This window comes from Chiloscyllium punctatum, chromosome 2, assembly GCF_047496795.1.
Source record: "Chiloscyllium punctatum isolate Juve2018m chromosome 2, sChiPun1.3, whole genome shotgun sequence".
In the NCBI taxonomy this organism is placed as follows: Eukaryota; Metazoa; Chordata; class Chondrichthyes; order Orectolobiformes; family Hemiscylliidae; genus Chiloscyllium; species Chiloscyllium punctatum.
The window spans coordinates 55,945,552-56,017,640 of record NC_092740.1 but is presented as its reverse complement, the minus strand read 5'-3'; the positions used below and the strand labels follow the sequence as shown (position 1 = coordinate 56,017,640).

The 72,089-nt window shown below is 40.2% G+C and overlaps 1 long non-coding RNA gene across 2 annotated transcripts; it reads right to left on the bottom strand.

Annotated features, from left to right (window-relative positions):
* Positions 1-30,556: 30,556 nt before the first annotated feature.
* LOC140484272 (uncharacterized) lies at positions 30,557-42,855 on the bottom strand. 2 transcript variants are annotated; one of them, XR_011962172.1, is made up of 3 exons: positions 42,707-42,855; positions 40,649-40,746; positions 30,557-31,419 (listed from the first exon to the last, which is right to left on the bottom strand). It is a non-coding gene; the product is annotated as an uncharacterized lncRNA (long non-coding RNA). The 2 variants fall into 2 exon arrangements; XR_011962173.1 differs by lacking the exon at positions 30,557-31,419 and adding an exon at positions 31,945-32,212.
* Between the last annotated feature and the right edge of the window lie 29,234 nt (positions 42,856-72,089).

Genomic DNA, 72,089 nt, shown 5'->3' with positions numbered 1-72,089 from the left:
TTTTGTACTTTAGCCATCACTGTAAAGCAGAAAAATATGATAGCTAATTAATGCACATATAGATCTGAGCCTCGCACTGAGATGGAATGTTCTTCTTTGAATAGAATCATGGGATCATTTACATCCTGCGATGACAGAAGGGATATATATTTGACATCTCATTGAAAATATAATGCTCCCAATGTTCTAGCACTCACTCACTAATTACAATGAAGTTTCAGTCTCAGTCATTTGTCCCAGTCTCTGGAGTAGGCCATGAACAGAGAAAGAAAATCAACAAATTAATCCAACAATTAAGGTGGCAAATTTGATGTAGAACTAAGTAATATGATTATTTGAAATGTTGCCAGCAGCAGCTCTTAGATAGCATTGCAGATGGCTAGAGAGGTGTGGATAGCCTTGTACCTGTGGGGTTGTCTACTTGAATGAAACATTTTGTAAAGGGATTATTACGATCCATCAATAATTCTGCCTTTCATAAGATTCAACAATAAACAATAGCAACTACTTTCTAGATCCACGTACAGTGGTAAGAAATGTATTTATACCTTAGTTTATATGAATCAATAGAGGTTGATAAGAGCAGCCATGTTTTGATTGCACGTAGAGTTGAATTTTTCAGAAAGACCTCCATATCTTAAAGAAAGAATGAGTCAAAGATCTTTTTTATCTGACAATAAGTTTATTGGAATTTGAGCACAACCTTCTTCATATACTTGTTTAGATATCCAACTATTTTTAAAAATTGAATATTTGAATATCAATTTAAAGTAGAATTGCCATGTTATCACTATCTTTGATTAATTATGTACGTTCTGGGAAGGTATTCATTGCTATAATGTAATCCAAAATTGATTCTTTTCAATATCCCTCACCAAGTATCAAAATGTTGTAATCTAACACATATATTCTCAAGTGCTCACATACAATTAACAATTAGAATTCTTAAAATTTGATTCTATGTGCTGATATTGGTTAAATTAGACAAGTTGTTTCTGCTATATGTGTAGATATGTTTTATCCTGAGATAACTTCACTCATCTGAAAATTTGTGACAGGGAGGACATTTCATTCTAGTACCTAGTCTACAGCTAGTAATTTTGACTAAGTTCCTTTGATTGATCTGAAATTGCTTTTAGAACATAGAACATTACAGCGCAGTTCAGGTCCTTCAGTCCTTGATGCTGTGCCGACCAGCGAAATTAATCTGACGCCCAACTAATGTACACTGTTTCATCATTATCCATATGTATGTCCAATACCCATTTAAATGTCCTTAACGTCAGCAAGACCATGACTGTTGCAGACAGGCCATTCCAAGCCACCCTATCCATCTGGGTGGCAACTTTTAGAGGTGTATGCACATGAACACCAATATCTCTCTGTTCATCGACACTGCCAAGAATTTTACCATTAGCCCAGTACTCTGTATTCCTGTTACTTTTTCCAAAGTGAACTACCTCACACTTTTCTGCATTAAACTCCACTTCTCAGCCCAGCTCTGCATCTTATCCATGTCCCTCTGTAACCCAGAACATCCTTCAGCACTATCCACAACTCTGCCTACCTTAGTGTCATCTGCAAATTTACTAACCCATCCTTCTACGCTCACCTCCAGATCATTTATAAAAATGACAAGCAGAACTGGTCCCAAAACAGATCCTTGCGGCACACCACTGGTAACTGAACTCCAGATGAACATTTCCCATCAACCACCACCCTCTGTCTTCTTTAAGCTAGCCAATTTCTGATCCAAACCACTAAATCATCTTCAATCCTGAAACATCTTATTTTGTGCAATAGCCTACCATGTGGAAACTTATCAAACGCCTTACTGAAGTTCATATATACCACATCAACTGCCTTACCTTGATCGACCTGTTTTGTCACCTTCTCAAAAAACTCACAAAACTGTGTTGACTATCCCTAATCAAATTATTCCTTTCCAGATGATTATTAATTCTATCTCTTATAACCTTTTCCAACATCTTATCCACAACTGAAATATTGCTCACTGGCCTATAATTACCAGAGTTGTCCCGACTCCCCTTCTTAAACAAGGGAACTACATTTGCTATCTGCCAGTCTTCTGGCACTACTCCTGTCAACAATGATGACATAACGACCAAAGCCAAAGGCTCTGCAATCTCCTCCATGGCTTCCCAGAGAAGCTGATGATAAATCCCATCTGGCCCAATGGACTTATCTATTTTCAGATCTTCCAAAATTGCTCAAACCTCCTCTTTGTCAACCTCAATCCCATCTAATCTTGTCACCTGTATCTCGGTATTCTCACTAACATTGTCCTTTTCCAATGTGAATACTGATGAAAAGTATTCATTAAGTGCTTCCCCTATGTTCTCAGATTCCACACACAACTTTCCACGACTAAGTTTGATTGGCCCTAATATTACGGTAGTCATTCTTTTATTCCTGATATACGTATAGAAGGCCTTAGGGTTTTCCTTGATCCTGCCAACAACTTCTCATGTCCCCTCCTGGCTCTTCTTAGCTCTCTCTTTAGATCTTTTCGGGCCAACATATAACCCTCAAGCCCCCTAACTGAGCGCTTCATGTCTCATCCTCGCATAAGACTTCTTCTTCGTCTTGACAAGAGCTTCAACTTCTTTAGTAAACCTTGGCTCCCTCTCTTGACAACCACCTCCCTGCCTGATAAATATATACTTTTCAAGGACCCACAGTAGCTGTTCCTTGAATAAGCTCCACATTTCAAGTGTATCCATCCCCTGCAGTTTCCTTCCCCATCCTATGCATCTTAAATCTTGCCTAATCGCATCATAATTGCCTTTCCCCCAGTTACACCTCTTTCCCTGCTGTATATACCTATCCGTGCCCATTGCTATTGTAAACATAACCAAATTATGGTCACTATCACCAAAGTGCTCACCTACCTCCCGATCTAATGCCTGGCCGAGTTCATTCTCCAGTACCAAATCCAATATGACATTGTCCCTTGCTGGCCTGTCTACAGACCGTATCAGAAAACCCTCCTGCACACATTGAATAAAAACTGATCCATCTAAACTACTTGAACTATTGTATTTCCAGTCAATATTGGAGAAGTTAAAGTTCTCCAATAACTACCCTGTTACTCTTGCTCCTACTTAGAATCATCTTTGCTATCCTTTCCTGTACATTCCTGGAACAATTCAGAGGCCTATAGAAAGCTCCCAACAGGACCTCTCCTTTCCTGTTTCTAACCTCAGTCCAAACTACTTCAGTGGATAAATCCTTAAATGTTATCTCAGCTGCTGTAATACTATCCTTGATTAACAATGCCACACCCCCGCTGCTTTTACCATCATCTCTGTTCTTGCTGAAACACCTAAATCCCAGAATCTGCAACAACCATCCCTGTCCGTCCTCTAGCCATGTCTCCAAAATGGCCATAACATCGAAATCCCAGGTACCAACCCATGCTGCAAGTTCACCCACCTTAGTTCAGATGCTCCTGGCATGAAGTACACACATTTCAAACCAACATCCTGATTGCCGGTGCCCTCTCATGACCTTGTAAACCTATCCCTGACCTCACTACCCTCAACTTCCTGTACACTGGAACTACGATTCAGGTTTGCATCTCCCGCTGCATTAGTTTAAATCCCCCGAACAGCATTAGCAAATTTCCTCCCCAGGATATTGGTACCCCTCTGGTTCAGTCCCACCTTCCCCAGAAAGAGCTCCAATTATCCAAGAAAACAAAGCACCTCCTCCTGCACCATCCCTGCAGACACATGTTCAGCTCCATGCTCTCCCTATTCCTTGCTTCACTAGCATGTGATATGGGCAACAAACCAGAGATAACAACTCTGTTTGTTCTAGCTCTAAGCTTTCACCCTAGCACCCAGAATTTCTGTCTTAGATCCCTACCTTTCTTCCTACCTATGTCATTAGTGCCTATGTGGACCATGACTTGAGGCTGCTCCCCCTCCCCCAAGGATCCTGTAAACACAATCAGAGACATCATGAACCCTGGCACCTGGGAGGAAACAAACCAATCGTGAGTCTCTCTTGTTCCCACAAAACCTCCTATCTGTCTCCCTAACTATGGAGTTGGCTTTTAGTTGAGTTATAGTCTGATATATTCAGCTGGATAGGTTAACTTTGCCTGTTTGGGATGGGGGTACAAACAGTAGAACCTTTAACACTATGACCATGAGATTTAGGTTGACAGTGCAGCCAATGAACTTAACATTTGGCTGACACAGGGGCTGACCTGAATCTATATTGTCTTTCCTCTGCTGTGGCATTCATATTCTAAAATTCCTTACCCAAAGCTACTGATTGACATGATCACCACAAGGGTCATAACAGTTTAAGATGGCCTAATTTCACCTTTTCAGAACAATTAGATATGGACAATAAATATGGCTGTCTTTGCATTGTGCACATGTTGAAAGCAATTTTATTAAACAAACTCCAAAAGCCAGTAAATGTATAAGCTCAAACACGAAACCTGTGTAAATTTCCCAATTTCCAACAAGAAAATTCATTTTACCATGTTAACACTCATGTCCCCTTTTCGTAATTCTGTTTACCATTGATGAACCTGCACTTTAAATTCTTTAGGATTTTCTGCTGATAACAAAAATGGTCAAACATTGGTAGCTTATTTTATCATGTGCATCTAAATGTAATTTATTTGAACTTCCAAAAGACCTTCGGTAAGGTACTGCACAGCAGACTCATGACTCACAATCAGAATGCGTGCAGTTAGAGGACAACTAGCAAAATAGATGACAAGCTGGTACAAATTAAAACAGCGTAGGCAGTCAAGTAATTTACTCAAATTGGCCAATGGAATGAAGTAATTGTCCACAAACATTGGTCATGAGACCACAGTTGTCCACTATCTATGTATACAATTTGACGTAAGAATTGGAAGTACAGATTGAAAATTAGTGGAGATTATCAAACCGAAGGATGTAGTTAATAAGAGGAGGAGAACAATAAATCACAGCAAAACAGTTAAAAAAAAGGACTGTATTTGCTGAACTAACTTCAGTATGGAAATGTGTGATGTGACATATTTTTGTATGAAGAATTAGAAGGTCAGATAATCCTTGGAAAATGAGATTGTATATATTTTTACAGAGAAGGGATGTCAGATTTGGGTGTATCTAGGGAGTTAAATTCCTCAAAAGCAATGATGGATCAGGATCCCAAAATCAAGTTAAGACTGTAAAACCAGAACAAATAGGAAAAGTAGGAAGTTGTTCTGTTCCTCAAGCCTGCTCCCCCATACAACAGGGTAATGGCCGATCCATTGCTCCTCATGTTCACTTGCCTGCATTTTCCACATGACCCTTGATTGCCCTGTTGATCAAGAATCTACCCATCTCAGCCTTTAATATGCACAAGGACTCTGATTCCATAGCTCTTGTGACAAGGAGTTCTAAAGATTCACAATACTGTAAGAGAAGAAATTTACTGATCTCCAGCTTGTAGTTAACAGTACAAGTGTAAAGCTAAAGTAAGTCAAAGCAGTTGAAGTTAAATTAAGTAACCTAAAACCATCAGGTAGAGTATGGCAGGGCAGCTCAGCTGAGTGGAATACCCATTCTGTGGCATGTGGGGAGTCATGGACATTTCTTGTGACTAAGACCTCTGCAGGAAGTGTCATCGGTTGCACAAAGTTGCACTCTAGGGTTGAATGCTTGAGCAACAGCTGGAGTCACTGAAGTATACCTGTGAGGCAGAGAACTTCATGGATAGCATTTTCAGAAGGGTAGTCACACTGCAAATTTGAGACAAGCGGGTAGATATGGAAGATAGAATGGATAACAACTAGGAGGTTCGAGAGAAACAAGCAGGCTGTGCAACAGTCTGCAGAGTTCCTGCTCACTACGTGTTTCCTATTCTCGACATTGGTGAGGGTGATGGATTATTGATGGAGTGCAACAAGATCCAAATTTTTGGCACCGAGAGTGGCCTCAATGTACAGGAGCAGAGGAGGAAGAGTTAAAGGGCAATTTATTGGGGATTCAGTACTTAGGAGAACAGACAGGTATTTCTGTAGTTGTCAACCTGACTGCAGGATGATGTGTTGTTTCCCTGGTGATAGATTCATGGATGTTGCAGAATGGCTGTAGAAATGTCTTCTGGGTGATGGTGAATATCAAAGGTCATGAACCGCATTGGTTCCAATGACATAGGTGGGAAAGGGACTGGTCTGCAATTAAAATTACGGAGCTGGGTAGAAAATTAACAAGCAGGATCTCCAGAGTAGTAACTTCCAAATTACTCCCAGAGTTAGTACAGAAATAAAAAGATAATACAGATGAATACATGGCTGGAAAGATGTTGCAGAGGGAGGGCTGTAGAATCCTGAGACACTGGGAGTGCCTCTGGGGAGATAGCACATGTAAAAATGAGATAGTTTGCATCTAAACTGAACTGGAGCTCAGTTCCTTCACAGACATTTTGCTGGTGCCCTTGGGGGGTGTTTAGACCACTCAGCAGAGGTGTGGCAGCCAGAAGAGAATATTAGTAAGTAATACCAGGTACAAGTGCTGGGACATGCAGTTAATAATAAAATAGAAAATAGTAAGCTTGTAAGTAGAGTGGGAGTAGGGGAGAAAGTAATGGCATCTAAATTTGGGTTGCACTACATGTGTTTGAATGTATGAGTATAATTAATAAGATTGGGGTGTTGACTTTTAGGATTATGACGTTGCAATAATGGAGATCTTAGTTAAGGGCAAAGCTGGGCATTAAATAATCCAAGTTACAAAGTGTTCAGAAAAGACATAAAAAGGAAGGATATAATTTTTGATTGAGGAAAACTTTGCAGTACTGGAGAAAGAGAGTATATTTCAAGGGCAGATTCAATTTGGCTCAAGATAAGAAACAAGAATGGTGCAGTTACATTTTTCAGTGTAGCTTTGAGACCATCAGCTAATGAGAAGCATATTGAGGAATAAATCTGTAAGGAAAATACAGAGAGATGAAAACATCATAAAGTAGTTATCATGGGAAATTTTAATTAACTGCATATCAATTGGGATTGTGGTAACATGACAGACAAGCATTCCTAGATTGTGTTCAGAAAACTTTCAACAGTAGTATATGTCTAGTCCAATAAGAAAGGAGGCTCTGGTAGACCTGGTTCTTGGAAATTACATTGTCCAAATCGACCAAATGACATTGGGGGAGCATCTACAGGACAGTGATCATTGTCTAATGAAGTCTAGAATGATAGTGAAAAAGAATAATGAACAATCCAGAATAGGTAGAAAATGACATTCAATGACATTGAAAATCTAGTGTAAGAACAATCAACTGGTGGAGACCAAATTTCAAAATGGCAACAATAGGGCTAGACTATTGGTGGGGTAAATAGTAGCTGAACAACAAGTGACTTTACAGGAAACTCTGTCACTCAAAGGGTTTAAAACTGATAAAGAAGTGGTATTGGATAAGCTGTTGGTACTGAACATCGGTAAAAGACCAGGATCAGATAGGATGCATTGAAAGATATTGAAGGTGGAAATTGCTGAGTCTCTGGTAATTATCTCTCAGTATTCCCAGATTCAGGGGTACTGTAGGATTGGAGAATTGCAAATGCTAACCCTTGTTCAAAAAAATGTTGCAAATATTGGCTCAGCAATTACAGACCAATTTAACTTTGTTTGTGGGGTATCTTCTAAAAACAATTACAGGCCGTCCCTGGGTTACAAATGGTTCTGTCCTGTAGTCTGTTCACAAGTTGATTTGTATGCCAATTGGAAAACAATGTAGAGCAGCTGTTCATAAATGTAGGAAATGTTTGTACATTGGGTCTTTAAAATTATACCCCTGTTCAGGATTATGTTTGGAAGTATGAGCATTCCTAAGTTAGATGTTTATAAATCAGGGACCCCTTCCTGTACTTGGAATACAATTAATATTCACATGTTAAAATGTGGATTGATTTGTTAAGGAAAAGTTGTGTCTAATTACCTTGCTGAAGTTTTTGAAGAGATACTAGAGAGGGTTGGTGAAGCAAAAGCTGGTGATTTGGTGCACATGGATTTCCAAAAGGCATTCAATACAATGGCACACAACAGACTTGAAATGAAAGTGAGAGGTGATAGAATCAAAAGAACAGTAGCAGTATTGATACAAAGTTATTTGAAGAATAAAAAAAACAGAGAATAGTGATTAATAGAAGAAGGCTGGTGGAAAGTTTCCCAGGTACAGTATTAGGACTCACACTTTTCCTGATATATAAAATATTGGATCTAGACCTTGGTGTACAGATGACAGTGTAAAAGTTTGTGAATGACACAAGACTAGGAGTGTTGTAAACTGAGGAGAATGACGTAGATGTTCAAAAGGACTTTGACACATTGATGAAGTGAAGAGATAAAGTTTAATGTGGAGAAGTGTGAGGTGGTGCACTTTGGTACTAAGAATATGGAGAGAATTTACTAAATGAAAACACTATTTCGAAGGATGTCTAGGAATAGAGAAACCTGAGTGTGTACGAACGTAAGTCATTAAATGTTGCAGGACAAGTATAGAGAGCTATTAAGAAAGTATATAGTGTTGTATGCTTCATAAATAGTGGCATTGGACACAAGAGCATGGAGGACTTAGATTAGACACTGGTTAGACCTCAGTTGGAGCATTGTATAATATCCTGGGAGTTACACCAAACGAAGAATGTGAATGCATTGGAGAAAATGCAGAAGAAATTTAAGAGAGGATTCCATTATGAGACAGGATTTTAGATTAGAGTGGTGATGGAAAAGCACAGCAGGTCAGGCAGCATCTGAGGAGCAGGAAAATCAACGTTTCAGGCAAAAGCCCTTCATCAGGAATCATCAGGAATTCTAATCTCTGGTTTCCAGCATCTGCAGTCCTCACTTTCGCCCATTAATGAGACACTCAGTTCTGAAGTAAGATTGGAGAAGTTAGGATTGTTTTCTTTGAAGAGAAGAAGGCTATGGGGAGACTTGATAAAAGTTTTCAAAATTATGAGGGACCTGCACAGAGTGGAAGAGAGAAACTGTTCCAACTTGTAAATGGATCGAGAACAAACGACACAGTTTTGAGGTCTTGTGAAACAGAAAGAAATACCAGTCGAGAAAAAAAAGCTTTTTCACGCAGCAAGTAGTTAGGGTGTGGAAGGCACTAGCTGGAAGCACAGTGGAGTCAGATTCAGTTGAGGCATTCAAGAGGGCATTGGATAATTATTTAAATTGAAAAATGTGCAAGGTTACAAGCAAATAGGCCAGAAATTGGCAGTAAGTTAAAATGCTCAGAGAGTTGGTGCAGACACAATGGGTCAAATATCCTACTTCTGCTCCATAATGGTCCTATAATTCCGTGTATCTTAAATTGTTCGGAATTAGCTCATTTTAATACATGTAGGTGCAATTTGTTTTTTGTGTTAAAATGGCCTCAAGATTTTTGCCATTTTAAAAATAAGTGTTAGGCAAAGCTAATTCATAATGTAAAAATGTTTACAGAAAAGAAATTCTGGGTAATTTTGAAAATTATTTTTTGTTCTACAATGTTTTAGATTGACAGATCATTTTGCTTCATTAAAAAAAGCTTTTTAAAAGAACTGTAGAAACCTGTTCATTTGCTGATGTCTTGGTAACTGTCACCTAGGTAATGAAGTCAGCCAATTGCTATATAGTCAAAATAATTTGTCTATGCTCTGATTGGTGGCAGTAATACACCCTTCAGTTAAGAAGACAATTCTGTTGTTTTAAAACCTTTACCACAAGGTGTAATTCGTTTTGAAGCCATTTTATTTTCCTTCCAATTTAAATTTTAAATAGATCAGAGATAAAACAAATTCCTTCTATTTTAGCTGATATTGTTAATAATTCTATATTCACATACACTTTCCTCCCCTCCTTCAATCTGTCATTATATTAACTTATTCCTCAAAATATAACTTTTAACCCCATTATCACTGCAAACTTCAACACTGTCTTCCTCTCAAAAGTTCTTAAATATTTTGCTTCTTACCAAATCTTGCCCAACTTCCCAGAAGTCCATTTGAATCTCTCCAGTTAGATTTCTGCCACTGCCAGAATCAAAAAATGATAAGTGACATTGTATATGACTATTAAGGGCAAACTAATGATGTCTATCCTTCTCAAGCTATCTATACCCTTTGAAATGTTTGATTATATTACCCTTACTCAATGCCCTGTTGACCAGCTGAGTGAGACATGACTAACCTGGTTCCATTCTTATCTACCGAAACAACAGGCAGAGAATCATCTGCAAGAACATATCTTCTCTCTCCTGCATAGTTATCTCTAGTTCCTCACAAGGATCTATATTTGTCTCCCTCTTACTTCACTGCCCCTTAGGAACAATATCCAAAAATAGTCATTGTTTCAACATGTACATTGAAGACAGCCAAATGTACTGCACCATCACTGTTACTTTCAGTTTTTCATGGGATTTGAAGATTACTGGCAATGGGAACATTTATTGCTCATTCCGAAACACACTGCTGAGAAGGTGATGGGGAGCTGTCTTCTTGAACTGTTACACTCTATTTGGTGCAGGTAAACCGACAGTGCAGTTCAAGGAGTTATAGGATTTTGATCTGTTTCGAGTGTAGGAATGACAATATAAGTTGCCCTTGTAATTTTGGAGGTTGTGGGTTTGGAAAATGCTCATAGCTTGATCATTAGTGGATTGTTGCACTTAATTTTGTATTTCAAACACACAGTGCATCAGTGATGGAGGGGGTGAATATTTAAAGTCATGGACAGGATACCATCAAATCAGTTGCTTTGTCCTGGATGGTGTCAAGCTTCTTGAGTGTTGTTGAGCTACACTCACCCAAGTAAGTGGGGAATATTCCATCGCACTCTGAACTTGTGTCTTCTATTGGCGGACAGGCTTTGGGGAGATTGGAGGCAAGTTATTTATTTCTCTCAACTGTATGCCCTCGTGGTAAATTATCACACTGCTTCCCTGACATCCAATATTGGATGGGCTCTAGTTTCCAACATCTAAGTGCAGAGAAGGTTGAAGCTACTGTCTTTGGCCTTGCCACAACCTCCTTTCATTTATTGCAAGGCAGCATTGCAATTCAGTCCTTACATTTACTTGAGTGCAGAAAGGCCCCCAGGACCACCTAATGTTCTGCATTTTGGCTTCTGCTTCCCAACCACTTGGCATCTGTTCTGGGCAACAAATATATAAATCAAGCCTGGCAGCCAAAATCATCATGGTGTTTTGCTGGCACAGGTTAGGTGGGAAATGAATTTGCCTTAATGTGACATGAAATCCTCTCGCTTTCTCTTGCGCTATCTGAAGTAGACAAACAGTTTCTGGGTGTAATGTCTCCTCTGAAAAGAATCACTTGCAAAAACACTGCATGCCCACACGCGCAAGTCTAGAAAAGTAGAAAAAGATGATAATTATCTTAAAAGAGTGGACATTCAAATTTAGCACTGAAATTAGACCTTATGCAACATGGAACAAGGGGGTTCACTGGATGTGCACATGAAAACTTACAACAATTAACTTTAAATCTCTTTTACTGTGGAACTGAAAAGGCCCTCTTAAGCAAAGAAGATATTTTGTTCCTTTTTGCATAAGTTCTATTCTGTTTTCTCTTTTTAGTTCTCTCTGGGTCATGAGCTATTCTTCAATCATTTTTCCAGCTACCCCAAGCTTGTTCGACTTTCTTTGAGTTGTCTTTGCAACCAGTGATGAAATGTCTGGCTTTGGTTCTGTGTCTGATAGTTGATGACTAGAAATTGCAACATGAGTCCTTTATCTCGATCCATCACTCAGTGGTTGAATGCGTTTCAGAAATCTGAGCCTATGATTTAGCCTTTTAACCTATTTTTACTTGCAGAGCTGGACTGATGTTAAAGTGCATTACAGCTTGTAAAAGAACTCCACCCTGATTATAATCATGAACTATCTGAATAGATACCACGTGGTCGGTATTTGCAACAATGCTGTTTGTATAGAGAGTGCACATAGACTAGTCATTTTCTTCAAAGGATTGGGCTACACCCTACTGGCGTCTTCATCTGGTGTTGCGGTGTAATTGTGGAATAGAATTTCCTCTTGTAGCCACTTTTTTCGTGCCAGCAACACCTAACCATGAACAATGTAGCAAGTGTTGCAACAGTAAGTTTCTGCACACAATTACATCCCCACATGTGAATAGAAGCCAGAGAAACTGCACCCCCTTCATAATGAAAAACAGGTGGCCCATATGCAACTTTCATTTGTCAGCGGCATTGCCAGGCTGGACACAAATCAATGCTGACTATAAAGCTTTAGCTTTGTGCATGGGGGTTTTTGTTCTCTTTAAGCAGTGATTTAATAATTTGATTAGATATTAGGAATTTTGTTGCAGAAGTTTATGTCCCCAGGAATGCACATCCAGATCTGTGTGGGTGGTAAGCAAGTCTCACAATTTTCAGTCCAAAATTTTGAAAACCGCTAAACTTGGGGAGAGATGGCAAGTAGGAGAAGTGTTCAATAACATTCTCCAAAGCACTTAACAAAACAAATTCATCTACCGGTGCAACTGGTCCACAGCAGACACCATCTCCCTGGCCCTACACTCATCTCCGGCACAGCTGGATAACAAGGATACCTACACCATTAACTACTTATTAACTGCATTTCCACCTTCAGTACCATAATTCCAAACAAACTCATCTCTAAATACCAAGACCTAGGTCTCGGCTTCTCACTCTGTAACTGGATCCTTGACTTCCTGACCCATATACCACAGTCAGTAAGGATAGGTAATAACATCTCCTCCACCATAATCCTCAACACCAGTGGCCCACAAGGCTGCGTACTCAGCCTCCTAATATACTCCATATACATTCATGTCTGTGTGGCCAAATTTCACTCCAACTCCATTTACAAGTTTGCTGACGACACCATCATTGTAGGTTGAATCTCAAACAACAAGACAGAAAACAGGAAAGAGATTGAATACTTAGTGGAATAGTGTAAAGACAACAATTTCCCCAACGATGTCAGCAAACTGGAAGAGCTGGTCATTGACCTCAGGAAGCAGAGTGGAGGGCATGCCCTTGTTTGCCTCAATGGTGCTGAAGTGGAGATGGTTGAGTGCCTCAAGTTCATGGCAGTGATGATCACCAATGTGTCCTGGTCCACCCACAATGATGCATCAGTGAAGAAAGCACAACAATGCCTCTGCTTCCTCAGGAGGCTAAAGAAATTTGGCATGTCCACAAGGTCTCTTACCAATTTTTATAATGTACCATAGAAATCATCTTTTGTGGATGCATCACAGCCTGGGATGGAAATTACTCTTCCCAAGATTGTACAAAACTGCAGAGAATCATGAACATAGCCCAGTCCATCATGCGAGATAGACAGGCAGGAGGCTGGAAGAGCACAGCTAGCCAGGCAGCGTCTGAAGGTGGAGAAGTCGATGTTTTGGGAGTAACCCTTCTTCAGGACATTTCCATCTCTCGATGCGGCCTGGCTTGCTGCATTCTCCCAGCCTCCTGCTTGTCTACTTTGGATTCCAGCATTTGCAGTTTTTTTGTCTCAATCCATCACACAAACCAGCCTTCCATCCATTGACTTTATCTATATTTCCCACTCCCTCGGGAATGCAACCAACATCATCAAAGACCCTTCTCACTCCAGTTATACTCTCTTCCACCCTCTTTTTTCAGGTAGAAGATATAACAGTTTGAATACATGTACACACAGATTCGAGAAGAGCTTCTTTCCTGCTATTATTAGACATTTGAATGGAACTTTCAAATGTTAATTCTGATCTCCCTCTCTGAACCTTCTCTGTGCTGTAACTCTGTATTCCGTACTCTGTTTTGCGACTCTGATGCATTTTATATAGTACAATCTGCCTGACAACAATAAATCAAACTCAACCTCAAATGGTTCTTTTAGCTTCCATAATTTCTGATAACAATCTATTCCAATCCACAAAGCCCTCATTTTTTTCTCATTCTCTTGTTATCCTCACAGGTTTTCTGATTATTAACATGCTTGATTTAAATTAAGGTGCTAAGCCATGTTACATATACTTCTGTAAAAGTAACCTTGTTAAACTCAATCGTTATGGGTGGGACCAGCTCCTCAATGACATTGGCAATTGCAAAAAAGTTTGGAGATTCAAGTGAGATGGCCAGCAACAAGTTTCTCAACATTGAAAGCAAAATGTCCCATTTTTAAACCAAGTCTTAAATGGGAAGAAGGGATTCTCAATAGTGAGTAGAGAGAGAGGTCTATTAGGATGCTTTAACATACCATAATTACCTAATCTCTCATTGTTTAACAGGCAGGTTCCCATTCTCCTACATGCTGGTCAGAAATTAGGTGGTGACAGTTCCCAGCATGAAAGTCAGAGTAGTTATCTAATGACTCCTGCTTATTGCTTGCTCCTCCAGGCCTCTATCTTGGACAGTGGGCACCAACATCTTGGGGCATGTTCCATGGGCAATGACTGGATGCACCCCTCCATTCACTGACCTTTGCATCTGACATGTGCCAGTGTTGCAACATCATCATGGTTCAGTCTAATCCACTTACTTCAGTACCACATTTTGGAGTGCACTGGCACATTTTATTGGATTGCTGCTGCAAGGATATTTTGCGCACAGGAATAGGCACTCATCTCACAATTTGACTTGATTTGATTTATTATTGTCACATGTACCGAAGTACAGTGAAATGTTTTGTTTTACATGCAGTACAGGCAGATCTTAACATAAAAAAGATCATTTGCTGATTGAACAGAGCAAGAAATACAAAGTTATGGCTGCGAAGACCAACATTAGATTTGAAATTTGAAAGGTCGATTCAGCAGTCTAATAATATTGTGGAAGAAGCTGTTCCTAAACTGTTGGTACGTGTGGTTCAGCTGTTGTATTTCTGCCTGATGAAAGAAGTTGGAAGAGATTATAATCAGGATGACACGGGTCTTTGATGATAGTGGCTGCCTTTTCAAGGCATCAAGAAGTGCAGATGGAGTCAATGGAATGAAGGTTGGCTTGCATGATAGTCTGAGCTGTGTTCACAATTTTCTGTAGCTTCTTCTGGTCCTTGGAAGAGCATTTATCCAGCAGACGTTGTACTTCAGGGTTCCTACTTTGCTCTCTTAGTGCTCCCTCACTTTGTACTTAGTAGTGAAAACTTCCACCTATGGCATGTGAGAGATAGAACAAACAGGATAGCATAAGAGTGTGATACATATGCAATAAGACGAGTTTGGCAAGATAGCCTGATAAAACTCACTGGGGAAATCTTCCATGCAACTCTCCAAAAATTACCTTTTCCGATTTTTGATAAGATTCAGCACATTCTCTCACTTCTGCATCTTCTAATCTAGAATTATTAGTTGGTAATGCTGCCCACATACTACTGGCTGAATTTCCCACCTATTATCTGAGTTACACTCTCATGGATCCAACATAACAGAATTTGGAAATAGTATGAGAAGCTTGCTTCTTGTCTGATTCCAATTTATGAATATTTTCCATTTGGCAACATTTTTGATGGAATGTATTTTCTGCAGAAACACATGCAAAAACCTCACTGAGGATACTAAAACTATGTAAATCAACTGTCATGACCACTCAGTTTGATTCCTCATTGAGAATGTGAAGATGAGTTTGTAAGGCTGCATCAAAATATAAAAAATTGTGATAGTGGGAAGGCCATGTGACACATTCCTTTTCCTTAAAGGTACGCTATCATGTTCCTTGGTGTAAATGACCATTTTTCTCTTTGTGTTTTTTGTTTACTTTTGTATAGTTTTACAGTGCTGTACATATTTGCTTAACTTTGCTCTTATTTCTAGTTAGGATCTCTCTTGATGAGGGTGTGATACTGAGATTTGTATTGACCATGATGTCTCCACCTTAGTATATAAATATAAGTAATAGGCTCTTACATATTTACACGTTAGCTGTGTTGACGGCTTGTAGCATTCTTTCATAGCTCCATTAATGTTGATGTTCAAAATGCATTTGTAGTCATTTTCTGTGAAGCTGAAAGCTCTAGGATCAGTATCTAAAACAACGCTCAAGTCAAGGCTTTGGCTAGCAAACTTGTGCTCTCGCAATGTAATCTCTACTTGCTTGTGCTTACTAAGGCTCTGTGATTCATAGGGAGCTCCAGCTTGTAACTCAACTGACTAACACTTCCTAGAGTGCATGCATCTGTGATGGTGCTTGCCAGGGTTGATGGGAGTGAAACTGCCTCTCATGTGCGTACCATGAATGTCAAAACAGATCAGGTTTTACCCTCCTGTTGCTAAGGAATTAACCAAATTAATGAATTTGAACCTTTGCCAAAAGCAAAGTGGTAAACACTGAGCTCAAGGCCTTGCAATTGTTTGCTGTGGGCTAAAAGCCTTGAGGCAATCTGGAAAAGACATAAACATGTAGATAATTATTTTATTTGAAAGAATTCTAAAAAGACAATGGTTCTCCCAAAAGCAAGAAGTTTTCTTTAAATCTGGCCCTTAGTTATGCACCATGGTCAAAGCAGACAGTAGAGGTATTAGACAACATCTCCGCAAAGCTGAGACAAGACAAAGATCTAATGAGTTATACTTTGTGAGTATAATTTTAGTATCTTGTTTGTTTGGATATTCTACACTTCTAAGTAGATTTGTTAGTTTACATTCATTTCTAGGTGAATTTGAATACATTTAATTATTTCTGAGATTAACTGATTATTTTAATTAGTTTATTCTTTTTAATATTATAACCATTACTATAATGTCATCCAGAATTTATTCTTATAACAAAATAAAATTGAGTAATCAGAATAAAATTTCTAGGCTCACACTTTATACTTCAGTACACAAAATTTCTTAAATTTTAAACTGGTGACTTGTTAGTCCTGAGAATGGTTAACTCAGTAAGTACATTTTATTTTGCAATATCTTTGTTTAGTCTAATTAATCCTGGGAGTGAGAACACTTTATTTTCGAACCAGGTCTATAGCTAATAATGCCGTCTAAGCTCCTAAAATAATTTAACATCATCTCCAGTGAAAGATTGAGGCTGTTAAGAAATTTGACTAAATAGACTTACCTTTGCCAGGAGGGTAAAAATAGTAGAACCATTACACTGTTGGTTATCACCTCTTCAAACACAGCTTGTATGTTAAATTATTTCATGTTGTGCAGCTCTGTTGTGGTTTATGTGATTAATTATGTAAGGAGAGGCACTATGGACAAATAGTGATGAACTGTGGGGTTCTCATCCTTACCCAATCCTAACTTATGCCTACAGTTGAAGAAATTGTGAAATTTATTTCCCTCCTCATAGGGAGTAAGTGGATTTAGATTGGGAGGTCTCCTTCCAATTCTTATCTGTTTCCTTATATTATGGAAGCAAGTGAAAAAAACATTAGAGATAGATTCTGTATGAGGAGAAATAGTACAATCTGCAGAAGCATGCATGTGTATTCAGTGAACAGCTATCTGAATGTTTGTTTATTGTTTGTGTGTTGCGTGGGTGAACATTTGTAATGTATATTGCAAAACCATATACCAGAAAGACCAAACATCAAAACACTTACCTTTGAATCCATGCTGAGTCTTGAAAACGTTATACTCATCGGGTAAAATGTGCTGTGCTGCACATTTGTGTCATGCTGCATTCATGTGCTCTAGATATTGCACCCATTGGTGAGAATCAAACGCTGCTCTAAACAGCTGTCATCTCTTGGAATAAAGCCATGCTGTTCTGAACCTATTTTCCTTCCAGGATAGGTATGTAGAAGAAAATTGGTGGAACATCACTGCACAAGATAGTGTACACATGACATTTTCATTTATACTGGTGTGTTTCTGTGCATGGGTAACTATGTGTATGTTTAAATAAGCAAATTTCAAGGTCAGGATATTTCATCCAAGAGTGAGAAACTGAGGCATGGTATAATGTCCAGGTTTTGAACCCGACCCTGGTGTGAACAGTTACTCATATATGACTTTAAACAAGGTGGCTTAATTGTCATGAGACAGGTTTTCCATCCATTTGCAGACACCAGCTGTGCTCTTGAAGCTGGATTGCCAATCACAGGCTTTCCAATATGAAAGGAACAGCAGGATGCCATAAACTAAGAGAGAGAAGATGCTTCAAATGGAGCTCTCTCCAAATTCTAAAATCTAAATCCTGTATTCCATAGTGACCAGTAGGCTACCACCTTTTGTACTGGGATGTGAGTGGGTGTCAGTGAAGGCCTGCCTGGAATGCTGACTCTCTTGCCTGCCACCAGGAGGCCATACCCATTGAGTTAAACTGTGGAAACTGAGATACAACTGGAAAATTCCAGTCAGCCTCCTATAATTGGCTCAAATTGGCCCTTAATGGGCTCTATATTTCCCTCTGCAAAAGCAGTCCGGAGGCACGGAAGCCAGCACATTGGCCAGTGGGGCTATTTTTAGCTGCTGCTTTCCTCCAATGCTGATTCAAACAGGGTGACAGATATAGTACAGCCTCTAGCCTAACATCTCCAACAATGCAGTGTTGCCTCAGCACTGCACTGTAGTTATCAGTCCAAACTAAATACACAATAGAGTTTGAACTCACAGCTAAAACGCACATTGGCTACCAATTGAATTAAACCAATAATACACACAAGAGAAATAAAAAGCACGGCAGATTGTACACAATCAAACAGGTTAATGAGTCTGTGTAACCCTTTGTCAGAAGTTCTGGAATTTTGTAACCTTTATTTTGAATCATTCCATCTCTTAATATACAGACAGTTATAGGCATGAGTTTTTGTTAGAGATGGGCTGCTACTTTCTCTTTTTATTTTTGCATCTTGAATTCAGATTTCACAGGTTGTGTATGTTTCCTCAGATCTGGCATGATGTTCACTGTTTGAAGCAGGACTTGCGGGGGCTGAATGATGTCTGCTCTCCAGATATCTTTAGAGCTGTGTAACACCTGAGAACTTATTTTTTATTGCCTGGAACTGAGAAGATTTGTATAAAACCCCACATTGTTAGCAGGAGTTTGATCCTGCATTACAGGCTTCATCAATTAAGCATTTAGGAAAATAATGACCTTGTGATCTCTCACTTATTAGTGACACATGGCTGTAATTACCATCCATTTTCTTTTCGATAATATGCTCTCTACTTGGAATGTAGAAGGGTTAGAAAGGCATTTTAGGGGTCATACTGTTCCGAGGTTTCAGTTCAAAGCATCACTTGAAGTCTTGCACAGATTACATTTTCTAATACTGGCCTTGACAGCAATACCAGTGTAACCTAGGACATTTCTCTTCTTGAAACTAGTTGCTGGTAAAAAGGGTGGAATCTGCTGCTTTCTCTGGTGGTGCCTTACAATGTGGAAGAGCATTTATTTAGGCAGGAAGGTGATATACCTGAACTCACTTCTGGGCCTGCCTCCACTGGAACATAGTTGGGATGAGGCTCATGGTCAGACCTCCTGCCCTGCCACCCTACTACAAAAAGTGGTAGCCTGCTGGTCACTATTGAATATACATGGCAGTGCAGGCTTTTAATTGGCCAATTACTGATTTCTTACTCAACATTGGGAAGGCTGATGACTAATAAGAGACACACTCTTTCCCTTGCTGTCAACTCTTCTTTCTACTGCTCTAGCAGCAGTTACCCACTTCTCCCAGGGGCATTGCAAAATGGAGGAGTTGGTGGCTTCTGATTGCATGACAGCTTTACTCCTGTGATCCGGATTCCAGTGAAAAGCCCATCATTGGCCTTGGCATTGTTTAATTGACTCCTGGTTCAGCAGGCCTTCCTGAAAAGGCAGTGGGTGCAAGTCCCTCGGTGACTTTTCCTACTGGCAGGTGAGACTCCCAGCAACGGAACAAGATTCCACCCATAGTACAGACAACTTTTGTGCAGTAACACTAAAAAAACACTCGCTACAGCAGGAGTGTAAAACTATTCCAATAGAATTCAAAACATTTTGAGACTGACTTCAAAGTGCAAAAATAAATATGTCTGGAGAAGTCACGGTTAAAAGTGCAAACTTAAGTTTTTCTCAAACATTCTGGTTACACTTTGTCGGTTTACTTTTTTCTAAAATTTGAATTCTAGGTGTGATTTTTCCATGAGCTCCGGTACCTACTATTTGAAAGAAACTATGTGGAAGTATAAGGATTAAACACCATGGTTTTGAAATTCATGGGGATGCTTTCTAAGCAGACATTCAGTCTGACTCCAAGACTATCTCTCTTTGACCCTGGGATACCCTGTTAATTATGGGGTATAAATTTAATTGTGGCACCTTGTCTCACCATCAGAAGAGAAAGGGGGAGGAGTTATTGTTGAGACAAAATAAAATGACTCCCTACTTATATGCTAATGATCTGATTGTATATTATTCTGTTTGTAAATGGACTGAAACTAATCGAATGACGCTTGATGCTGTAAAAAGATTTGAGATTTAAGTAACTGAATATTCCTGACTCCCAACCAGGTAATTCCAAACACTGCCAAACACTTTTACCTGGTATATTTTTCAAAGGCATTCAAAACCTGTGTGACCCACAGGTACAGGGCTCACAACAATTTACAATTTATATAGTTAATTTGATGAGGGGACAGTATTAAATTTGCAGATGATAAACAACAGATAGGAAAATATGTTGAGGAATAAACAGAGTTAAGGGGTTGGATTTGATGTAGTCTGTCATGGCAGGAATCATGCCGTTTGGCCAACTTAATTGTGGGAGAGGTCATGCATCAGTCTCCTGTGGAGGTTGAACATCCCCCAATTAAGTTCAATGGTTGAAGGAGCTGACTTTGGATTCCTGGTGCCTCAGAGCATCAATGAGAGCAGCATAACTTTCCTGATCCCTTGGAAGACCTCCCAGAAAACCCTGCCAAGTTTGTCAATAACCACCCAGGAGGAGCTCTTCATTCTCAGATACTTCGTAATTGAATGGGTGATGAGGCATTGGGAAGGAGTGATAAGTTGAAAGGTTTTGATTCTTCTGCTCTATATCCCATTATCCCGTAACTGCAACACCCATCTTGCCTTCACTTACCTTGAGTTTGGGGCCCATTGCCATTCCTGGTGGATGTAGTGCAGTCAAAAGTCATTGCTCCTGCAAATTTGTAATGCACAAGAACTGCTTGGAATGTTCAATATGAGAAAGGACAGATAGTGGTAAGTTACATGTCTGAAGGACACTAGCATCGATCTGGCCTGCCGACATAAATGGTAAGTGTCTAATTGGTGGGTTGACACTGTTGGCCTCACAAGATCCAAACCATTCATCAAGTCTGTTACTTTTCAGTTGAACAGTATCCTGGCCTGGCATGATCTGGTTGTTGAATACTGTGAACCCCAGGAGAGCCAGGACGCTGCCTGGAAAACCAACACATCATCTGAAGATTTTTTTGGAATCTAATGTCAGCATCATTGTCGAAAAACTCAGGAAATAGCCCACTGGAGCAGAATAAATCTTAGTTGGAAAACAACACAAATATGTGGTGCTTGACTTTACACGTATAAATATCTTCAAATTCCAAATGCCAAAATAAATTACCTGCAAAACAATAATTTTTGAAATTCTCATAAAGGGTTGGCATGCATATCCATTCCTATTAAATATATGCTGCCAGAATAGAGGGCATAATATTGAACATGAAAAGATAAGGACTAGGAGCAGGAGTGGGCCGTCTAGCCCTACAAGCCTCCTCCGCCACTCAATAAGATCATGGCCAATCTTTTCAAGGACTCGGCTCCACTTACCTGCATTTTCACCATATCTCTTAATTTCTTTATTTTTCAAAAAAGTATCTACTTTAGCTTTAAAAGCAATTACTGAAGTAGCATAAACTACTTTCCTGGGCAAAGAATTCAATAGATTAACAACGCTCTAGGTGAAGAAATTCCTTTTCAGTTCATTCTAAACCTGCTTCCTCTAATCTTGAGGCCATGCTGTCTTGTCCTCGTCTTATCTACCAGTGGAAATATCCTATCTATTTCTATTTTATCGATTGCCTTCAGAATTTTATATGTTTTTATAAGATACCCCTCATTCTTCTGAATTCCAATGAATATAATCCCAGTCTACTCAGCTTCTCCTCATAAGCCAAACTCCTTACCTCCAGAGTCAACCTAGTGAATGTCATCTGCATCCCCTCCAGTGTCATTACATGCTTTCTTACGTAAGGAGACCAAAGCTACACACAGTACCTCAGGTGTGGCCTCACCAACACCTTGTACAGCTGTAACATTACCTCTCTGCTTTTAAACTCAAACCCTTTAGCAATGAAGGACAAATTCCATTTGCCATCCTAATTACTTGTTGTACCTGCAGACCAACCTTCCGCAATTCATGCATAAGGACACCCAGGTCCCTCTGCAAATCAGCATGCTGCAACTTCTTACATTTAAGTAATAATCTATTTTGCTGTTACTCCTACCAAAATGTATGACCTCATATTTACTAATATTGTATTCCATCTGCCAGACCTTTGCTCACTCACTCAATGTATCTATGTTCCTCGGCAAAGTTTCACAGTCCTCTGCACATTTTGCTTTGCCACTCATCTTAGTGTCATCGGCAAATTTTGACACCATACATGTGGTCCCCAACTCCAAATCATCTATATAAATTGTAAATAATTGTGGTCCCACCACCGATCCCTGAGGCACATCATTAGCCACTGATTGCCAGTTAGAATAGCACTTATTTATCCCCACTCTTAGCTTCTTGTAAGTCAACCTATCCTCTATCCATGCTAATACTTTACCCCTAACACCATGCATCCTTATCTTATGCAGCAGCCTCATGTGCAGCACCTTGTCAAAGACCTTTTGGAAATCTAGGTACACCACATCCACTGGGTCCCCATTGTCCACCTTGCATGAAATGTCTTCATAGAATTCCAAAAGCTTTGGGAAGCATGACCTGACCTTCATGAGCCCATGCAACGTCTGTACAATGGGACAATTTCTTTCGAGATGCGCTGCTATTTCTTCCTTGATAATAGACTCAAGCATCTTCCCCACAACAGAGATTAAGCTCACTGGTCTATAATTCCCCTATTTTTTGTCTACTTCCTTTTTTAAACAGTGGCGTCACATTTGCTATTTTCCAATCTGCTAGGACTGCCCCAATTCCAACAAATTTTGGAAAATTACCGTCAGTCCACCTGCTATTTCTCCTACCATCTTATTTCGTATCCTGGGATGCATTCCATCAGGGCCAGAAGACTTATCAATCCTTAGCTCCATTAGCTTAACCAACACTAACTCTTTCATAATAATTATTGTTTCCAGGTCCTCACCTACCTTTGTCTCTTCGTCACTTACTGGCATGTTATTAGTGTCCTCCACTGTGAAGACCGATACAAAATACTTATTCAATGCCTCGGCCATTTCATCATACCCCATAACTAACTACCCCTTCTCATCCACTAAAGGACCAACATTTGCTTTAGCCACTCCTCTTCGTTTTATATATTTATAGAAACTTTTGCTATCTGTCTTTATATTCTGTGCTAGTTTTTTCTCAATACTCCATCTTACTTTTCTTTATAGCTCTTCTTGTGGCTTTCTGTTGGCCTTTAAAGTTTTCTCAATCTTCTAGATTCCTGCTGTTTTTGGCCACTTTGTGTGCCTTCTTTTTCACCTTGATAGCCTGCCTTATTTCCTTAGTTACCCATGGCAGATTACTCCTCCTCCGACAGTCCTTCCTTTTCACTGGAATATACTTTTGCTGAGCACTTTGAAAAATTTCTTTGAAGGTCCTCCACTGCTCAACAACTGTCTCAATATAAAGTCTCAGTTTCCAGTCTACTTTAGCCAGGTCCTCCCTCATTCTATCATAGGCCCCCTTATTCAAGCACAGGACCCTTGTGTTGGATTTTATCTTCACATTATCCAGCTGTATTTTAAATTCAACCATACTGTGATCATTCCTTCCAAGAGAATCCCTGACTATGAGGTAATTAATTATTCCTGTCTCATTACGTAGGACCAGACCTAGGATAGCTTGCTCCCTCGTCAGTTCCATTACATGCTGTTCAAGAAAACTATCACGGATACACTCAACGAGCACCTCCTCAAGGCTACCCTGGCCTAGCTGGTTCGACCAATCTTCATGCAGATTAAAATCCCCCAAGATAACAGCTGCACTATTTTTGCAGGTATTAGTTATTTCCTTGTTTATTGCCTGCCCCAATGTGAGGTTATTATTTGGTGGCCTATAGACTACACCCATCAGTGACTTTTTCTTCTTGGAATTCCTAATTTCTACCTGAATGCATTCATGGTCACTCTCCATAGAACCTATATTATCTCTCAGCACCACCCTGGTGTCATCTTTGAACATCAGAGCTACATCAACTCCCTTGCATTCTTGTCTGTTGTTCCGAATAGTCTGGTGCCCTGGATATTTAATTCCCAGTCATGACCATTCTGCAATCATGTCTCCATGATTGCTATCAAATCATGTTCGTTCACGATGATTTGTGCTGTTAACTCATCAACATTGTTCCAAATGCTACAAGCATTCAGGTAAAGTGCCTTTATGCTAGCTTACTTACTGTCATGATTCACAATCTCTCTAATATCTCCTGAGGTATTCTTCATTTTTGCTTCTTTCATAATCTGCTTTGAATTTAAACCCTCCTGCATAACCTGCTTACCTTGTCATTTATCACCATACTTCGTGTTGCATTCCCTTTCCTTTCCCCCCAGCTCACAAGTTTAAAGTCCTAGTGACCACCATATTTATCCTTTTTACTAGAACACTGGTTCCAGATTGGTTCAGGTGGAGACCATCCCATCGGTACAGTTCCCCTCAATTCCAAAACTGATGCTAATGCCCCATGAAATGGAACCCTTCTTTCCCACACCATTCCCTTAGCCATGTGTTTACTTGCACTTGTTCAAGTTGTTGATTATAATGCTGATGTGTTATGTTACCATTTAAGATAATAATCTGATTCTTATCATAGGATTCCAACTGTTGTATATTATTTACGCCTTTTTCTCAAGTTTAAGTCATGCTTATAGCTATTGAATGTCATAATATTCTTAAAGGTGAACACACCTTTGCTAACCACAAATAACCTGAATTTAACCTGCAAATATAACTTAAGACTTCTACACCTGGCAGTGGGAAGTACTCTGTCATTAGCTCTGTGAACACATCAGAATGTGATTAACATGAGTTAATCCTTTAATCGCATCAAACCAATTTCACAGCACTTCTGCAAATCACCATTAATGCCAGCCCCCGTCATCACCTATCATACATCTGCTCTCATTGTTCTGTGACTCCTTTCCTTCATTTGAGTACTGCTTTTGACTTATTCAAATTATGGTTCAGCAACCTGTTCAATGTCATAAATTTCCTGGCAAATAACATATGATAATAAGAAAATGCTACTGATATTACTTGTACATCACACATTTTTCATTACAATATGTATAAATGAATGTCAGTTTATCATCAAGAGAAACTCCAGCTGGAAACTGCTTTCATATAAGGTGACATAATCTTGTACTGGCCAAAAATCTATTTGTAAGCACTAGTGAATGATTAGATACCAAATCAGTCACTTAAAAAGAGGAGGTTGATAGAGTTTTTAAAATATAGAGAGGTTGAGAACTATGATAAGTTGGCATGGAAGAGGATTGAGGCTTGGGATCAATCAGCAATTATATTGTGGTATGGTAGGGAAGGTTTGATGGGCTTACTTGTACATTTTAGATTGTTGTTTTAGAAGTTTAAAAGGTTATGTGGTTTAGCTATACCTCTGCAAAGGCTGAAATTTCTGGAATAAACAATATGTCAATATCACTTGTACAGTCATAGAAACATAGATCTGCACAGCATGGAAACAGATGCTTCAGTCCAACATCCATGCCGACCAGATATCCTAAATTAATCTAGTCCCATTTGCCAGCATTTGTCCATCATCTCTCTAAACCCTTCCTATGCATATACCCAACCAGATGCCTGTTAATTGTAATTGTACCAGCCTCTGACACTTCCACTGGCAGCTCATTCCATACACGCATCTCCCTCCACGTGAAAAAGTTGCTCTTTAGGTCCCTTTTAAATCTTTCCCCTCTCATCTTAAATCTATGCCCTTTAGTTTTGGACTTCACTACCCTGGGAAAAAGACCTTGGCTATTCATGGTATCTATGCCTCTCATGATTTTATAAACTTCTGCAAGGTCATCCATCAGCCTGCAATGCTCCAGGGGAGATAGCCACAGGCTATTCAGCCTCTCTCTATAGAGCAAACCTTTCAACATGGAAACATCCTTGTAAATCCTTTCAGAACTCTTTTGAGTTTCACAACATCCTTCCTATAGCAGCAAGACCAGAAATGAATGCTGTACCCCAAAAGTGGTCTAACCAAAATCCTGTACAGCTGCATCATGACATCCCAACTCCTATACTCAATGCACTGATCAATAAAAGAAAGCATACCAAATGTCTTCTTCACTATCTTGTCTTCTTGCAACTCCACTTTCAAGGAACTGTGAACCTGCACTCGAAAGTCTCTGTTCAACAACAGTCCTCATGACCTTACCATAAAGTATATACGCCCTGCCCTGATTTGCCTTTCCAAAATGTAGCATCTCATACTGGTCTAAATAGAACTTCACCTGCCTCTCCTCGGCCCACCGACCCATGTGATCAAGGTCCTGTTGTACTCTTCGCTGTCCACTACACCACCAATTTTGGTGTCATCTGCAAACTTAATAAACATATCTCCTACGTTCACATCCAAATCATTTATATAAATAACAAAAAGCACTGATCCTTGTGGCCTCCATTGGTCACAGACCTCCAGTCTGAAAAGCAAAGCTCCACCACCACCCATTTGTTTGTTCACACTTAGAATAATTAGCGTTGTATCTATACTAAAGTGCAGGACTCATATGGTTTGTCCTCACATAAAAAAGAGCTTTGAAAACAATATTAGGCCCAATTTTATTAAGCCATTAGCATTCCATTTCATTAAAATATGCTTAAAATACAAAAATGACTTAGCTAAATAAATGTGTAAATCATTGGGCATCATAAATATATTTCGCAACACAAATTCTGATAAACTTTTCTACATTTAACAGTGAAGAGTATCTCTTCAGAATCAATGTTCTTGGCATTGAACTGTGCCCACCTGCAGAACATTTTGGGAATTTGAACACAGAGATCAGAGGGCCCCACAGGATTTTCCATCCAATAATTACCCATCGAGCATGTTTGTGAAATTACCTCTCCAGTGTCAGCTGCAAACACTCTGTGGTCAAATATAGCAAAGAGAAATGCAAAGCAAAGCTCTCTTGCCTCAGCTCTCCCTGCAAATGCACTTTTAAAAAGCATGTGTTATGACTATGAATCTATTTCCTATGCGTGTACCATATTATAAAAGCGGCCAACCCGACCCAGTCATCAGGATAGCATCTCTTATTTCAATGGCATAAGATTTGCCACTACATTCTTAAGGAACCCTTGATTGAAATATCCAATTTAAAGCTGCCCCATATTCATGAAACTGCATTTGCAAAAGTGTTTTTTTTTGTCTTGCACGCAAACAGTAAACGTGACAATGTGAGCAGCACAATTAATAATCGGAATCACAATAAAAAAACCGAGAATTCGTGTTCAACGAAAATAGATATCCCAAATATTTGAGAGAGAGAGAGAAATTGAAGAAACTCGGCAGAGAGGAAAACAAAAGGCATAAACGGAATAGTGGAATCGGGAAAAGAAACAGCAGAAATGATCCCCAGGAGAGAATCAGGCATTGGTAGGAGAGGAATCAGAAATTGGATGAAATGGGGGAGCATTGGGGAGATGCTTGAACGACAACTTCCGGCATGCAACGTCAGTGATTAATGCTGCTGAGTGACAACGGCAGCGTTTTCTCAAGCTTGAAGTGAACAAAAAAATCAATGGCATTAAAAACAAATTCACAGAGATATCTAACCCTCCCCCCCCCCCCACCTTACTGGGAAAAAAAATAGAAAATCAGAATCAAAACTGAAGCACGATTTGACTGGTGCGAAAACAAAACGGAACAAAGTTTGAAAAATCTACAATTAAACTCGTGAACGTACCCTCCATCATAGCTAAGAGCACTGGCCTGGTTTGAACAAGCACATGCAGGAGAGTTTAGTGCAAGATAGACACCGATTACACATGAACGTTTGAACTATTAAAAGTGGTAGTGTTCGAGTGCTTGCTCATTAGAGTGAAAAGTCGTTTGTCGGAGACATGTTGAGGGACAGGCATCTGGTAACCAGTAATTATAACCAAGCAGCAATTATCAGCAATTATAAACACATAGCAATTACATGTAGCAATTATCTTATCACCAAAAATGCTGTGGCATCCCTATTACTGATTTTATTTTTTGCATTTGTATATGCAGCTTGTACGACAGTAACGCAGTTTAACCACACGCTAAAATTAGCAGCTGTGTTTAACACTATGTTCACAGACAGGCTCATATGTATTTGGAGTTTTCTTTGTAGACCCGGATATGGAGTGTGGCTTTAAGTTTACGTGTCTTACATGAACATATTTTATTTTTAATATATATCTGAGAACACTTCCTATTGAGTACGCTTACATAAAAAAAAGACTTCTGTCAGGTTAGCCTTTCTCGTTTTACGGTATACCCACAGGAAACACATTCATGTTCGTAACTTATCTAACATGGTCCTAATTGTGGATGGTTTGGTGGTGCAGTGAGCTGAACTGCTTGAGCAGTGCACTGCATAATAATCAACCACAGCTTTATAACTTTACCTGGGCTCTCAGGGGCAACACGCAGAAACCAGTTACCAGCATCTGAGTCAACCAGCTTCAAACAGTCATCGTCTACTGTCACAGCTGACTGGATTGGATAGTAGTAGAATTCCAAGGCGAGATTCTTGCCACAGATTTCCAGTTAGAAATTCATCTCTGGGAGGTGGCTAACACCTGATTCAAAGTAAGGCTTTCATCTGAGTATGTCCTTAATTTATATGGCGACGCATTTCTGATCAATTAAGGGCGGGCTGTCAAAGCTGAAGGACCACCTTCAGAGGAGCAGTGGGAGGCAATAGTGCTGTTGCTTCTGAAACAGTAAATTTCGGAAACTGCATTAAGCTTGACCCAATTTGCCATTGTTGTACAGAATTAGATGGGGAAAATACAGAACATATATCAATGGGTCTTCACGTAGTCTTCGTCACAGTGCCTAACTAGTTAATTTAACTGGTACATAATTGTTATCATTCAATAAACTATCCAAAACAGAAATTGCTGGAGAAGGTCAACAGGTTTTGCAGCATCTGTGGAGACAAAATAGAGTTAATGTTTCGAGTCCTGTGACACTTCTTCAGAGCTCTGAATAACTAGTTCTGAAGAACGGTCACAGGACTCAAAACGTTCACTCTACTTTTTCTCCACAGATGTTGCTAGACCTACTGAGTTTCTCAAACAATTTCCATTTTTGGTAGTTTCAGATCTCTCAACATCTCTTTAAATTATACTGACAGTCCACAGCTGAAAGCACATGAATGTAGAGGCAGTCAGTAGGAATATAAGGAGGACCAAAAAGGTAGTAACAGTACTCTATTTTAAAACCTTTAATTTAGACTGGATTAAAAATACAGAAGAATCAGTGTGATCTGGACCAAACCTAAAAACTAGACAATTACAGATTTCATTGGCAAGCGATGATTTGTAGAATTATTCTCAGTTAGAGGTTCAGCTAGGAAGTAAAACTATTGAAGCTCTCTGAGAAAAGTTAAATGTTTCTATTGGACAAGGAGAAACATTTTAAGTGAACAGTGTGAAATCAGACTGGGGAGCCAAGAAGTAAAACCAAGAGCACTTACAATTTACAATTGGTATCATAGCGAGCAAGCACCACAAACAATGATATGGAAATCAAGTGCCACAAAAATATTTTATATCAACGTTGTAGCAGTGGGGATGTTACAAGTAGAATTAAAGTGAAAGAAGTACAATTTTAAAACTAAAACAGTGAGCGTATTACAGAAGATGGAAAACCTTTGAAGCCATGGTAATAGTGGGAAGTTCCTACTTGAACTGCAATTCTAGTGGGAACAATCAATTAAGGCTGCAGGTACAAGGCTTTATTTGTAAAGTTATTGGAAGAAGCATAGGTATTACATTAGGCCATGAAAAGTGGGAAATTATCCATTATGCTAACAAGAAGATGGGAAACATGCATTTTAGCCAAATAAGACCGGAAATCTCAATTTTGATTGCAAACGAAACACCCACTAAGCAGTGCAGGTATTAATATTTATTGGAGTTCAACTCTAAAAAAAGTTAAAAAAATAGAACTTTCCTTTATTGTGCTATTTAAAAGCTTTAGGATAAAGATAATAAAACAGAATTGAAAATTACAAAAGTAAAAGTCCATAAGGGAAAGAGATTACAGCAACATTGAGCTACTATGGGGTCTAAAAACTGAAATGTTTAAAATTAGAAAGTAAAAAGAATACATAATTATGTCCGCAAGATGTAGCAAGAGAAATAATAATAATTGCTAGAGATAAGATCAGAAATGTGCAAAATATAACACGGATTTAAATCTTGGATAAAACATTTTTATGATACATAATTGTTCCAAATGAGAACACTAAATCACAAGCTGAACAAGTAATATATTCAATAGAATCAAGAACTGATGAAATTGTAAATCACAAAGACAGAAAAGAATGTACAAATGCTTATAGAGAAATTCTACCAGCTTTTGACAATTACTTTAACCCCAGCAAATACAATTCATTAAAGAGAATTATTTAACCGAAGAGTTCAGCATCCAGAGGAACTAACAAATAATTTCATTAATGACTACCACAGATTAGTTGGAAACTGTGACTTTTTTTTAAATCACAATTCATCAGGTATGGAGTTGTTGTTGGAATTATTGATGAACCTTTGTTAGTTTTTTTATTACAGATTGAAGAAGGTTTGACATTGGAGAAAATTATTTTGAATGCATTAGAACAGAAACCAAAAGGAATCACAGGGAAGTCTGAAAGAAAAAGATCATCCCTGTCATGGGAGAACAATAGGATTATCTATTTTAAAAGGTATAAGCACTCTAAAGACACATGACCAGATAAAACAAGAATAAGCCAAACAGCAGATACTAAGAATCACCATTAATGTCATGGAACAAAATTGCGTCACAGGCACTAGCAGTTCCTAAGCACGACAAAAGAATACTAATTTGTGAAACAAAAGTCACTTCCAGAGGACGTACAGATGTAGGACACAGTTTCATGTGTCAAGTACCCACTTAAACAAAACCAGTAGAATTAGCAGCATTTGTGAGATATCCTGTTCATTCCTGGGGGAAATGAATGATCCAAAAACTTGTGATTGTCAGAAACATAAACAAAAAAAGCAATTGCTGGAAAAGCTCAGCAGGTCTGGCAGCATCTGTGGAGAGAAACCAGAATTAATGTTTAGGGTCCAGTGACCCTTCTTCAGAAGGTCAGTTTGACAGAACCTGTTTATGTCAATACTTATTTATTACCTTTAAGGCATCTCTGTCTTAAATTGAATACTTGACTGAACCAAAAGAAGTTACATTCTGGATTAGTGGTGCTGGAAGAGCACAGCAGTTCAGGCAGCATCCAAGTAGCTTCGAAATCGACGTTACTTGGTTGCTGCCTGAACTGCTGTGCTCTTCCAGCACCACTAATCCAGAATCTGGTTTGCAGCATCTGCAGTCATTGTTTTTACCAAAAGAAGTTACAGCCTATGAAGATAAAGCTGCATGCCCCAAGTGGCACTACACTAAAGATTAAAGATATACCACAAGCAACTTTGCAACACAAGGTATATAAGCGAATTCAGAAGGTATACATGGTGCACAATCAATGCTTTCATTTTTAAGACTGAATATCCAAGAGACAGTGAATAGCTCAAGAGAAACCAAAATAAAAATAAAGAAATGCAGATGCTGGAAACTGGAAATGAAAACAGACAGTGCTTGAGAAATATAAGAAGTCTAGCTGCCACTGTAGACAGAAAACAAAGGTAATATTTTGAATCCATGTTGTGTTTCTCCAGCACTCTGTTTTTGTTCAAGAGTAACCAGGTTACGTAAAGTATATTCAGAGAAGAGCCAGTCAGGGAACAACTGGCCCAAGAGCAAACTGTGGTCATCCAACCAGTCAGGGTTAACTGGTAGAAGATTTCATTGAGCTTTGTAAACGTGTGGCAGAATCTAAAAAGAAGAACAAATCTTCTGAGATTATCTATAGCATTAGAGAATTGTTTCATATTTGCAGAAAATCAGCAACCATACAGGAGTGGTAGAAATGTTTTCCATTCTTATCCTCACTGAGTGACCTTCAGGTGACAGAAATCAGCAAAGTTTGTGAGAAGCAACACTCAAAGTAAAAGTGAGCAGTACAACCCACTCACTGAGGAATATTTAACTGAAGTTACTCAAACAGCAAAACCATCTGCAGAACAAATGTTATAACAGATTTGAATTTGATGTCAGATGCTGAGATGACACAAGTTCAAGAGAAATAAGTCAATTCTTCAGTTGCTAAGGCAGAATTATCAGTACCAATGGCAGAAGTAATGCTAGATTAGCTATAGTCTTCCAGTAGCATGATCTTTAGAATGGAAAAACAACTGCCTTCAGCCACAAACCAGCTGGCAGGCCTCTCTAGTTTCCAAATTGAAAAGCCAGTATTGTCTTACCTGCTAGGGCAGCAAATAATTGGAATAGTGGTTGGTTGATACCCTTAAATGACCATTACTTTACCAGTTAAGGGCCTATTTGGTGGTGGGCTAAGAAAATTCCCAATGGCTCTTCTTGACCAGCACATAATTGGTGAATGACTGAGAAGGTGACAGGTTCCTTTCTGGGGCCAACTTACTTATCCTTCTTGCTATCTCTTTTGGCACCTGCAAGTGAATTCAGTCTCTTTTTCGTTTTGCAGAAGTACTGGACAGAATCTTCGTGTGGAATTGGGCGTGTTGCTTGCTGGTTGGAAAGCTGACAAACACCCTATATTGCCTCCACTTGAGTAGGCCTTCTGAGCCACAGGCCAATCAGGCAATGGTAAGGCTGGAATCAAGACCCAGATTGCATCCAGCATTAGGACCGAGCCAATCAGAAGTTTACAGGTCTTTTGGTCAGCATGGTCTCTGAGGAGGCGGTGGAAACTGTTGAAGTCCACATTGATGCCCTGGGGTTGAAGTGTTCCGAGGCAGAAGATGAGGCGTTCTTCCTCCAGGCGTCTGGTGGTGAGGGAGCGGCGGTGAAGGAGGCCCAGGACCTCCATGTCCTCGGCAGAGGGGGAGGCGGAGTTGAAATGTTGGGCCACGGGGCGGTGTGGTTGATTGGTGCGGGTGTCCCGGAGATGTTCCCTAAAGCGCACTGCTAGGAGGCGCCCAGTCTCCCCAATGTAGAGGAGACCGCATCGGGAGCAACGGATACAATAAATGATATTAGTGGATGTGCAAGTAAAACTTGATGGATGTGGAAGGCTCATTTAGGGCCTTGGATAGAGGTGAGGGAGGAGGTGTGGGCGCAGGTTTTACAGTTCCTGCGGTGGCAGGGGAAAGTGCCAGGATTGGAGGGTGGGTTGTAGGGGGGCATGAACCTGACCAGGTAGTCACGGAGGGAACAGTCTTTGCGGAAGGCGGAAAGGGGTGGGGAGGGAAATATATCCCTGGTGGTGGGGTCTGTTTGGAGGTGGCGGAAATTTCAGCGGATGATTTGGTTTATGCGAAGGTTGGTAGGGTGGAAGGTCCCCAATGTAGAGGAGACCGCATTGGGAGCTACTAATATCATTTATTGTATCCGTTACTCCCGATGCGGTCTCCTCTACATTGGGGACCTTCCACCCTACCAACCTTCGCATAAACCAAATCATCCGCCGACATTTCCGCCACTTCCAAACAGACCCCACCACCAGGGATATATTTCCCTCCCCACCCCTTTCCGCCTTCCGCAAAGACTGTTCCCTCCGTGACTACCTGATCAGGTTCACGCCCCCCTACAACCCACCCTCCAATCCTGGCACTTTCCCCTGCCACCGCAGGAACTGTAAAACCTGTGCCCACACTTCCTCCCTCACCTCTATCCAAAGCCCTAAAGGAGCCTTCCACATCCATCAAGTTTTACTTGCACATCCACTAATATCATTTATTGTATCCGTTGCTCCCGATGCGGTCTCCTCTACATTGGGGAGACCGGGCGACTCCTAGCAGAGCGCTTTAGGGAACATCTCCGGGACACCCGCACCAATCAACCACACCGCCCCGTGGCCCAACATTTCAACTCCCCCTCCCACTCTGCCGAGGACATGGAGGTCCTGGGCCTCCTTCACCGCCGCTCCCTCACCACCAGACGCCTGGAGGAAGAACGCCTCATCTTCCGCCTCGGAACACTTCAACCCCAGGGCATCAATGTGGACTTCAACAGTTTCCTCATTTCCCCTTCCCCCACCTCACCCTAGTTCTAAACTTCCAGCTCAGCACTGTCCCTATGACTTGTCCGGACTTGTCCTACCTGTCTATCTCCTTTTCCACCTATCCACTCCACCCTCTCCTCCCTGACCTATCACCTTCATCCCCTCCCCCACTCACCCATTGTACTCTATGCTACTTTCTCCCCACACCCACCCTCCTCTAGCTTATCTCTCCATGCTTCAGGCTCACTGCCTTTATACCTGGTGAAGGGCTTTTGCCTGAAACGTCGATTTGGAAGCTACTTGGATGCTGCCTGAACTGCTGTGCTCTTCTAGCACCACTAATCCAGAATCTGGTTTCCAGCATCTGCAGTCATTGTTTTTACCACATGGTCTCTGAGGAGGCCATGACTACAGCCAAAACAATGCATACTTTCTACCCCATGGAATCCTAAGATAATGCAAGACAACAGAAAGTAAAGATTTGCAGATTTGGATGGGGGCTTTAGGAGTTAGACATGGGGAACTTGAAGCCTGGGTATGCTCACATTGCTTCCTTCCCTCCCTGATGTCCATTTGCTTGAGTCTTTGATTGAATTATTGCTCTTTGCTGAGGTGACAATTGGCCTGTGCACTTTGACCTAATCATTTGGAGGTGGTGGATGATGAAGAAGGTTACCTCAGAGTCCAACAGGACCATGATCAGATGGGCAAATGGACTGAGTTTAATTTAGACAAATGTGAAGTACTGCATTTTGGAAAAGCAAATCAGGGCAGAACTAATACACTTAGTGGTAAGATCCTGGGGAATGTCACTGAACAAAGAGACCTTGGAGTTTAGGCTCATAGTTCCTTGAAAGTGGAGTCACAGATGGACAGGATGGTGAAGAAGGCATTTGGTATGTTTGCTTTAATTGGTCAGTGCATTGAGTATAGGAGTTGGGATGTCATGTTGCGACTGTACAGGACATTGGGTTGGCCACCTTTGGAATACTGCGTGAAGTTTTGTCTCCCTGCTATCGGAAGGAAGTTGTGAAATTTGAAAGTGTTCAGGAAAGATTTGCAAGGATGTTGCCAGGGTTGGACGTTTGAGATTTAGTGAGAGGTTGAATAGGCTGGGTCTATCTTCCCTGGATCGTTGGAGTCTGAAAGGTGACCTTATGGAAGTTCATAAAATCTTATGGTCATGGATAGGGTGAATAAACAAAGTCTTTGCCACGGGGTTGGGGAGTCCTAAACTAGATGGCATAGGTTTAGGGTGAGAGGGGAAAGATTTAAGGAGTAACGTTTTCATGCAGAGGGTGGACTGTGTTTGGAATGAGCTGCTTGAAGAGGTGGTGGAGGCTGGTATAATTATAACATTTAAAAGGCATCTGGATGGGTATATGAATAGGAAGGGTTTAGAGGGATATCGGCCAAATGCTGGCAAGTAGGACTAGATTAATTTAGGGTACCTGGTCAGTATGGACGAGTTGGACTGAAGGGTCTGTTTCCGTGCTGTACAGCTGTTTGACTCTATGACTTGTTGGGCAGACTGTGTAGTGACAGGCCTACCTGAAACTGCATTAAAATGCCAGTGGTGGCAGGATTGGGATGTTATATAGTCCTTAATTGGCCACCTAAAGCTTCAATAAAGACTTCTAGCGTGCTTGCCTTCATTGCTGAGTTTTTTGAATGTAGGAGTTGAGAAGTCACGTTAAGGTTGTTCAGAACATAGTAGCCTCTTCTGGAGTACTGTTTCTGGTTCTAGACACCCCAGTGAAAGGAAGGATATCATTAAGCTGAAGAGGATTCAGAAGAGATTTAGCAGGAAGTTGTCGGATATGGAAAGCTTGAGTTATAAAGAAAGACTGTATGGGCTGGGTCTTTTTTAACTGGAGTATAGGAGGTTGAGAGGTGACATTATAGAAATTTCTAAAATCAAGAGGGGCATAGAGAGGTTTAATGGTAGTTGTCTTTTCCCTAGGACGTGAAATTTCAAGACTGGGGGCAAATTTTTAAGGTGAGAGCAGAGTGCTTTAAAAAAGACAAAAGGGGCAATTTTTTTATGCAGTGGGTGGTTTGTGTGTGGAATGAACTTTCTGAGGATGGAGCAGATGTGGGTACAATTACAATGTTTAAAAGACACTTGGATAAGTACATGAATAGGAAAGATTTGGAGGGATATGTCCAGGAGCAGACCGGTGGGACTAGTTTAGTTTGGTTTTATATTGGGCATGGACTTTTCTGTTTTTGTTTGTATGACTCTATGTATTCTCCCGTGCAGATCTTAATTCTGATGGAGTCAGGAAAATGGGGTTTATATGTATGACTCCACTCAGCCTACAGAATACATTTGTCACCTCTAAGCTCTCAATGAGAGTATGCAAAAGATTCTGCTTACTGTCTTCATAAATGAAAAAAAAGTGGTAAATCTGTTGTTTTAGGAGAGAAATATATTTTAAAAAATGCCATTCTCAATACAACAAGGTCATGTGTGTGTGAGATGCGAGGATGCATAATGGTCAGTGAACGTGTAAAGGCTGACGTTATTATCAAAATTACATGAATTGATACTTGTTTATTATTGAAATGTAACCATGTCAGAATCATCAAAATGGTTCAAGAATGGGATTTATAAAAAGAACTCATTATTTCTTTGACAAACAGAGAAATAATTAAAAATGTGAATAATATTTTAGTATTCAAGGTTTTTAGTATATAAAATTGATTTTGGATTTTAACCATTGCAAAGGACAATTGAATCCAATGTTAGAACAGTTTTATGTTTATCGTGCTCTTTTATCATTACCTTTTCAATGAATAAATATAACTACATGGGTTCTATTTTTTACTTTGTAAAGTGCAAAGGTGCACGCATCATGAATCTTCAGAGTGGTCACCCAATCATGCATGTACGCTCATCAACTAGTGGCTTAAAAACCTTCGTCTAATCTGCCAATCTTTAAACATTGATGTTTATCATCAAATAGCAATCTATATTTAAAAATAATGGCCCTTAAGGCAGCTTGCGAAATGAAGTTTAAAAAAGGTGTTTAGAGATATTTCTAAATTTATAATATTGCATTTTAAAAAATTAATTCACAGACTATGGGGCTGTTACTGGCTCGATGAGCATTTTATTGCCCATTGTTATTTCCCCTTGAGATGATGGTGATAGTGAGCTGCGTTCTTGAAACGATGCAGTCCATTTGTTTAGGTACATACACATTACTTTCAGAAAGGGAGTTCCAGGAATTTGACCTAGTGACAGTGAGGAGCGACAATATGCTTTTGACTCAGGATAATGTATGGTTTGGAGGAAAACTTACATGTGATGGTATTCCCATGTATTTGCTGCCCTCATCCTTTTAAGTGATAGAGATTGCAGGTTTAGAAGGTGCTGTTTACTAATGTGTTGTAGCAGTGCATCCTGTAAATGGTACACACTGTCGTACTGTATATCAGTAGAGAAGGGAGTGTTTGTTGAATGTATTTGAAAGGGTGCCAATCAAGCAGGCTGCTTTGTCCTGGACAGTATGAAATTTCTTGAATGCTGCAGAAACTGCAAATATTCAAGCAAGTGGGGTGTATTCAGTCACACTTCTGACTTGTTCCTTTTGGATGGAGTGGACAGGCTTTGGGGAGTCATGAGCTGAGTTACCTGCCACAGAACTTACAGCTTCTGGCCTGCTTTTGTGGCCAAAGTATTTAAATGGCTGGTATAATTCAGTTTCTGGCCATGGTAACCCAAGGATATTGATAATAAGGAATTCAGAGATTTTAATGGCATTGGCTGTAGAGGGGTGATTACTGGATTCTTTCTTGTTGGAGATGATCATTGCCTGGCACTTCTGACACATGGAAGTTACTTGCTAATTATCAGCACAAGCCTGGGTGTTGTCTGGATCTTGTTGCTTTGGACCAGACGGCTTTGCTATCTGAGGAGTCACAAGTGTGGTGAAACAGACACTTTTCCTACTCAAACTCATTCTCTCCCAGTACTCAAATCAGTCAAACTTTTAAACTCTAAGTTTGGCTTTCCTCCCATAGTCTTCAGGATTTATGAAACCCAAAGTTATTTTGTCATTCAGGCACAGTTCCTTGGCTTACTTTCTATCTCCTACTCTTTTTAACTTTGATCATGTCCTATAATGTGGGCCTAAACCTTTCACTGAGGTTGCTCAGTAAACTAAAGAACATGTGGTTTTATGCAGCTATGCTGTGGCTAAAAGGACACATGGTGTCAATTGCACTCCCGTTATGAAGCTTCCGCTCCCTGGACGTATGTCTTGAGAACTTGGGTGTGGTAACCTTAGAGACCATGGAAGACTTCCTATGTGTTGAATGAATGAATAAATGGAAATTCTGTGAGGATCATCGCTGTGGTTTGTAAATGGAAAAGCTTTTACAATGAAGTAGAGACTTTGTTGCATGGCAAAGTGGAAGATACAGTTCTGCTATAATTTCCTATTTTGTAATTTTTGTAATTTGAAAATGCAGGGGTTGTTTTCGCGTTCGTTATAGGCTGAATGCTCGTGACTGCAAACAGGATGTCCGTTATACAACCCCTCATGGCATTCCTTTCCCTTGGGTTCAATAGGAGTAATTTTCACATTTTTGTATGGGTTATAAATTGAATTCAAAGGAAAACAAAATTGGGCAGGGTGTGTATAAATGATTAAAACTCACACAACACCAAGTTATAGTCCAGCAGGTTTATTTGGAAGCACTAACTTTCAAAGTGCTGCTTCTTCATCAGGTGGTTGTGAAGCAGGACCATAGACACAGAATTTATAGCAAAAAATTACAGTGATACAAATGATACATTGAACAAACCTAGATTGTTAAGTCTTTCATCTTTTAGATGGATTTGCTGGTTTCTGTTCTTTAATGTATTAATACCAGAACTTCTTTTGAGTCACATTCTCAAGATAATTTAAGGTTTTATAACAAAAGGTCAGCCAATGCTTTAAAATTGGGAATCAGACCAATCTTGAGTCAGACTGGTTCTATTTCCAAAGTGGAATTTACAAATATTATATGGATTCACTGCCTATATTAAATGGGAGCAAATCTACAACTCGTTTTACATTGTCACCCAGTGTGAAAATAATCTCCCTTTTTTTAGAAATAAACCTTTGTCTCAATCTGCATTAAGAAAGTGGACATTATTACAGTGCAGACTTTATCTCCAGTAATTTTGATTTTTCATTCACTTTACAAAGCAAATAATTTTTCCTTTTTCTGCTCTCTGATAAAAGAAAATCTTGAATTTGTTTTCAGATCTTACTTTAAAGTGCTCTGATGGGATTATTTTACTTGGCAATTCATGAGAGATTTATATTTTTAAGAAAGTTAACATGGTTTTGTTTGCCTAAATCACACAGAGTTCTAGTTGAGAGAATGGGAAGATCACTTGCTCAAACAAGATTTAGGGAGGATGGCTAGAGAAAGTTACCAAGCACATTGTTCAAAAAATAGAGTTTCAAGAGATGTTTGAATGTGGTTTGGGAAAAGTTTAAGATAAATTTTTAAGAGGGGTGATCCAGAGGACCCGGATAGGATGATTGGGGAAGGTTTATAGAATGTCAGATTCAGAGAAGAACACTGGGAGATAAACTGAAAGAACAAGGTATAGATGTTTAATGATTTATGGACATGAACAAGGATTTTAAAACAAATGAGCTGTGCTGGGGATAGAGTGCAGATTAGTGGGGATTTAGGATTAAGTCTGGACAGGTTGGGCTTTATGTCCAAGGAAGCTATGAGTGTGTGAGCACAGTTGGACTTGAGTTGATTAACACCTGACTGAAATTGGTGAGGGGTAAATGTAGCAAGAGATGAATGGTATTGCAAATAACTTTGTTGGACTGAAATGAAAGTGGAAAAAGTGAGGACTATAGATGCTGGAGCTCAGAGTCAAGAATGTAGATCTGGAAAAGCACAGCAGGTCAGGCAGCATCCAAGGAGCAGGGGAATCAACATTTCGGGCATAAGCCCTTCATCAGGAATCATAAGCTCTGATGAAGATTTATGCCTGAAATGTCGATTCTCCTGCTTCTTGAATGCTGCCTGACCTGCTGTGAGTTTCCAGCACTACACTCTGAAATGAAAGTGGAAAGAAAAAAATTGCATCCTGGCTGGATTGCAATTACTGGGGCCTATATCTTTCAAGACTGAGTTAGCTTAATTTGTTGTTCCCTTTTCCAACCTTTTTCTTTCATTTTGATGACAGTAAAATTACCTACCTCGAATTGATTCTGTAAGCCACATAGTGCATCTGTCCAAATCTCAGGGTATCCAATAGTAATGACCTTGGCAATACTGAAACCACTGGACATGCCTCCTGGAAAGGATAATTATGACTTGATTTAATAAAAATACATTTACTTTTGAACATCATTTTTTGTGCCAAGGCAACGAGGGTGCACAGAAATCGAGGCACAAGTAAAGCTGTGGATCTGCCATATGTTAAAAATAACAAAGAACAAGCTGACATACTTCAAGATTTCCTTTGCCTTAAACCACAACAAAATGTCAGACAATAGACTGCAGCCACAAAGTGCTTTATAACTATCAAAGCTCTGTTATCAGAAACCCTCCCAGCTGATGATAATTTTACAAGTCAAAGTCCTATCTTCATAAATAAGACATGGTACCTATTCTTCAAAACTATGTAGTTCCATTGCTATAAAATTCACAAGAAATTGTTCTCTCTGATACTCATTAAAACAATACTGTCTGTCCTGGAGAATTAAAGAATTTATTTTTTAAATGTTTGAACATGTAGCATTTCTCAGTCAGGTATTGTGCATATTAACAACAATGAAGATAACCACAGTCTTGTAGGACCAGACCCCTGCTGCACCAACATGACACTTCCATTCTTTTCATTCGGAATTGTTAATCTGTCTAAACCAGAATTGCTAGGTTTGGTGCTGGATTCAAATAGCTGTACACTGTGGGCATGTTATTGCTCACTATCAGTTCCCAGTTTCAGTACAATCATTAAGAATGTGTGAAGAGAAAAGCCAAAAGAACAATGATCCTATGATTCTTGAACTGTACTACCTTCTACACAGTTGTTTTTACATGTAGAAAATTGACCAAGACAATTTTTTGATCAGCTGTTCCACTGAATCTCATTTAACCCTTTGATCTCATCACTAAATGGTTTTCTGATGGAAATCTCCTAATGAGGGCAAAGGGCTTTTTGCTGCAGCAGTGAAATCTTCTGTGTGGTAGTCAAGTTGCTGTGAATTCCTCTGTGAATCCTTTCACAGCCTGGCTCAAAGAGATGTAATTCCTAATACATTACATAATCATGTACTTATTATGAAATAATAAATGTTCCTTACTTTGCAAATTAATCACGTTGAATACAGTCAAATTCTTCCCTTGAGACAGAGCATTACGCCGAACAAATAAGCAAACACCAGTAATCACAGTCACCAGCAGTTTATTGAAACATTCACATCTAGTTGAAATCAATCCTGTACTAACAAATAGGGGCTCGAGTGATTTGATTATTGGATGGCATCAGGGGATTCAGCAGTACAGGCTGATGCGGAAAACAAAAGCATATTTATGAATTGCTTTCTCTTTTCTGTTTTTTTTTCAGGTCACACAATATTCGGGTCCCTTCTTAAATCAAGAATTCAGATAATGCAGTCTCCAAACTTCTTCCTAACATCTATCTATATTAAACCTCCGTTGATTGAATAGATATTTCGAACTACTTCATCTGCCACTTGTCCTCCTTCTAAAACATATCCAAGTGAGCTGGATATATCTCACTTCCAGCTGGTGTTCGGGGTATAATTTGTAGAACAAAGGACCTAGAGTATCATAAATAATAATCTAGTTCTACTGTAGATTCTATCTCAATCATTCAAAACGCTTTCAGATGCTACGTCATAAATTCCACACATCATCCAACCCAGCATCATACAACAGTTTCAAATAGCAACAGAAATGGAAACAATATTACACATGCTGAAAAACCAATAAAGCGAGCAAACTTTTTAAGATTATAAACTAAAACTGATACACCACAGTCATTAAAGACAGCCATTCAACCTCACAATTCAGATAAACAGACGTCCATGCTTTGCTTAATTAAACTAATACTTTATAATTAATTGTTAGATATCCATAGTTTACACTACTGCGATTGAGGGATTTCAGGACAGTCAGCCAAAGACTTGAAGATAACCTGTTTATTAATCTTAGACTGTTAGATCATGCATTCATTTTAATATTACGGGGCTGCAAACTTTGAGTGACATTAGCAGACAAATTCTTACCATATTCAAATGACATTCCTTTGGCTACTATTTTGGAAAAAGTGATTATCCCATTTAAAATAGCTTTTCTTGTCTGCCAATTACATTTCCCACCAATAATTTCTAGACTCACATTTTCACAAGCAAAGATTACGCTATTTCTAAGAGTGTTTTTGGACGCAGCATATGGTGGGTGCATTCTCTCCTATAGGGGGTGCTATTGTCAGTTTTAATGATTCACTGTCAGACTTGGCAAACACCAGAGTAAGATTTTAACAGCAATTAAGGATCAGATCCTTTTGTAAACATCAAATTAATGACAAATTTACAAAATTCAGCAAATCTGTGGAATGAGAAAAAATATGTTTCACTGAATAACTAAAGTATTATTTGTATAAGTGCCTAGATATTCTATTTATAAAAAGAAGAAGAATAAAAATAGAAAAGCATTTGAAGTGTTCTCCCCAAGCTGGTCAGGAGAACAAGGTAATCATAATAGTCTTATAGCAACAAGCATGATAAGACAATGCTTTAAGTTCATGGAACTTGGCTGATATGATGGCTGCTTTATAATTTGTTGTTAGCTATAATGTAATGCATTTTAGTATTTAACTCATTACCTCATCTCTTTCAGGCATGCCTACCTTGAAAAAGTTCTGCTCCTCTCTCTCTGACAGAATTTCCATCCCAATTTTTTTTCTTGTTCACCATCATGAATTTCGCTGTCACTCCTGCTGTTTGACAAGGTATTTGCTAAATCTTGTTTCCATAGCCACATCTCATTCCTCAGTGACTGCCTCCAGCTCAGACTCCCCACATGTGGATTCCAACTCAAGTTTCATTCTTCGTGTTTTGAATCCACCCAGGATCATAGGTATCTCTGTGATGTTCAACATTCCACAGACTGCTGTTCACACCACATCCTGAGACCCATGCTCAGTGCCATGCATCATGATGTGCACATTCTTGACCTCTCTCTCCAGTAGAACCGCTACTGGCTCAGAGCTGCACTGTTCCCTAGTTCCAATTCATCCCCCGGCTCATTCATCGTGCTTACAAGAAACTGCTTTTCTTTTCAGGCATCAAGGAACACAAGATGCAACAACTCAGATATACCCACTGCCCTCCAGAGCCTTCCCTCCCCTTTCCTCTGACTCCATCCCTTCCCTTCTCCCAACTCCAACTCTTGTGTATTCACTATCCTGTCTGACCCAATATCCTGTTGAACGGTAACATAATATCTGAACTCCTCGGCAAACCAGGGCAGGACTTATATACTTAATGGTAAGGTCCTAGGGAGTGGTGCGGAATAAAGAGACCTTGGAGTGCAGGTTTATAGTTCCTTGAAGTAGAGTTGCAAGTAGACAGGATGGTGAAGAAGGCATTTAGTATGCTTGCCTTTCCTGGTCAATGCATATCAGCTTCAAAATTGCTAGTTCACAGGCTCCAGCCACCTCCTTTTCAGCATGGCTTGCTTTCCCTAGAGTACAATCCCTTTCCACGTCAATCCCCCATTAAGATGATCTCAGGGCTCTCCATTTCTTCCTGGAAAAGAGACATGAAATTTCCCATCTACCACCACCCTCCTCTGCCTGGGTGAGCTCATCCTCACTTTGAACATCTTCTCCTTTAATTCCTTTCACTTTCTTCAGGCCAAAGTGTGGCATGGGCCCCAGTTATACCTACATCTTTGTGGAGTACGTGGAATATTCCTTGTTCCAGTCCTATTCTGGACCTCACCCACAATTCTTTCTCTGGTATATGGATGATACCATCAGTGCTGCTTCTCTCTCTTCTCATCTGGAATTGGAAAAGTTTATCAATTTCTCTTCCAATTTCCACCCTGCTCTTACCTGGTCCATCTTTGACTCCTCCCTTCCCTTCCTTGACATCTCTGTTTTCATTGTTGGGGATAGGCTGATCACCAAAATCCACTATGAACCCACTGACTCCCGCAGTTACCTTGACTATACATCCTCACACCCTGCTTCCTGCAAAGACTCTATTCCATTCTCCCCCTATTCCTCTATCTCCATCACTCCTGTTCTGATGATGCTAACTTTGACAAAAGGGACATCCAAAATGTCCATCTTCTCCCTCAGCTGAAAAACTCCCCAGTATCGCGGTTAACATAGCCCTCAGCCGGTCCGACTCATCTCCTGAATTCAGTCCTCACCCCTTCTCTCTCCCCCCCCCCTCACAGTAGCGATAGGGTCTCCCTTGTCCTCACCTCCCATCCACCAGCATCCACATCCAGAGAATCATTAGCTGGCATTTCTACCACCTCCAGTGAGATACCACCACCAGACACATATTCCTTTCTTGTCTCTTTTCAGCTTTCTGCAAATACCATTCCCTCTGTGACCCCCTGGTCCACCCCTCCTTCAGTCCCAACACCTCCCCCACACTCCCTCCCCACAGTCGCACGACACTTTCTCCTACAACCTCAGAAGATGTGTCACCTGCCTATTTACTTCCTCCCTCCTCTGTATCCAAGGGCTCAAACACACCTTCCAGGTATTAGAGTGCTTTAGCTGCACTTCACACAATCTTGTCTACTTCATTCGCTGCTCACAATGTGGTCTCCTCTACGTTGGGGAACTAAATTGTAGGCTGGGTCACCTGCATTCTGCCCACAAAAAAAAAGACCTTGAGCTTCCCGTTATCTGTGACTTCAACACCCCACCCTGTTCCTTGGTCAGCATCTCTATCTCAGGCTTGCTGCAGTGCTCCAGTGAAGCTCAGCACAAGCTGTAAAAACAGCATTTAATTATTCTCTTGGGAACGGTACAACCTTCTGGACTCAATATTGAGTTCAATAATTTTAGTGCTTGAGCATCTTCCCCGTGCTTTCCCCTACCCTCACACACCAGGCCTTGTTGTCACATGGTATGCTTTTACACACTACCCATTGTCAGCAACTAATAGTTCCTATTAGCAGCTATTCATTCTCCCAGGCTGATCCAGCCACTCCTTTGACTGTCCAATGGTTTTTCTCTCTTTGAGCTCTATCTTCACTGATTATTTATTCTTTACCCTCTAACCACACTCTATCTTCTGCATTAAAAAAAACATTTTTTTCTGAGCTACCATCAATTCTGAGGAAGGGTCACTAGACCTGAAATGTTAACCCTGATTTCTCTCCACTGATGCTGCCAGACCTGCTGAGTTTTTCCAGAAATGTCTGTTTTTGATAGCATTTGTAATGTATAGCATGTTGGTTAAGCCACAACTAGAGCATTGTATACAGTTCTGTAATCCACATTGTAGAAGAGATGTGATTGCACACTGGAGAGGGTGCAGGGCAGATTTACTAAAATGTTGCCTGGGCTGGAGAGTTTTATTTATGAAAGTGACATTGGATAAAGTGGGATGCCTTCTTTGAAGTAGACAAGACTAAGGGGGAAATAATTGAAATGTATAAATCATGAAGCATATAGATTGGCTAGACTGGAAGAAACGTTTCCCCTTTGTGGAGGGATCAATGATTGGGGGCATAGATTCAGGGTAAGGAACAGAAGGTTTAGAGGGGGGTGAGAGAATTTCTTTTTCCCACGTAGACGTTGGTGGGAATCTGGAACTCACTGCCTTTAAGGGTGGCAGATGCAGAAAGCTTCATAACATCTAAAAAGTATTTAGATGGATATTTGCAATACCAAAGGCATACAAGGCAATGGGTCAAGTGTTAGAAAATAAGATTAAAGTGTAGACTGGCGTTTATTTTTGACCAGAACAAACTTGGTAGGCTGAAAGACCTTTTGTTTTTGTGCTGTTGACCTCAATGACTATGAATCGATGAGTATTCTGTTAATGCAACTGAGACAGAGAGAATTCAAAAGTAGACAAGTTGGGACTCAGAACATTTGGGGCAATGGTGGCTCAGTGGTTAGCACTGCTACCTCACAGCAGCAGGGACCTGGGTTCAATTCCGCCTCAGTCAACTGTCCGTGTGGAGTTTACACATTCTCCCTGTGTCTGTGTGGGTTTCCTCCAACAATGTGGAGATCAGGTGAATTGCTAAATTGCCTGTAGTGTCAGGTGCATTAGTCAGGGATAAATATAGGGTAGGGGGATGGGTTATTCTTCGGAGGGTCGGTATGGGCTGAAGGGCCTGTTTCCATACGATAGGGAACCTAATCTAATTTGTTAATTCCAGTTTTTGGGAAAATGCTGGAATCCATTATTAAAGAAGATTTAACAATTCACTTACAAAAACAAATCTGTGTAGAACAGGTTATCAAGGCTTTTCACACTGGAAATCTTGTTTATTAAGTTTATTTGAGGTTTTGCAGGTATAACAAGTACAGATGATAATGTGGAACTGATAGATGTAATATACTTGAAATTTGAAATGGCATTTGTTTGGGTACAACACAAAAGAAATAAGCTTGAAAGGGGATGGTGGTATTAAAAAGTTTGACATTGTTCAGCACAAAACAGACTATTTGACAGGCACAACATCCACAAACAGTAGCTCTCTTCACCATCGATGCTCAGTTACATAAATGTGTACTGCTTAAAGCATCTGGTGGAAACTGCAGAAATTCACCAAGGCCCCTTCGATATCCCATTGCAATACCATGACCACAACCATCTAAAAGAACAAGGTCAGCAGATAAATGAGAACATCGTCTCTCCTGTAAGTTCCTTTCCAAGCCACTCACCATTCTGACTTGGAAATATATTGCAGTTCCTTCAGTGTTGCTGGGTCAAAATCCTGGAATTCGCTCCCTAACATCATTGTGGGTTCACCTACACCAAATGGACTGTAGCAGTTCAAGATGACTGCTCATCACCACCTTCTTAAGAGCAATTTGGGAGAACGACAAATGCTGGCACAACCAACAATTCCACATTTCAGGAATTAATAAGAAAAAAGACAAGATGGAGTTTGGGGTTATATATTGGCATGAAGAGATGATTGGTTAATGGACAGAAAGCAAAGAATGGTCCAAAACACATTGTTTTAAAGTTGGCTGCTACAGCTAATTGTGTGGTGCAAGGATAAGTGCTGGTTTCCTAGCTATTCATAATCTATATTGATGCCTTAGTTGAATAGATGGAGAGTAATGGATCTATGTTTACTGATTAAACAAAGATAGGTGGAATTGTAGGCTGTGGGGAGGACACAGAATGGCTGCAAAAAAAACATATTAGTAAGTAGGCTTAGTGAGCAGGCATTAAAAAGGTACATGGAGTATACGTGGGGAAAGGTGAAGTTATTCATTATGGTCACGAGAATTGTAAAGCAGAATTTTTTTTAAAAGATATGAAACTTATAAATCTTGATCTTCAGAGAGACTTAAGTGTGCTTATACTAGAAATTCAGAAATGTGCATGCAGATACAACAGCCAATAAAGAAGCCATGTTATTTGTTCACCTTTACTGCAAGAAATTGGAGTACAGGAACAAAGATGTTTTGCGACAGTTGTAGTTTTGGTTTGAGCTTTGGTGAATCTACATCTGGAAAAGAGTTTATGGTTTTGGTTTCCATACTAAGGAAGATATACATATATTGGAAATAGTTCTGAAAAATTCACTGAATAATTCCTGAGATAGAGAGGTTGTTCTATGATGATAAACTGGGCTTATATTCTCTGGCATTCAGAAAATGAGTGGCAATCCTACTGCAATCTATAAGATTCTGAAGGGGATTCATTGGGTAGATGCTAAGAGATTGTTTCTTCTGGTTGGGGAATCTAAAACATAGGGGCACAGTCTCAAGATTAAGGGCTGATCAATTGGAAGTAAGGTGTGTAGACATTACTTCATTCATAGCATTGTGAATCTTTGGAATTTTCTACCCTAAAGGGTTGTGGATGCTCTACTGATAAATAAATTGAAGTCTGAGATAGACAGATTATTGGTTTCTCAGAAATCAAAGATCTGGGAATGGGTGGGAACATGGAGTTGGAACCCAAGGTCAGTCATAATCATTTAATGGCTGAGCAGGTTCAATAGGCCTCCAGTCTTGTGTTCCTAATTTGATGTTCTTGTTTTGCTACTTGTGACTCATCTCCATTCCTATTAAGATCAAGTGAGATGTTTTAATGGTTATATTGTATATGCAAGGAGGGAGGATGAGTGAATTGGCTCCCCTCTTTTTAACTTTTTCGATTGGCCTCAACAAAAACTTTTAATTCTTTTTAGTATACAACTCTCTTCATACTTCAGTTAAAACACAGTTTGCTGGTTCAAAATGAGGAAAGAAGTGTTAGGTTATCTTCAGTGAGAGAAAGAATAATTTTATTACTTACTAACCTTGAGATAAATAATCTAGTGAAACATCAAGCCTAGACACAGAATCCTTAGCATCCTCCAGGTGTTATGCCGGACCTGAGACCATACTTGTTTTATCATGACTTGTATCATTATCAATAGCAAAGTTTGTAAATTTATTTAATTGTCAGTAAATGGGTGTTTCTCCAAGTTGTAACATGAAGCAATACTTTTCAGGAAGCTGAAAGAAACTGGGAGAGGCAGAGCAAGTTTTCCTGTTCTGCTATTATGAATCTATCATTCTTCTCACTGCTTGGCCTAAAAGCAGATTGTATGGAATACTATTTTTATATTTCCTAATCTGGTTTCATTGTTTTACCCAAAATGGAAAATATGCAGGAATATTTCACCCCAATATGTGAAACTGAATTAATCAGGGGATACAGATTTGAGGGACTGGTTTAGTCATTTTGGTGACATGTTAATTTCAATACAGTCTGGGTCTTGATTATTGATTTCATGAACTTGTTGAATCTGTTCAAGTGGTCCTTTTGGCCATCTTCAGTCAATTTACCATTTTTAAAGACCATTTTAATCTAAGATATTAAAAGTCAGATTATGGAAGTCAAAATGCGACAATACCTTTTACAACTATCATAACATGTGGAATTTCTTTCATTTCTGATTTGTACATATGTTCTCAACAAACAGTTTAAAATTGATTTTGATTTTTCTATTAATTGATTGGAAATTATTTTTTGTCCCTGTTCTTACACTTGTTATTAGGAAATGAAAGGCCCAGTCCCTTTAATCAGTAACTTCTGGTATTTTGTACTTCCTCGTTACAATTCTCAGAATTGTCCTGTTTCTCTTACGCCTTGCTTTGTAATTGCACTTCTGTCATAGTTGTTAATTTCTTAACACAGTGTAGTGCTCAAAACTGACAGAATTGGTCGTTCTTCTTGTTAGTAGTTTGTTAAGCAGCAATTAATGTAAAACATGCAAATTTGCTCAGGAATCAATGGTCTTCACTTTATGTTAATATCTCTCATTTAGAGTGGGTGTTAAGGCACCAGACAGTGTTGGTGGTGAGCTGATCTGAAGGAATTGTTTAAAGGACTAATCATTTGGTGAACTCTGAAGTGCTGGTAACAGGCTGGAGGCTATAAAAAGTTGTCCAGTAGAGCTTCTGTAGACCTGCAGCTGAGAAGCAACATCTAGCCAGTTGTCCAGTGAAAATCCAATCATTAACAAGAGTTAGTGCTTCAGTTAATATGGAATGCACTGCCTCATCTTTGGAAGCAAGATATGTCTTCTTCTGATGTACATAATCATGTACTACCTGTTGGAATTTACTAGTCATTTGGCATTTTTAGATTAAAATATCATTAATATCACTTAGATTGATATTCATGGATGAGGGTGGTACCCTTTTTACCAACAGAAATAATTGCTGCTTCCTCAATATAAACACTTGCAAAAATTGTGCAAGTTGAAACTTCTTTCCCAGGGAGTACTTACACAGTAATACATGCAGGCCATTCATCCCCTTGAATTTGCTTGCCTGATTTGTGTTGCAATTCCATCCGCCTGCCTTGGCTTTAAATTTTATTCTTGCCAGAATTTATTGATCTCAGAGGTTAAATTATTAACTACATCCATTAACCTTTGCAGCAGACTTTCACACTTAATGAGAATTTGTGTAAGGGATTGTTTCCGAGATCTTCTCTGAATGATCAGGCCAAGTTACTTCCATGGTTCTCCCTCTCCAGCAGAAAACTTTTCTCTATCTTCCATCAATTTCTTGCACTATATTAAAAAAAACTGATCCTAAGTTTCTATATTCCAGAAATATAAGCCTTGTCTATGTAACTTTTACACATAATCCAGCCTGTGGTAATTGGTTACATTCTGGTGAATTTGTGCTGCACCCCTTTGAAGGTCTGTAAATACTTTTTGAATCATGGTGCTCAGAAACATACACTTATTCCAGATGTGGTCTAATCAGAACTTACTATAACTGTAGCAAAACTTCCTTCCTTCGACACCCACTTTCTATAGTTGCTAAATTTAACATTTAATTTGATTTGTTTTAATATTTTTATGAACCTGGGAACTCAATTTAATGATTTTTGTACAAATGCCTAAATCTCTTTGTGCCTCCACTATTTCTAAATGTTCAATATTTTTTAACAAATTATTGGATCTATTAATTTCTGGTCAAAACTAAAGGACTCTGCATTTATCTGTGTTGAAATCCATGTGCCTAGGATTTAAACTTTTAATCTGTCGGTGTTTCCTTGCAATATTATGGTGCCAGCTACATGACTTTACTATGCTCCCAATATTTGGATACGATTTGGAGGTGCTGGTGTTGAACTGGGGGTGTACAAAGTTAAAAATCACACAACATCAGGTTATCATCCAACAAGTTTATTTGGAAGCTCTAGCCTTTGGAGCGCTGCTCCTTCATCAGGTGGTTGGATATTTGGACATGTGGCTTTCTACTGCCTTAACCAAGTCATTAATAAATACAGTAAATAGTTTGTGTCCAAGCACATTTCTTGAGAGAGACCACTTTTTGATCATTCTAATTCAGATGCCTATCCATTATTCCTATTCCCTTCATTCTACCATTTAATTAGATTAAATTCCCTACAATATGGAAACAGGCCATTTAGCTCAACAAGTCCACACTGACCTTCCAAAGAGTAACCCACCCAGACCCATTCCCCTACCCTATACTTACCTCTGACTAATGCACCTAACACTATGTGCCACACTATGGGCATTTAGCATGGCCATATCACCTAACCTGCGCATCTTTGGTTTGTCGGAGGAAACCCATGCAGACACGCAGGGAATGTGCAAACTCCACACAGACAGTCACCCAAGGCAGGAATCAAACCCAGCACCTGGGTACTGAGAGGCAGCACTGCTAACCACTGAGCCACCATTCCACCCAAATCCTAAGTGTAACCCTATCAAATACTTCTTTGGAAATCATTATGCACTATATCTAACGTACATTTTCTCATCAATTGTTTTCAATATTTCTTGAAATATTCAAGCTTGTTAGGTACATTCTGTTATAGTTCTTGCCCAAATAGAGCATTTCTTAATGGTTTGAGGGGCAGATGAAATGAAAAGTTTTCTCTGGCTGACATAGATCATCAAGTTCAAAATTGGCAGTTGGTACCTTTGTAGAAACTCCAGAGCCCACAGAAAAGGGCACCTTTGGATTTTCTAATGCTATCATGATAAAAAGTGATAACAGATTGCTGCAGGGAACAAGGCAGGGAGGTTTCCTGCCTCCTCCATATCCTAAATTTGATTGTCCAACTCCTGCTGGAAGAAAGGTCTCTTTTGTGCTTTCCAGATGCAAATTTCCAGGAGGGAGGACTAGATTCCTAGTAGATCTTCCTCCTGCTTTGCAGGGTTAGTGGAAAGTTGATGGAAGGTGGTAATCGGCTCAATGTATAGCTAGTATTGGTTCAACTGTGTATGAAGGAAAAGAGTCTGGCTGAGTTGTTGTAGCTCTATTTTAACTAAATTTGTCTTACTTTGTTAGGTTTTTGTCTTAGCTGATGGTACAGCTGAAAGTAAAGGTAAAGGAAAAACAATTTACCATCTGCAGTAGCGCAGTATGACTGTGATTGTAACAAGTATAAATGTAATAGCTCGCAATTATATATCACATTGCCATGGAATTTCACAGCAGGAACAGACACAAAGCAAAGGTTAGAGAAAGTGGAGGTGACCAAATGCGTGATTGATGTTTAGAAAGCTTTTGTTGGTAGGAAGGGAACTAAAATGATAAATGAATTAGTAAGAGAGAATTACACTGCAGGGGCATGAGCATTTGAAGACCTGCTACCAATTATGGAGCAGAACAGAATGAAATGGAATTAATGCTACTAGCCAGTGGCTGAAAAGACAAGAGAAAAAAGTGGAAATTACTTGTGGCTAAAATGCTGCATATCAGAGGCCAGAAGCTGAAACAAAATTGGTTCTCAGGTCTCATTAATGTTTTCACAGTGAGTTGTCTCTTTAGGCACTCTACTCAGATGAATCTACCAAGTTTGACTTCTTGCATTTAACAACCTCCAAACCTCAAACAGATCATTGTTCATAGCAAACTGCCCGCTTTCAGGACAACTCCATACAACCCCGTCACGGCAGACACTGAAGACGTATCAGAGTGTCGACACAGATACCACCAGTACATGTGGGGACACTACCCACCATGTACGTGGCAGGTATTCATGTGACTCAGCCAACATTGTTTATCTCATATGCTGCAGGCAAGGATGCTCCGTAGCATGGTACTTTGGTGAAACCAGCAGAAGCTGCAGCAATGACGAATGGACACCACACAAAAATCACCAGTCAGGAATGTTCCCTCCCAGTCGGAGAACACTTCAACAATTCAGGACAAAGATGTTGTGAAACTTGAAAGGGTTCAGAAAAGATTAACAAGGATGTTGCCAGGGTTGGAGGATTTGAGCTACAGGGAGGGGTTGAATAGTCTGGGTCTGTTTTCCCTGGAGCGTTAGAGGCTGAGAGGTGACCTTATAGAGGTTTACAAAATCATGAGGGGCATGGATAGGGTAAATAGACAAAGTCTTTTCCCTGGGGTCGGGGAGGCCAGAATTAGAGGGTATTGGTTTAAGGTGAGAGGGGAAAGATATAAAAGAGACCTAAGGGGCAACCTTTTCACACAGAGGGTGGTACGTGTATGGAATGAGCTGCCAGAGGAAGTGGTGGAGGCTAGTACCAATGCAACATTTAAAAGGCGTCTGGATGGGTATATGAATAGCAAGGGTTTGGAGGGATATGGGTTGGGTGCTGGCAGGTGGGACTAGATTGGGATGGGATATCTGGTTGGCATGGATGAGTTGGATGGAAGGGTCTGTTTCCATGTTGTACATCTCCATGACTCTATGACTCTATTTGGCCTCGGACCTTCAGGTGACCATCCTCCAAAGCAGACTTTGGGAAGGCAACAACGAAAAGTAGCTAAGCAGAGGTTGGCAGCCAAGTTTGATACGCATGGGGATGGCCTCAACCAGGACCTTGTGTTCATGTTGCATTACAGATGATCCCACTGTCCAGTACACCCTCACACGTGCACACACACACCCTCTCTCATACACAAGCTTTCTCTTTCATACACTCATGCATACACTCCCCACACTCACACCCACACACACATGCTCTCACAGACTTATACCCCATTATGCCCACACACGTACATACATTTTCTTACAGATAAACCCTTGCTACCCACACCCACATGCATACACTCACTCAGTCTCCTCCATACACACACACACTCATATGAGTTTGTGGGGTGAATTTGTACTTGCAGAATTACATTTATTTTGCTCAAAAACTGCATAAATCCATGTAAAATTCTGGAAATCTCACTTTAGAAATAGAATCAGTCTGACCTAACGGACACAGACTGATTTTAACTTCATACCTTCAATGCATTATCTGAGCTGAGATGGCACCTATTGTTAAAAACTATCTTGAGAATGTAACTTTAAAAAAAGTTCTCGGAGTTTCATATGAAGGAACCAAAACTAACATGATCATTCTAAAAGATGAAAGACTCAAGCTAAATTTGTTTAATATTACATTCCATGACACGGCAATCCTGTTGCTGTAAATTCTGTGTCGTATGATTCTGCTCCTGATGAAGGAACAGCGCTTTGAAAGCAAATGCCTCCACATAAACCTGTTGGACTATAACCAGTTGTCGTGTGATTTTTAAAGATGAGCGTTAAACCACTTTGTTCATAATCAATGGCCTGAAGTTAATGTGTTGGGGAAAGATAGTCGGAGCAACAAGGGGGAACGGTATAGAGGAGTTAGGGGCTAAAGTTACAGTGTGGCAAAATTTGGGGTGGGGAAAGTCACTGATCACAAGGACTGTCGAGTATGAGGAGCATTCCTGCTCCTTTTGACACATTAGTGATATGTTAAAAACAAAAATAAACTTTTGCTAGCAGCTGCATAATCTACTTAGGAATTCTGAGTGGAGCGGGTTGTCTCCCATGAGAACATAAGGCCATATGATATAGGAGCAGAAGTAGACCTTTTGGCCCATCAAATCTGCTCTGACATTCAATGAGATCAACTGATAATACTCAACTCCAATTTTCTGCCTTTTCCCATAGCCATTGATTCCATTACTGATTAAAAATCTGTCCATCTCAGCCTTGAATATACTTAACAACATAGTTTCTATACCTTCTATGGTGAACAATTCTGCAAAGTCACTACCCCATGACAGAATAAATTTCTTTTCGTCTCTGTCTTAAATGGGTGACCTCTTGCATGTAGATTATGGCCAGGTCCTAGTCAGTCCTAGAAGGGGCAACAACCTCTCCGTATCTATGTGGGCGGCACAGTGGTTAGCACTGTTGCCTCACAGCGCCAGAGACCCGGGTTGAATTCCCGCCTCGGGCAACTGTCTGTGTGGAGTTTGCACAATCTCCCTGTGTCTGTGTGGGTTTCCTCTGGGTGCTCTGGTTTCCTCCCACAGGCCAAAGATGTGCAGGTTAGGTGAACTGGCCATGCTAAATTGCCGGTAGTGTTAGTTGAAGGGGTAAATGTAGGGGAATGTGTCTGGGTGGGTTGCTTTTCGGAGGGTCGGTGTGGACTTGTTGGGCTGAAGGGCCTGTTTCCACACTGTAAGTAATCTAATCTAATCCTGTAATCTAATCTATCCAGTTAAACCCCCTAAGAATTCTGTGGGTTACACCAGTAGCACTTTTATACTTAAGGTATTTTTACAAAAAAAAAAGAAAATAAAAAAGATTAGGCACACATCAGAAACCTTACTCTTGCTTTAAAAACTAGCAAAACTCATTTGTCCTACTGATCAACATGCTGCTTCCCTTGCATTTGCATCACTTGATGATGTTACTCTGTCATGGTCTCACTGCAGATAGGTCTCTCAATCTGGAACTTCATTCTCTCCAGTTTACCTCTTGCTCTGGTTTTAGATTTCACAATCTGCAATTTTAAACCTCTTCCACTTACCTGCCACTCTGGAGACTTTATTTCTCACACTGAACCTTACTTAAACTATGTCTAGTCCCCATCCCCCACTTCTCTGGACCAAACTGCCACATTGAACTAAATTTCCAAATATACTCACTGGGCTTCTGTTTCACTCAGTGAAGTCTCCCTCACTCTGACCATACTCCTGACTGACTGTGCAGTTCAAAAATCTCTTTCTTCTTTGGAGCTTTGTGTTGTCACTCCTTCACTTTATTTCCTGAGACAGTAATCAACACCTCACCAGGGAAGGAATTTCAAATGTTTGATAGATAAGTGCCCTATGAGAGAGCTGCCTGTTTAACTGAGCTATTTTAACTTACTTCAATGATATTAGTTCTAGTTCTGAATCTGATTTTTACTCTAAACTTGATCTTGGAAAAGATCTACTAGTTGAATTCCCACTTTGAATCAATTCCCTCCTTACTACTGAGAGGTGTGACCATCTCCTAGAGCAAAGAGTGCTTATTTACTCCTGTCTCTTAATTTTGATAAAGGAAGATAAAGCAAATCATAGCCTTCTCATCTGCAGAAATGCTAACTTTGGCAGTCTCCAAGCAGTCAGGTTTGGGAAGCAATCCTGAAGTGATTGGAAATCACAAGGAACAAATCCAGAAGCATAACTTTGTGGAGGGATGAAAGAAATGTCACTATACAAAGTTGTGAAGACATGTGTTTAGGGGACTCATGTTAAGTAGTAAGTGATCTGAGCCAGCAGTTTGTTTTGAAGGTTTTGGGGGTGGGTGGAGGGGAGGGGGCATTAATTAAAGAAAATAGCACTGAGTGAAGCACAACATAAATCTTTCAAAGGGAAAGTGCCAGTTGAGCAAGAAGCTTTAACTTGGAGATGGGTATGATTCTTCATTGAGCTTGGAAGTCTGTACGTTATTACTGGTGTAAAAGGGAATGAATCTTTCTGATTTTTGTAATGACATCTTTCAACTAGTTGTGCAGTGTAAGGTATTGTGTTTTTCTTTTGTTTAGTAATTTTAAAATGTTTTTGTCAAATGTATAATGAAAAGCTACTTGTGTTTTGTTCACTAATTGACCAACTTGGTTAGAAAAAAGACAAATAAAACCTATGGTTGGTCCACAAAGCTGGTTTATTTTGGGGTATGACTTGTCCAGTATTACCATCAGATGGGATGACTGTAATGTGGCTCCATGGAAGACACCTTTGAGATGGACAATCAATGTTCACAGAGATCCAGGATATTGTCAAGTCAACTTTGCCGTTTTACAGTTCCAGGATCCCATCAGAATAATTCTTCAGGCCAGAGATCTAGGATTCTGCAAGAAAATTTTGCTGAGTTCAGAAATGCACAAAAAGTACCTGGTTCAGCAAGAAAGTCTTCCCTGCAAAGGGAATTCTGGAAATTAAAGTTCCTCCAAATGGGATAATGGAACAGTGCCTTTTTCATGAGGAAAGACATCCTTCAGAAAGGAATCCAAGCGATAACAGCAGTCTATTTTGAAGGGCCATTCAGACCTCACATTGTCAAGAACAGAATCAAGGTCCGTGATTTTCATTTTAAAGACCCACTAATCATCCAGGTTTGAAGAGAGCATGTTCACTCAGAATTATAAAGTCACCGAACTGCCTACGTTTGTGAAGTCAGAGACTTAGGGGAAGGTGGGGTGTTGGAAAATAACATTGTATAAATGAAGATATAAATATGACTGATGAAAATAAGTTTGAAGGAGATGTTGTATGAGGTGTGCTCTGAAAGGGTTAATGCCGAGAAGTGCATTAAACACTGTCCAACACAATGTGTATAGACTTAGATATAATAACAGATGTGGATCTTGAAGAAGATAAACTTATCATCTAGGTAAGGGTAGCATGGTGATTAGTTAGTTAGCACTGCTGCCTCACAGTGCCAGGGACCTGGGTTTGATTCCAGCTTGGATGACTGTGTGGACTTTGCATGTTCTCCCTCTGTTTATGTAGGTTTCCATCGAGTGCTCTGGTTTCATCCCACAGTCCAAAGATATGAAGGTTAGTTGGATTGGCCATGCTAAATGGCCCTGTAGTGTCGAGGGATATACAGGCCAGGTGGATTAGCTATGGTAAATGCGACGTTATGGGGATGAGGTGGGGTCTGGTGGAGTACTTTTTGGAGCATCAGTGCAAACTCGATGGGCTGAATATCTGCACTGTAGGGATTCTATGATTCCTGTCGAGAGTGTGGTGCTGGAAAAGCACAGCAGGTCAGGCAGCATCCAAGGAGTAGGAGAATTGACATTTCAGGCAAAAACCCTTCATCAGGAAAGAGCTTTTGCCCAAAACGACGACTCTCCTGTTCCTCGGATGCTGCCTGACCTGCTGTGCTTTTCCAGCACCACACTCCCGACTCTAATTTCCAGCATCTGCAGTCTTCATTTTCACCTATTCTGATTCCCTCCTAGCCTTAGTAACAATGTTTGTTACATCAATGTAATTTTTACATAATTGCCAAAATGTAATAAACTATATCCAGGAGATGATCCACTTTTCATTAAACCACCAAGTCTTTTTCTCATGCATTCATTAGACTAGTCAGGCCCTTTAAATCTCAACCTAAAGGGAGGGTGGTGGCAGCAAATGTACCTGATGTATCGTTTGCCAAGTGACTGCGGTGAGGATCCATCATACAACAGGCACCTTGCTGTGTGCTTTGCCTTAATTCAAATAATGGAACTTCAACCCATACCTGAGAAAATTGATGAATAGGAGTGCAATTTTAACAAATAAATCCACCAGCTAAGGAGTCCTTCAACTCTTATACTCTCTGGCATTTCTTTTGAAAGAAAGGAAAACCATTCCACTCAATCAAAGACACTTATTTATCAACACTTTAAGGAAAGACTAGGTTTATCTGACAGATTTGCAGATTATATTTTGTTAGCAAAGCTGCTAGACAATGTCATAATTTATCTTTGAAATAAACCCTTTCTGGGCAGGCAGAATGAATCTTGAAACTAGAGGGAGGATAAGATTAAGTGATATTAGCAAATGAGTGTTTAATGGCCCTGGATGATATGTTGGTGTTCACTATCCGAACAGAACTGTTGATTTGCCTCATTCAAATGTGTCAGGCTTGCAACTGTGAAAATGGTCAACTGCAATTTCTACCTTCAGAATATACTGATAATTTGACTTAATCTTATAAGAGTTCTCTTGGAGTCACAATTTGTGAAATAAAAAGGTTGACAGAAAAAAAAACACATTTTTAAGCACCCGTGGTCTATCTTAATACATAAATAAGATGAAACCATTCTCTGACTAAGAATGATTTGGCTTCAGAACAAGAATAAATAATTTAACTAACTGCTTTTGTGGATTGTGGAAGCAATTTGAGAACTATCTTTTCGTAAAATTCAACAGGGAAAGTCATCAGGAACACAGGCCTTCATTAGCCTGAAGAAACCATTGTGCAAACTATATTATCTAATTGCAATAAAGGGAGTGTGTGTTAATTATCTGCAAAATAGCAACTATGGTTTCAGACTTGTGAGCAATGGAATAAACCCCTTAGTTTACACCCCCAGGACTTGTTCTCACCCAGCCATATACAGCATGAAGCGTGGCTTGACTCTTTTGTTGCATATTTTAATCACATGCTTATAAATGACCAAGTTTATTCCTTTGTTTCTGGAACAAAGAATGACTAAACCAAATCAAATGGTTCTGAATCTGAGGTAGAAAGTTATGTCACTATGGAAGTATGTGTGAAGATAATGTCCATCTGACCTCTTCATGAACCCTGACATTGACGTTCCAATTGTTACAACATGATGTAAGAGTCCAATTAAGCCAATTTTGATAAGTCTGAAACCCAAAATTCAGTGGCTGAAGGGTAAAGATATTCAAAAATATTCAGCGGAACAAAAGAATGTGCCAAGTATCAGCTAGTGTCACACTTTCACTTTCATAGCACAAGGCCAGTGAGAGTGGGGACCCTAATTGCTGAATATTCACTTGAGCTGTAAGAACAAAATTAAAGTCCACACCTATAATTGTAACAGGATGCATCTGTCGCGTTAAAGCAAGGAAAGGTGAGAAATGAAAGTGGGAGAGTTAGTGTTAGGGGCATGTTAATGTGCTATTAGCACCAAGGCAAAAAAGAACTTCTGCAGACAGCTTGCAGCCAACTTGCTTAATGAGGTAGTAATGAAGCTCCAAGGGTTAAATTAAGGAAAACGAATATAAAAGCATGAATTAAATTTTCAAGGAAATAGCTGTACATTCCACCCTTTTATAGGAACAAAGCACAGATGAAAATGGGAAATTGGAACTCATGATGGTCAGTGCTAGGGCCACGGTTATCTGCAATTTGTAATTGTGATTTAGACTTTGGAATCAAAAGCACAGTTTATAAATTTGCAGACAACACCAAATTGGGAAGCATTGCCAGCATAAGGAAAACTGCAACAAATGACAAGATACTTCATGAATTTGTAGATTGAGTATTTAATTGGCGAACTCATTCTAACATTAGTAAGTATGAAGTGTTATGTTTTACTCATAAAGTTGAAGGTGTCACATATTACTTGGAAAATAAGGATCTTAATAGGACAGAGATGCAAAGGTTCTGAAATTAAAGTGCAAAAACCCAGCATTGTATTGAAGTTTATTTCTTGAAAGAATTGAAAAACAGAAAGCATCAAATACTGAATTTTGTTGCATTTGAAGAACAATGTGCAGTTCTAGTTACCATCATCTAAAGAGAATATAAAAACACTAGAGAGGGTGCAAAAAAGATTTACAAGGTATCCCATCTTTGAGGTTTTATATATCCAGAAAGAGGTTAGATCTCTTGGCTTTTGAAAGGCTAAGGTGTGATATAGTAAAAGTCTTGAAAATTATGGAAAGTTTTGGTTGAGTTGACATAGAGCAAATGTTTCCCATTTTAGGGAAGAGCAATACAGGAGTTCAGCAATATTAGGCTTTCACAAAATAATATAATTGGGAAATCAGAAGAAATTCCAGCCGTGATTTAATGGCGGTGAGGCGGCTGACATTTACCAGCTGGAGAGCCCCATTTTGCCTTTTTTTGGCAATGTGTACCAAATGAATTGGCAATCAAAGACTTCAGAGATGGTGCTCCCACTGCTGAGAGGTGCTGGGGAGGCATGGCTGCAACTAGCACTATACTACTCAAGGTCTAAGATTACCAGGGAGCTCAGACTCTGGTGACTGACGGCCAGAAGGTAGTTCTAGTGTGGGAGTCATGAGGGATGGGGAATCAGTAGCAATAGCAGGATGTGCCTCTGAACAGCACCTTCCTCCTGATGCTGCATCCCTTATCAGAGAATGTTTGAACAAGCAACCCTCTTTTCTCACACTAGGAGCCTAGAGCCTTGAGTTTTGCATGGCATGTCTCCTGCTTTCTGCTGAGTGAATCCATTAGTTGAAGGATCTGAAGCCTTTAAGTGGTGATCGGGGCCTTGATTGGCAGTGGGGAAGGAAGGCACTCAATGGGCTTTCCTGCCATGGACTTAATTAGAGAAAAGGTGTGAAGGCAGTAATATGAGGTATTTGAAATCATGAGGATGTTAGGAGATCAAAGGTTGTTTTCTGCACAGTAACCATTCTAAGATATGACTTAACTCCACCTTTCTGTTTAAAGCTGTACATTCATCTTTTTTTCCCAGTAAAACTCAGGTTAGTGTTTTGAACTCCCTGAGGCCAAAACTTTCCATTATTGTCACGCATCCATTACATACTCTTGATTTGTTTGAATCCTTTTTCATGTAGGATGACTCAAGTTAATAGTCATGCTCCAGATCTCATCATTGATTTGTGAAAACAGAGTAACCTGACAACAGTATAATGTATGATGACGATGATGTACAATGATGAAATGATGATGTTTTTGTCACATGATAGAGAACTGGAATGGAGCAAATGATCCCCCAGAGCAATTGTGGGAAATGAGGAATTTGGATCTTGACCAGATGGGCCAATGGGCAGAGAAGTGGCAGATGGAGTTTAATTCAGATAAATGCGAGATACTGCATTTTGGGAAAGCAAATCTTAGCAGGACTTATACACTTAATGGTAAGGTCCTAGAGAGTGTTGCTGAACAAAGAGACCTTGGAGTGCAGGTTCATAGCTCCTTGAAAGTGAAGTTGGGTAGATAGGATAGTGAAGAAGGCGTTTGGTATGCTTTCTTTTATTGGTCAGAGTATTGAGTACAGGAGTTGGGAAGTCATGTTGCGGCTGTACAGGACATTGGTTAGGCCACTGTTGGAATATTGCATGCAATTGTGGTCTCCTTCCTATTGGAAAGATGTTGTGAAACTTGAAAAGGTTCAGAAAAGATTTACAAGGATGTTGTTAGGCTTGGAGGATCTGAGCTACAGGGAGAGGCTGAACAGGATGGGGCAGTTTTTCCTGAAGCATCGTAGACTGAGGGGTGACCTTATAGAGGTTTACAAAATTATGAGGGGCATGGATAGGATAAATAGACAAAGTCTTTTCCCTGGGGTTGGGAAGTCCAAAACTAGAGGGGTTTGGGGTGCGAAGGGAAAGATATAAAAGAGACTTAAGGGGCAACATTTTTCACACAAGAGGGTGGTATGTATATGGAATGAGCTGCCAGAGGAAGTGGTGGAGGCTGGTATAATTACAACATTTAAAAGGCATTTGGATGGGTATATGAATGGGAAGGGTTTTAGAGGGATATGGGCCAGGTGCTGGCAGATGGGACAAGATTGGGTTGGGATATCTGGTCAGCATGGACGGGTTGGACTGAAGGGTCTGTTTCCATGCTGTGCATCTCTATGACTCTATGACTCTAAAATATTTTGGAGTTAAGAAGCAACACTTGAGAGACTATTTAGAGTTACCCCACATGCATGAAAAATGTGATGGTGGTGGAAAAAGCAATAGAAACCTATAAACAGACACAGACTGCAACTAACCTTGTGGTTAAGAAGGAAAAAAGAAACAGCAAGGACTGGAGAATTTTAGTTATGAAGAGAGATTGGATAGACTGAAATTGCTTTCCTTAGAGAAGAGAATACTGAGGTATAAAGTTATGAGAGGCAGAGATAGGGTTGACAGGAAGAAATGCTTCCCCTTGGTGGAGGGATCAATTACCAGGGGCCTAGATTTAAGGTAATGGGCAGGATGGCTTGAGGGGATGTCAGGAAAAACTTTTTCACCCAGAGGCTGGTGGGAATCTGGAACTCACAGCCTGTAAGGGTGGTAGAGGCAGAAACCCTCATAACATTAAATAAATACTTAGATGTGCACTTGTGGTGCCAAGGCATACAAAGCAATGGACCATGTAATGGAAAATGGGGTTAGAATAGTCAGATGGTTATTTTTGACTGACACAGACATGGTGGGCTGAAGGTCCTTCTTCTGTGCTGTAGAACTCAAAGAATCCCTACAGCATGGAAACAGGCCATTCGGCCCATCAAGCCCACATCAACCCTCTGAACAGCATGACACCCAGACCCACCCTAGCCCTGTAACACTGCATTTCTCGTTGCTAATCCAACTAGCCTGCACCTCCCTGAACACTTTGGGCAATTTAGCATGGCCAATCCACCTAACCTGCATATGTTTGGACAGTGGGAGGAAACTGGAGTGCCCAGAAGAAACTCACGCAGGAACAGGGAGAACATGCAAACTCCATGCAAACAGTCACCCGAGGCTGGAATTGAACCTGGGTCCCTGCTACTGTGGGGCAGCAGTGCTAATTACTGAGCCATTGTGCCACTTATCTCTCTGACTGTATGATTTAGCAGGATGTTGGGAGACATTGTGGGCACAGCAGAAAGCTGAAAATTGGAACTGGCTCCAAAGCTCAGTTAAGCTGCTAAAGGCTAATCTACCGTTCCCAGAACCATTTGAGGTTGTCAACCGACCAAGGAATGGGAGGTCTGGATTTATAAGTCTAAAACAGCCTCAGTTTTGGGCATAGAGGAGCAAAAGTGCAAATAGGGTGGGCAATAAATACTGGTCAGTTGGCAAAACCCATATTCCACAAGTAACTAACACAAAAGGATTAGGTCAGTACATTATTGTAAAATGTGGGAATCAGTAAGGTTCTGTCTTATAGCTGCATCTTTTGTGGGGATCCTCACAAAAGATATAGCTGCAAGACAGAATCTTACTGAAAACACAGCATCATGGAACAAATATTGAGAATGATTGATGCTTTCTTCAGTGTGAGTGGAAATTTAATGATTCATCTTGCAAATTGAGAAGGCAAAGACCTGGGAAAACATGATCTTGTTCGTAAATTAGTTTCACTGGTGAGCAGAGAATTGTGCATACGGGGGCTGAAGGCAGACATAATTCAACAGTAGAGTTTCTTGTGAAGTCTTATAAGGTCTTTTATAAACCAGGTTGGATTTCATACTGGAAAAAGCAATGCAGATCACCAAGCAAACCATGCGTCAGAGATAGAACTGGGAGTTCAATCAAGCAGCAAATGAAGCTCATGCAAGAAATTGACTGAGGAAATTCAATATATAAACTGCAGGGAATAAAGGATGTAAAAAATTCTATTCTGCTTGTTAACTGACTGTTGAGAGATATCCCACTTCGCGTGGTATTTTTGCCCTTCACTGTGGATGACTGGACCAAAGAGACTTACAACTTTGCACATGCCCAGAACAAGCCATTTTACAGGGCCTTGACACCTTGTATAGAAGTAGACATTTGCTAGTTTTTATTGCTCATTCCTAGTTGCCCTTGAGAATGTGGTGATGAACTGCCTTCTTGAATGGCTGCAGTCTATTCCATGAAGAAATGTTTCTCATTATTTTAATTCTTCCGTTCTGTCCCCGAACACTGTAGCAAGATTGAGAGTCAAGAGTTTTCCTGTGGGATTTAAGGGATTCATAGGAACCACTTGTAGTAGTTTACAATTTTCTCCCCTTTGGGAATTCCCTTCTACCTATATTATTTGGAGGAAGAAGGAAAAGATGCTGAGAACAAGACACATTTATTGCAATCTTATCTGGAACACCACCCTATGACAATATCTGCACCAAGTGTTAATAACTCCCATCTCCAAATTTTATTCATTCTAAGTGCATCTATATTACTGCACTGAAAATATTATCTGGCACAAATTGTTGCTGTTTTTGTTGTTGTAATACACTTGAACAGACTTTACATATCTCCCATTCATGCTGCCTGTTTGGATGTACTTGCATATCTAACCAACTTTCTGAAGATTCAGATTAAAGCTGTCAAATATTTCAAATTTCCCACCCATAGTGCCTTTTTCCTTAAGCATTTGTTCCCCTAGTGACCCAATTTTGAGTCCTCATGATCTTAATCTTTTTCTCAGTGCCATATCTGTGAGCTGAATGCCTTCAGCATGAGCTCTCTAGATGGCTCCCCTCACAGGACAGCTGAGGAAGATCAGTTGCTGGCGGTGTCTCCTGTACTACAAGTGCATCTTATTGTCCTGCATGCTGAGGTTTGCAAAGAAGATAAATATGCTATATCCTTGATTAGCATCATCATGGGAGTTCTAGCATGTCCTAATTTGTGCTGTGACTTTTACAAGCTTCAACAACTTGGAGACAGGAAGAGGCGTATGCTTCCTATATGGCGTACGTGACCATTGTGACAGCAGAAATTGATTCCTGTGCAGAAACTAGGGCTATTCTCAGGCATAGTCCTGTTTCTAAATTCCTCTACTGCCTGTAGCTTCTATAAATCATGATATTGAACATAAAGGGGAGGCGTAGTGGTAATGTCACTAGAGTAGTAATCCAGAGCTCCAGCTTAATGTTCCAGTGCCAACATGGCAGATGTTGACATTTGAATTCAAAAACAAAATCTAGACTAAAAAGTGAACTAATGTAACTAACATTGATTGTCTTCAAAACCCATCTTGTTCACTAGTGTTTCCTTCTGGGAAGGAAATAACCTGACCTGGCCTATATGTGACTCCAGACCAACAGCAATGTGATTGACTCTTAGCTTCCTGCTGGGTAGATAGGGATGGGTAATAAATGTTAATGAAAACAGTGATGTCCATATCGTGTGAACATTTTCTTTTAAAAATCTAACCATTTGTCACAGATGCAGATAGCAAACCCCTCCAAGCATCATCACCTGATGCATATTTTAAAGTTTTAACCCCTGCTCCTGCAATATATTGGCAACAATTTCCTTTCAAAAGCATATCACAATCAGATCTGTGTACTAAGATTTTTCAACAGAGGCAGTAAACCTCTTCTAGTCAACAGAGTCTGCTTCCTAAAGTAGCTCCAACTGATAACTTTGTGGACTGCATTTTCTCTGAAGCGTAGAAGTCCAAACACAGGGCCCATTCTATTTGCTAGACTCTCTTATGGAGAGGAAAACAGTGTCAATGTTTCGAGTAGTAGGACTCTTCACCTGTACGAATGATCCAAAACTCAAAACATTAACACTGGTTCTCTCTCCACAGATGCTGTCAGGCCTACTGAATCTCTCCAACATTATTTGACTTCAGATTTCTAGCTTCTATAATATTTTGCTTTCATATCAGTTTTAATTGCTTATTCCTTCTGCGCAGAAGGATGTAAATCTTGCCTCCAAAAGCTGACCTCATTCAGAGGCCAACAGCCATTCAGTGCTGGCAGCAACACTGGCAGTGGTGACCAATATTACTATTGCACTTGAGTCTACCTTATGGATTGCTGTCAGATCCCAAGAAAAGATGAATGTTTGTGACATAGAGGTTGTCGATGAGGTGGAATTGAAGAAAGAGCAGGTGGTGGCTTTCAATAGGCCCCTTTCGAATGACCGAGTAAGGCGTAGAGTGCCTAAGAATGAGGTGCTTCATTGAGAAGGCAGCAGGCAAACCCACAATGACTGCATGGGGTCTCAATTGGTGGGAAAGCCACACTATGGCCTTCCCACCTGTAGCTTGATCAGGCCAGTGGGAAGGCAGTGGAATATTTACCTCACAATACCACCCACCTCCAATCCCAGTTCTGAAGTCATCTCTGGGGATAATGAGGGCTTTAAATTCCATTCACTCTTTCTATGACCTGCTTACGTTTTCCCATGCCTCCCTCATTTTCCTTTTGAATATCAATCTCTGGACTGAAATTTGGGAGCTGAGGTATGAAAGCATGAGTAGTCTGAGTATTTCTCATGCTGTTACTCTGTCACTGTTGGAAATCTTAGAAATTACAAAAGAAGGCAATGAATATGGATAGATGAGTATTAGTATCGGCTTTTATTTGGCTAAGTCTGAGTTGGGTTGGGTTATTTAAAGGGTTTGTTACTGGAGGACCTAGTGTGTTTTCTGTCCTTATCTTAGAAAAATTGTCTCAGTAATTTCCTGCCACACCCCTACTATCTGATTTCTGTCCCATCATATCATGCAAGATTTCCAAAGTAAACCGCTACTCAGTGGATATGCCAGAATTCACCAGCATCCCTTGTTGTGCATCCAGACAAGCACTGTCAATCTGGAGCTACCTGATATGGCTCCTGACACTTGCCCTGGAAATTCAAGATGGGGGAACTTGGCCCCCCCTTGCTTTGCAGACATGGTCCTAGAGTTCAGGGGTGGCATGGTGGCACAGTGGTTAGCACTGCTGCCTCACAGCCCTAGAGACCTGGGTTCAATTCCTGCCTCAGGCGACTGACTGTGTGCAGCTTGCACATTCTCCACGTGTCTGTGTGGGTTTTCTCCGGGCGCTCCGGTTTCCTCCCACAGTCCAAAAATGTGCAGGTTAGGTGAAGGGGTAAATGTAGGGGAATGGGTCTGGGTGGGTTGCGCTTCGGTGGGTTGGTGTGGACTTGTTGGACCAAAGGGCCTGTTTCCACACTGTAAGTAATTTAGTATTGGTAGGATGTCCTTTTGCCCCAGGAACAGCAGTGGGGTTCATGACACCTGATCATGTCAATCTGATCCGAGGTTGACCTAGGGGTTAAAGCTATCTCAGCCATCTGGAGGGAGAAAGCCAATGTTTTTCTCTTGTCTGCCAGGACGTAAGTTCCACAGTCTTCTCCCTGATACCTAACATTCACTCTATCTCTGCTACTGTACACACCTCCCAATGAGGTTCATGCTCTACCACTTTCACTATTGCTTACAATATCTTCACTGTTCACTGTGACCTTCACCAATCCTGACGCCACAAACTCACATGGCCTTTGTGCTGCCTACTCACTCACTTGGGACACCTCACCACCTGCAGAAACATTAAAAGTTGAGCCATCCACTTACACCTTACATAATCCATGCCTGTCTCTCAATCTAGAAGGAAAGCAGTCCTTAATAGGGCAGGAAGAGATAAGACAGGTGGTGGTGTGATCTTAATTCAACTCTCATTCCTTATGATGAGAGGATCTTGATGTTGACCATCCAGAGAAGGGCTGGACTTGTATTGGGGGCTGCTCTTGACTTGCTGTGTTAAGATCCCCTGCAGAAAGGATATGACCCTTGATTTGACTGAGATCTGCTAATAAATGTGAGTCTCCCTGGATATATATCTGTGCTAAACCACAAGGCAGTATGGCAGTAATATGAGCCTGACAGGCAAAGTGCAAAAAGGTAATGCAAGGCAGGGATGCTGAAAGAATCCAGGTAGGCTTTGAGCAAATGTGCACTATGAGATTAAATGAAGAGCCTGGAGATACATAAGCATCCAATCCAAGAGCTGAGTGTGTGCCCTTGCTGTAGCATTACAATGATATTTGCCATTACAGCCCCAGGTGCAGCATTTAAGTGCAGAAGCATCCAGTAAGTTTGGCGATGTGCCATGAGGATTGGTAGAAGCTGGCACATATCAGTTACCAATGACTGTGGACATGTGGCTGGCACCCATGCAGTGTGCCCTAAGATGTTAGTGCCCAGTTTCCACCTTGGTAATCGTTTGGAACAAGTGGTGAGCTGAATCCACCAAATGCTAATTCTGGTTTCCACGTTGAGTTTTTCTGATGTTGAGCTTGCTTGGTAAGTTATAGTTTAAGTTATAAACAAATCCTTTAACAAGCAACAATGAGCATAAATTGTAAACGTCCAGTGAGAATATTGTGAAAAGCATAAAAGATGTGCCAAGATGCGGCACGGTGGCACAGTGGTTAGCACTGCTGCCTCATAGCACCAGAGACCTGGGTTCAATTCCTGCCTCAGGCGACTGACTGTGTGGAGTTTGCACATTCTCCCCGTGTCTGCGTGGGTTTCCTCCGGGTGCTCCGGTTTCCTCCCACAGTCCAAAGATGTGCAGGTCAGGTGAATTGGCCATGCTAAATTCCCCGTAGTGTGAGGTAAGGGGCAGATGTCGGGGTATGGGTGCGTTGCGCTTCGGCGGGGCGGTGTGGACTTGTTGGGCTGAAGGGCCTGTTTCCACACTGTAAGTAATCTAATCTAATCTAATGCACCCAGTGTTGAAATGAGCCTCACTGCTCTGCCTCCTGAATCATCTTAGCCCACATTGCTCAGAGCCCCATAATGTTCCAGCCTATAAACTTTCAATGAAAGGGGTGAAATGTTGAGTACTTAATATATTTGAAAAATAAATAAGATTCAGTGGCAGCCGAGAAAACAGTTGGTAAATGTTTTGTTTAACATACAGTACTCACAGCTCTTGACTGAATTTGTCCAAAACTTGGTTGACCTATTTAATAAGGATCAGAAAGGATCCATGCATGTTCTACCACTTGTTGTTTTGGATTGTACCCTATGAACTATGGATTTCTCCTTTAAGAAGAGAGGAGAAAGTTCAAATACTCTCTGGTCACATTTCAAGTAATCCCACCCTGCTGTCTGGAAGCAAACAATTATAAAGATAGATCCAGGTGCATCTGACAAGCAAGTAGTTATTAAGCACTTAATCAAGTGAGGCTTCAGAACATTCAGTTATCTTAGGACGTGATTAAAGGGAACAGTTGCAGGTGAATGTAGGAGGTACAAACAGTCTTTCAGTACCACCTGTGCACTGCAGATAATCTAGTGAAACTCTTCAAAACAGCAAGAGGAAGAGGGTTGTGAGTGGTACTCATGCCTAAGGCAGTAGAATCTCAGATGATCTTGCAATCTTAGTGCCTCTTACCTCGATTGCCCTGCTGAGGGCATTGATTTTTTTTCTCGTTGTACTGAAGGAGGTTCGACTGTTGGAAATTACAGCAAGAAATTCTGCAATCTCCCTCTGTTCCTCTTATATTATCTGCTTTAATTAGTCAGTGGCTGTTGTTGCAGTTATGTCTCACTTTTAGTATCCCAGTGTAACTTAAAGATTTCATTACCATATCATTGAGGGGAGGAGACCATTGTTAGCTCAGTTGGCTGGACAGCTAGTTTACACTGCAGAATAACACCAACAGCATAGACTCACTTCCTGCATTGGCTCAGATTATCATGAAGGACTTTCCTTCTTAACCTTTCCCCTCAACTGAGGTGTGTGTCCCTCAGGTTAAAGCACCATCAGTTGTCTGCCTCCAATGAGAGAGCAGTTTTTATCATCTGGTAGAACTATAGCGGCTTTATGGGTATCATAGCATACATAAATGATTTGGATATGAGCATAAGAGATACAGTTTGTAAGTTTGCAGATGACACCAAAATTGGAGGTGTAGTGGACATCAAAGAAGGTCATCGCAGATTACAACAGGATCTTGATCAGATGGGTCAATGGGCTGAGAAGTGGCAGATGGAGTTTAATTAAAATATATGCGAGGTGCTGCATTTTGGGAAAGCAAATCTTAGCAGGACTTATACACTTAATGGTAAGGTCCTAGGGAGTGTTACTGAACAAAGAGACCTTGAAGTGCAGGTTCATAGCTCCTTGAAAGTGGAGTCACAGGTAGATGGGATAGTGAAGAAGGCGTTTGGTATGCTTTCTTTTATTGGTCAGAGTATTGAGTACAGGAGTTTGGAGGTCATGTTTCGGCTGTACAGGACATTGGTTAGGCCACTGTTGGAATATTGCATACAACTGTGGTCTCCTTCCTATCAGAAAGATGTTGTGAACCTTGAAAGGGTTCAGAAAAGATTTACAAGAATGTTGCCAGGGTTGGAGGATTTGAGCGTTGGAGACTGAGGGGTGAATGTTATAGAGGTTTACAAAATTATGAGGGGCAGGGACAGGGAAGTCTTTTCCCTGTAGTTCGGGAGTCCAGAACTAGAGGTAATAGGTTTAGGGTGAGAGGGGAAAGATGCAAAAGAGACCTAAGGGGCAACTTTTTCACTTAGAGGGTGGTACGTGTATGGAATGAGCTCCCAGAGGAAGTGTTGGAGGCTGGTACAATTGCAACATTTAAAAGGCATTTGGATGGGGATATGAATAGGAAGGGTTTGGAGGGATATGGGCCGGGTGCTGGTAGGTGGGACTAGATTGGGTTGGGATATCTGGTAGGCATGGACGAGTTGGACTGAAGGGTTTGTTTCCATGCTGTACATCTCTATGACTCTATGACCTGAAGATCTAAAGTTCTCTGCTCAATTTTACCTCAGCTCACTTGAAACATTTACACTCTATCAAAAGCATACTTTTCTGCTCTTACTTACGAGCTTAATGTTAGCTCAGATACTTACATCATTGGGGAATGTAATGTTTGTAATTAATAGTTAGTTGTAACAATATCTGTTGGAATCTTCAATATCACAACATCTACTCCAGTTTGTTATGGTAGATAATTTAAGCATTGCCAATGAGATAAAACACCTTCGTGCAGGCGGTGTCATATTAGTAATAACTGCACTGTCAAACTATGTCTCCTTCCATAAACATATAGCTGATTATAATCAGTTCTGATGTAACATGATAGTTCTAGTCCCCTGTCACTCTAAGTTTTAAGAGTTTCACATAATAGCAGCACCATTTAATCTCATGGAGCCTGAGTCACGTTATTGCCAATACAAATGAGGAAAGTTTGCGTTCTACAGATAAAGGTCTAAATTTTTCAATCGCTTTATAGCCAACTCACGTTGAAGAAACACAAGTTATAGCAAAACGGACTGAGGGTTAAGGTTAGGGCACCGGACAGGAATCTGTATTCACCTTGCAAGAGCTCAGTGGGACCATGTTCAGCACTGCAGCTGTAAGAGTAGTCTGAAGTTGTTGCAGTACATTTTCAATGTTATAGACTTTACAGTGACAACTTATAATTATTGGCAGAAATTATAATAGTTTCCAACAGAAATGTTCACC